General features: G+C 35.8%; 2 protein-coding genes across 4 annotated transcripts; both read right to left on the bottom strand.

Annotated features, from left to right (window-relative positions):
- Positions 1–28,044: 28,044 nt before the first annotated feature.
- cpb1 (carboxypeptidase B1 (tissue)) lies at positions 28,045–36,276 on the bottom strand. Its single transcript, XM_067378307.1, has 11 exons — positions 36,163–36,276; positions 35,989–36,064; positions 34,027–34,151; positions 33,709–33,808; positions 33,494–33,595; positions 32,041–32,145; positions 31,842–31,952; positions 31,282–31,372; positions 28,925–29,127; positions 28,527–28,611; positions 28,045–28,310 (listed from the first exon to the last, which is right to left on the bottom strand). Exons 1-11 carry the CDS (start codon positions 36,255–36,257, stop codon positions 28,123–28,125), a joined length of 1,281 nt encoding a protein of 426 aa, XP_067234408.1. The 5' UTR covers positions 36,258–36,276; the 3' UTR covers positions 28,045–28,122.
- Positions 36,277–38,947: 2,671 nt separating this feature from the next.
- Positions 38,948–59,713, bottom strand: agtr1b (angiotensin II receptor, type 1b). 3 transcript variants are annotated; one of them, XM_067378595.1, is made up of 3 exons: positions 48,161–48,436; positions 45,815–45,902; positions 38,948–40,670 (listed from the first exon to the last, which is right to left on the bottom strand). In XM_067378595.1, exon 3 carries the CDS (start codon positions 40,562–40,564, stop codon positions 39,485–39,487), a length of 1,080 nt encoding a protein of 359 aa, XP_067234696.1. In that variant the 5' UTR covers positions 40,565–40,670; positions 45,815–45,902; positions 48,161–48,436; the 3' UTR covers positions 38,948–39,484. The 3 variants fall into 3 exon arrangements, 2 of the variants coding, with proteins under 2 accessions (XP_067234696.1, XP_067234695.1); XM_067378594.1 differs by lacking the exons at positions 45,815–45,902; positions 48,161–48,436 and adding an exon at positions 59,538–59,713; XR_010893840.1 differs by lacking the exons at positions 38,948–40,670; positions 45,815–45,902; positions 48,161–48,436 and adding exons at positions 48,852–49,379; positions 59,538–59,713.
- Between the last annotated feature and the right edge of the window lie 12,376 nt (positions 59,714–72,089).

The raw sequence follows: 72,089 nt of genomic DNA, 5'->3' as shown, positions 1-72,089 counted from the left end.
ATAGATAGATAGATAGATGCATGGATGGATGGATGGATGGATGAAGCAGAATGGAGCTTTCAGGATTGAACGTTTAACATGGCTAACGTTCCAGCAAGGATTCCAGTAACGTTAATAGAACATTTGTTCATAGATATCTTGTTTTTAATAATGTTCTCAAAACATTTATACATTGTTCATGGAACATTTTTTTTTTCTTTTTTTCTGAATTTCTGAACATTTTAGTTTGCATTTGTCTATTTATTATTATTATTATTATTATTATTATTATTATTATTATTATTATTTTTTAATGTTATTACTTGTTCAGAGAACTTTCAATGGATGACATGGATTTTTGACAGTTTTATTACTTATTGAGAATCACCAAAATAAGTGAAGTTCCTAAACATAAATTAGGGAGGAGCCCATCTAATCTTCCAATCAACAGCCATAGTATACAAGCAGCTGCTTACCTCTCTTCAGTCTCAGCTGTTCCAGCATCCCTCCACCTCAGATACATTGCCCTATGTAATCATGTCCTATATTTATTCACTGGGAGGGTATATCAGAGCTGGAGTTGAAGCTGCTTCATCGAGCCCCTCCTCAGTGGACAGCAAGCAAAATTAGCTAACCTAATACCCTGAAGATCATATGGACAAACAAACTCGTTAATTATCGTAAAGACAAGTAAAGGGTTAGTTCACCCAAAAATGAAAATTCTGCCATTAATTACTCACCCTCATGTCATTCCACACCTGTAAGACCTTCGTTCATCTTCTGAACACAAATTAAGATATATTTATATATCATAGCCAGCAATGACATTTCCTCTCTCAAGATCCATTAATGTGACGATTATAAAGCAAAGAGCATATTTCTGGTGCACTAAAAAAATAAAGTAATGACTTATATAGTGATGGCCGATTTCAAAACACTGCTTCATTAAGCTTTGGAGCGTTATGAATCTTTAGTGTCGAATCATGATTCGGACCGCTTGTCAAACCGCCAAACTGCTGAAATCATGTGACTTTGGTGCTCCAGTTCGCTGATTCGACACCAAAGATTCATAACGCTCCAAAGCTTAATGAAGCAGTGTTTTGAAATCGGCCATCACTATATAAGTCAATATTTTTTTAATTTTTTTTGGTGCACCAAAAATATTTGCGTCGCTTTATAATATTAATATTGAACCACTGTACTCACATGAACTGATTTAAATATGTTTTTAGTACATTAATGGATCTTGAGAGATGAAATGTCATGAAATGTCTTCCTATGAAGGCCTCACGGAGCCATCGGATTTCAACAAAAATATCTTAATTTGTGTTCTGAAGATGAACAAAGGTCTTAAGGGCGTGGAACGGCATGAGGGTGAGTACATTATTTTCATTTTTTGGGTGAACTAACCCTTCAATTGAGATATTTTTGATGAAATCCGAGATGTATATGGCTCGTCCATAGACAGCAATAGAATCAAAACTTTTAAGGTCCAGAAAGGTCCTAAAGACTTTGTTAAAATAGTCCACATGATTACAGTGATTCAACATTAATTTTATGAAGTGACGAGAATACTTTTTGTGTGCAAAAACAAAACAAAATTAAGGACTATTCAACAATTTCTTCTCTTTCTCACGCAGTTGCCACAGTAAGCACAGTGGAGGCTTCTGTGTTTACGTCTGACTGAATGCGTGTGATGCTGATGCAGGAGCCGGGCAATAATGAGTCGGCGTTCTGATGTAGAACCTGGAAGCGCTGGATGTAAGCAACGAATGAGAATGACACAGAATAGAAGATATTATTGAATAAAGTCATTATTTTTGTTTTGTTTTTGCACACAAAAAGTATTCTTGTTGCTTCATAACATTAAGGTTGAACCACTGCAGTCACGTCGACTGTTTTAATGATGTCTTTAGTACCTTTCTGGACCTTGACAGTGGTGGTTAAATTGCTGTCTATGGACGAGTCATATATCTCTCGGATTATACATAAATATATACAAACCCGAGTCCAAAAAAGTTGGGACACTGTACAAATTGTGAATAAAAAAGGAATGCAATAATTTACAAATCTTAGAAACTTATATTTTATTCACAATAGAATATGGATAACATATCAAATGTTGAATGTGAGACATTTTGAAATGTCATGCCAAATATTGGCTCATTTTGGATTTCATGAGAGCTACACATTCCAAAAAAGTTGGGACAGGTATCAATAAGAGGCCGGAAAAGTTAAATGTACATATAAGGAACAGCTGGAGGACCAATTGGCAACTTTTTAGGTCAACATGATTGGGTATAAAAAGAGCCTCTCAGAGTGACAGTGTCTCTCAGAAGTCAAGATGGGCAGAGGATCACCAATTCCCCCAATGCTGCGGCCAAAAATAGTGGAGCAATATCAGAAAGGAGTTTCTCAGAGAAAAATTGCAAAGAGTTTGAAGTTATCATCATCTACAGTGCATAATATCATCCAAAGATTCAGAGAATCTGGAACAATCTGCGTAAGGGTCAAGGCCGGAAAACCATACTGGATGCCCGTGATCTTCGGGCCCTTAGACGGCACTGCATCACATACAGAAATGCTACTGTAATGGAAATCACAACATGGGCTCAGGAATACTTCCAGAAAACATTGTAGGTGAACACAATCCACCGTGCCATTCACCGTTGACAGCTTAAACTCTATAGGTCAAAAAAGAAGCCATATCTAAACATGATCCAGAAGCGCAGACGTTTTCTCTGGGCCAAGGCCCATTTAAAATGGACTGTGGCAAAGTGGAAAAATGTTCTGTGGTCAGACAAAGCAAAATTTGAAGTTCTTTTTGGAAAACTGCGACACCATGTCATCCGGACTAAAGAGGACAAGGACAACCCAAGTTGTTATCAGCGCTCAGTTCAGAAGCCTGCATCTCTGATGGTATGGGGTTGCATGAGTGCGTGTGGCATGGGCAGCTTACACATCTGGAAAGGCACCATCAATGCTGAAAGGTATATCCAAGTTCTAGAACAACATATGCTCTTAACCAGACATTGTCTCTTTCAGGAAAGACCTTGCATTTTCCAACATGACAATGCCAGACCACATACTGCATCAATTATAACATCATGGCTGCGTAGAAGAAGGATCCGGGTACTGAAATGGCCAGCCTGCAGTCCAGATCTTTCACCCATAGAAAACATTTGGTGCATCATAAAGAGGAAGATGCGACAAAGAAGACCTAAGACAGTTGAGCAACTAGAATCCTGTATTAGACAAGAATGGGACAACATTCCTATTCCTAAACTTGAGCAACTTGTCTCCTCAGTCCCCAGATGTGTGCAGACTGTTATAAAAAGAAGAGGGGATGCCACACAGTGGTAAACATGGCCTTGTCCCAATTTTTTTGAGATGTGTTGATGCCATGAAATTTAAAATCAACTTATTTTTCCCTTTAAATTATAGATTTTCTCAGTTTAAACATTTGATATGTCATCTATGTTGTATTCTGAATAAAATATTGAAATTTGTAACTTCCACAGCATTGCATTCTGTTTTTATTCACAATTTGTACAGTGTCCCGACTTTTTTGGAATCAGGTTTGTACATAAATACAGTTATTATGCCCTAAAAATCTTAAGTTTCTATTTATTTTCTAAAGTAACAGCAAACAAAAAATGCTTACTTATAGTTGCAGTATTGAGACCTAAAAAAATTACACACCTCATCATAAATAGATGTGACATTACTGTACTGTATCTATATGTTGCCATCTAATAATCTAAAGTAATATTAAGCTGTAAGCATAGTGTGTGACGGGATAAATGGGCCTATAGACAAAACCGTCTCTGTCACTGCACCATCAGCGTATGGCAGGGTTAACGGGCAGGTTAATGCAATGATGGCTCCCATTCGTCCCTCCATTTCCCCAACAGCTGCGCTTGATAAACCTAAAAAAACGGTAACACATGCAAGCTATTTAGTGGGCGGCACCCAACAAAGGAAGCTTTTAATATAAGGACATCCAGCGGGGCGTGTAATTGTCAGTGAATGCAGGAGCCGGGGCTATGAGTACATGCGTGATTTGGGCATGCATGTGTACTTGTGTGTGTGCAGTTAATACTTTTTTCTGTCTCAATTACGGGAACTCAACAAGCCCCTCCTTTGGTCGCACAATGTGCCGTGATGAGGTTGGATGGTGGACTGGCTTGAAATCAGACACAAAATTAGAATTAGAAAGGGCGGTCTAGTGGACAGACAACCTTGTGATATTTTGGTAGATAGACATACAGGCAGTTTGGTTGATCCTATGCAGACTTCCGTGGCCATCCAACTGTAAACAAAGAAAGACCACATACATACAGCATTTAAACCATATATATATATATATATATATATATATATATATATATATATATATATATACATGAAGGGAATTAATGCTAATATTTTAATGCCAGTTCTCAATAATAGTGCCTGTGCCTTAGTCTTGAAACTGAGCCAATCCATAGCAGGTCAAATATAGGAAAATAAAAGACTTTGCTTTAAGTCTCTTTTGGCCTGTCGAAGAAAACACTGAGCAAAACATAATGATTAAAGAAAAGAATTCAAAATGAAAAATAATAACAGAGGATTAAAATAGAGTGGGTAAAAATATACGTTGAGGAAACACTACGCTCTACAGTACAAGAGACATGTAATTTTAAACGGAGGCTTCCATGCCTCTGTAAGTAATTATAGCTCTCAAATAGACAAAATGAAATGAAATGATAAAATACCACCTATGCCCGTCAAAAGAGTCCTGCTCCATTTAAAAGAGCAATATGTTTGGGCACAAACGCATGCGAGTGGCCATTTTTAGACTTTCTGGGAAAGCATGAAAAAGAATTAACTCTCTCACTGCTGAAATTTGTACAAAACAACAACTTAAAAATACTTCAAGGTATAGAAGCTTGTTTTTCGTCAAGGAAGAAAGAAAAAAAAAAAGAAAAAAAAAAAAGAAAAAAAAAAATTGTGAGATATAAACTCGTAATTGCAATCACAATGTCCAAACTGTGAGATATAAACTTTTTTTTTTTTTTTTTTTTTTTAATTACCTGATAATTTTCTTTGTATTATTATTATTCCATGGCAGAAACAAGCGTCCATATTATGGGATAGTTCACTCAAAAAATTTATTTACAGTAAATATGACATTACACTTTCTTTCTGCTACAGAAGATATTTTGAAACATGTCTTTGTCCACACAATGATAGTCAATCAATGGGGTCCATTTTGGTTCCAAATCAATTAAAACATTCTTCAATATGAATTATCTTGTTTTCCTCAGCAGAATGAAAGTCATACCACTCTTTGGAATGACAAGAATGAGTAAATGATGACAGAATGATCACATTTGTGTGAACTATCCCATTAACAAGCAAGACTTTCACTAAAATTATCATGTTATTCAACCAGCTTCTCTAGCTACGACTTGTGGATTCATCATCTAGACCAACGCTTAATAGGGTAAGTTCATGCCAATGAGATTATTCAATAATATAAGTTTGTCATAGATAGTGATCATGATCTATAGCATGAGATCAAATATGCCCCTAAATGGTCTATAATCTGTTCTCATGTTCTTTGAAAGATATGTCAAATAAGCCCAGCTGCGCTTGAAAATGGTGCCATAACAAGGTTAGAAGAAGATGACAGATGTCCCAAAGTGACACATGATTGAGAGCAGTGCCCGGGCCCCAGTATCAGATCACACCGAGCTTTGATAAGTCTTCTGTGATGAATTGACTGTCAACTTGAAGTCAGGACAGTCGAATTTCCTTTAATCAAGATTCTGATGTTGCTATTGTGAGTACGGTGTAAGTGGCATGATGTAGGCCTGTTTTATAGATGGCGACGAAACTTGGTAATGCTGGATGACAGTTTTGTCCCTATTCACACCACTCAAATGCATCATGTTTGTCACCCATGTCAGATATACAAAATAAGTAGACAATTTCTGCTAGTCCTTTATTTACTGTAAATAGAATTTAAATAGAGAACACTAATAATGAACTTAATGTGCTTTTTTTTGTGGACTCACATACAAATACACACTGCTAAGACAAGCATCACTACTCTTTTTGCTCATGTTTAATATATTATGCCCAAAATGTGCTGAGACTTCCAAAGAAATCTGTCCATTAGGGCCCTCAGCAAATGTTGTACAGTGTGGACAGACCACTATGGCCCCTCACTGCTTACATTAGCTGTGTTTCCACTGTCGGGCCTAAAGCGAGTGTGCTAGTGCATGCCAGGGCCAGTCACGTTTCCACTGTCACTTCTGGGGCTTGATAAGGCCTCACATGGGGCTTCATCTTTCACATGGGGCTCCTTTGGGGTGTCCAGGGGTTTTACCCGCCAAATACCTTGGTCCATAGCGGGCCAACTGGGGCTTGAGGAGTGGTCATGAACTGAACCGCTGCTCATTTCCCATGTTTCATATTAGACTACCTGCTAACATAAACATTTAAGAAGTTTAAATAAAAATCACACTTTCTTTAGTGTGTAATGTTGCTGTTTGAGCATGAAAAAAGTTTCCACAGTTACAAAGCACAAAGTCAGTCCAAAGGGAGTTATTCTCTATATCAGTAAGCACTGTTTCTGAACTCATTGAAACGCCTCCATTGTAGTCTTAACCCTCTGGTCCTCTTCGTTTAGGGGGCACACTTGGCTTATTCATGGTCAAAAGTGACCAAAGCCTTAACATGTAATATAATGTAATGTTGATTATTATTTAGAATTTTGAAGGTATTTTATAATACTATGCAATGTTTATATAATTTATATTAGCTATTTTTCCCCATTGAAATTTGTATATATATATATATATATATATATATATACACCGTGGATCTATACGCACACCCTGTCTGGACTCACTGAATTCAACAAGTGCAAGGCGATGTGAAAGGTGTGAGTGACATGTTTATTTTAGTTCACAATTAGTCTCGCCAAACCTACAGCACTGATCTCTCGCCCATGTTTGCCTGTTGATTGACTTGTACATGCTCCAACTGTTGCATCATTGTGAGCCATAGCAGACAGAAACCTATACAAAGGATCATAAAATGCACCACATAAATCTGAGTCATTTGAGGGTTGGAACTTCTAAATTAGTTTTACGATGCCTAAGGCTTTAATTTTGATTGTAGATAGTGGAATGGCTCATCATTGCCGAACTTTATGATGGTGTTGTATCAGTTGCATAACGCTGGAAAAACACAACCTTCTTTGCAAGACTGTCTGAAAGAAACCATGCTTTATTCTGTGCTTCTTCAGCAAATGTTAATTGCATTTCAGCCCAAATGGACCGATGTTATCGCGTCACTGTCAAACGCACTTACCTCCATTGGGTCTGCTTTGATGAATAGGTGTAAGATCCAAAATTAACAATTTCTATTGTTCCATTGGCTGGTTTAAAGGGGTTTTAGGCACTGTTTGGGAGGCCAGTTGACTATCCAGCTAAACACAAACTAAAATGAGCTACTCACCAGTTGACCAGCAAGTTTATCTAGGGTAAATCGATATATAAAGTCAACACACAATCAACTGGTGACTAATTTGTACAAATTCATTCACATTTTCATATGATCTGCTTACCCCACATAAAAGGTTAGGGGTGGATATTCATGCTTATTTTTTTCCTAACAATCGTATGATTTCATGTGAATCACAAAATCACCTCTTTGTAAAATAGTCACGTTTTCCCATGAGATTGGGTCGATCAAGACGATCAATCCAGTAGCAGGATTCTCTCATTTACAAGTGAAAGATGAAAAAACATTTTGTCAGAGAAAAACCTTTTCAACTTCAAATTTATATATTTAATTATGTTGTTACAAAAGTTTATTTTGGACCATTTTTACACATCATCCCCTTTTCAGTCAAACTGGTAAATCATGACTGACCATCTCAAGGATTCCAAACACATATAGCAGATCATTTTAAGATTTTTATTGCCAGCAGGTGATTAATAATACAAAAAAACAAACCATGCCCCCTTCCCCAACTTTCTTGCTCATCCACCATTCTCTGGGGAGATCTTTTGATTGAATATATTGATTTGCTTGAGGCCAGCTAGTAGCCTGCCACAGGGATTCAGAATAAACCTTCACATCGAATGAACACGGCAGTAAGCAGTAGAGTCCTGCATCCCAAACAGGAAGCCAACTCAACCAACCTGTTGGGACATAAACAAAACCTTGCCTTTTACAAAACAAATTCAGCTCATGTCGGAGGTGCAAGAAACAAGTCAGTCCTCAAATAAATAGCAGCAAACACCTTAACACCCGTGTCTGTTTAAATAAATGTCTTTTGTTCATTATACCCAAAAAAGCCTGAATATTCGGCAGAAAAGATTGATGGATTTCCACCCTATTCACAATGAATGCATTAATGAATTCACAACACACAACAGTCACAGAGTGGTGAAATGCTTCCTCCTGGTGGACATATCTAGATAAAGCTATGTGGTTTTGTCTTGAGACAAGAATGTCCAATCCTGCTCCTTGAGGGCCAGTTTCCTTTAGCTCCAGCACACCTGTCCTGTGAAACATGAGACATGATAAAAGAGCTCAAAGACTTGTAGAGCAAGCTAATATGGCATGGCTGCTGCAGCAAATGTGTTTTTATCTCACGTTTGCTTTTGTTAACACTATCACATGTGTTTAGGTTAGGTTTTAGTGTAGGCGCTAACTTATTTTCAAACCCGATGAAGAATCAACATTTAAGCACCACATATCGGACATTTAATTTCTGAACTGCTGTAAAGAAAAACAACGAATGTAGTAAAACACTGTTCATCTCTTTCGTGTTAAACTGAACTAATTTTTAGCTCCACTCGCTGGACATTTCACTTTGAAAGTGTTGCGAAACATGCAAGAAGCAACTTAAAGGTACAATATGTAAATTTTTTGCAGTAAAATATCAAAAAACACTAGGCTAGTGTTATATATTTTGTCCAGCTGATTACAAACAGTATCTGTAATGTTTTCAACTACTTGTAAATCATGAGAAAATTCCCATTCTAAACCGTGACACGGGGCAGTGCAGTCGCCTGTCAATGACGCAGTTACCTTTGTTACCGCCTTTACTGACGTAGAAACCACATGACAACAGTGCCGTGGACAAATGCGGAAGTAGAGTCTAGCGTCCAGCAAACCACTAGCTTGCTTCAAGCAGTTCCTTATTTACTTCTTGCACGTTTTATGGTGGATTGTGATTATTTATGGAACATAATTACTGTTTACCATCTGCCGCTGGTTCTGTCGACAAGGACAGCTCCCGTAAACTCATGACCGGAAAAGCAGAAGCGGCGCCGGCGACTGTGTCATAATAAAAGTCCCGCTGCTCGTGAGGCGTGTGTTGATCAATCGCTCCAGCTCCTCGTTCAGCTCCCGCAACACTCGGTCCTGCTCTGCTTCATACTACAGTAACGTTAATAATCGCATCCACGAACATGAGTTCTTCCAGACTCCAATCCCTATTCTTTTGCACTGTCCGTTGAGTTAGAGACCACATGTCCCAAGTTTCCGCTCTAAAACTTGGCGTCATCAAACTACGCCTTTGTTTTGAATAGGCTTCTAGCGACCTCTAGCGGGAAAAAATATCACAAATTGTACCTTTAATATCATGTTGCAGCATAGGCAAATTTGTTTAGGATATATTTCTATCTGGCTTGACCTCTAAAAATGATTTTCGGTGATCAGAATCTTAAAGAATTTAACAGTTATGCTTCACGAGTTTGCGTATTTGGTGTGCTGTCGTGGCTCTTTTATCATGACTCCAAGCTCTGAATGTGACCCGATCCCAGAGTACACCCCCTGAATCCCTGGCTGGGATAGGAACTTACTGCGAGTGAGGAGTCAGGGTGGCGGAGGGATGCAGAAAAGACTGTCGAGGAATGAAGGTGAGTCGGCTATATATATATATATATATATATATATATATATAGACCTCCCTTCATGCTGATTGGATAGATAATTTGAACGTGTTCCTCTCAAACTTTGTTAATAAAACATAATTTCTGGTTCTTAATAATTTATTTATTTATTTTAAAGATTTATTTTTACTGTTTTTGACTTTATTATGATAGGACAGTGATTAGATAGAAAGCGAAGTGGGTAAGAGAGGGGAACGGGATCGGGAAAGGACCACGAGTTGGGACTCGAACTCAGGTCGCCCAAAGCTCATTGACGCTATACATTTCGGCGCGCTGTCCATGAGGCCATCGGTGCCGACAGGAATTTCATTGATGATTATTGTAGTGATCTTGAGGAGACACATTAACTGGTGATGGATATGTACTAAAATAACTACTAAACAACAACAATAATTACTAACATTTAAGTTCCATTACAACAAACTGAATGTGGAAGTTTAAGATTAACATTTAAACAAACAATCAGTAAGTGACTATTTACAAGGCACCATTTTCAACTAAAAACTCTTTAAGTTTGGTCATTGGACACAACAACAATGTAAATGTTTTGAGGGCCTAAAAATGCTAACTTTTGAAAACGAGTCTCAAAGTGCAAGTTTTTTGAAAACAATGCCGTTATAGTCTCTTTGTAAACTACAAAAATGCAATGACTTCACGAACACATGAATTACATGTTCAGTCTAAAGAGTATCTCAGGGATAACGTGTTTTTGTAGGCAAAACCTGGAAGCGAGTTAGCATTTTAGGACTTCCTGTTCCATCGCGCTAAAGTCTATGGGTTTTTTGAATGGGTTTTTGCTAAATCGCATGAAATAAGGTCTGTGGTTAACAAAGCCTCTAAACATGAAGATATTTTGATCTATGACATAAAACACACGTTATAACCCGCTTGTGATTTTTTTAAACCTTTATTGTGTCTTAAAAATGGCGGTTGCTAACAAGTTGCTAAAAGGGACTACTTCCTTTGGCGGGGACTTTAGACATCATCATGACAAACAGGACATTTGGACAGCATTTCTCATGAAAAAGTGGATAAGTATTCATACACAGCACAGATCATAATCAGCAAGCATGTTTTTAAATACAGTTGTTTTTTAAATATAGTTTGAGGAAGCTTGGTGACATTGATCCGCGACCATGGTGTGATGTAGTCTGTTTATAGCCTACTGTTAGCTTTTTATATCTGACGACTTTATTTAGGCTTCAAAATGTATAAATGTTTTGTTAACTTCTAAAGATTATCATGATAGACAAAATGTGTAAGTGTCATAACTCTCTGTTAAACAAAGAGCTTATTTTTTGCGATTTTCTACAAGTCTATGGGAAAAATGCATAGGCTTTCGATCGAGGGAACCCGTGCGCCACTAACTTCCGGGTTGGCTTTCAAAAACACATCATCCCTGAGGTACTCTATAGGCATGTAGTGTTTCTTTACAAAGTGACATCGCCAACTACTGGCCTGGCAGCACTTTTTAGTCGTTTTCGCGGATCCGTGTGAAGAGGGATCATTTTGACAATGTCACGCGCAGTCCTACGTCACCAGACTAATCTTAACGGTACTTTAGACCGCAATGGAAACGCAGACAGCAACTCTTAATGTTCTGGGGGAAAAAATGTTCCTGGGAAAAAAGTTCCTAGGACAAATTGTTCCAGGTAATTTCGGTGGAAATGAGGCTTAAGAGTCATTTGTGAGACTGACTCATCACGCTCTATGTTTGTTGTGTGCAGGACAACCCAATGGATCTTAATCAAGTTAGACATCATGTTTAAGTTAATGTTAGTTAGGCGCTAACAGATGCAGAGCAAGAACTTCCACGGCTCTGTCCGCTGTCAAAACAACTTTGTTACTGGTGAGGTGAAGGCTTGGAAAGTGAACTTGAGGCAGTTTCCCATCCCTGTCTGTTTCTTGATGCCAATTGCATATATTTCAATCACTTACAGGCTGTGAGAGTAGGTGCGTGTTTGGGTTAACCAGGCTTGCATTCGCCCCCCTCAGGCATGCAAACAGTTTGGTCCATGCTGACGTGGACGTGATTTACAAGGAGGAGACTGAGGGCTGTCATGTTGTTCTGGAAACCTGACTGAATATCTCACATCTGCTGAAACTTTGTGCCATGGGTGGAATTTTTTTTTTCCTACTGGAGTTTCTGCATGGGTTCCAGCAGGGAATCGCGGGGAACCTGAGATAGCTTGTTGCACGCTATGGCAGACCCTGGTGGCTAAATTCAGATTGATAGCTCACTGGGATTGGCTGAGCCATGAAGCTGGCGAACGGAGGGGGATGGAGCCTTTGGAAGCTCTGCTTAATACAGTTAGCAGATACTCCTGCTTGGCCATGGCTTTGAGTTATATCAACAGCTCTCACCCTCCCTGATGAGAGGACTCTAAATACACACTGACACACACATGCACGCAGACACTTCAAGCGCTCCTGCAACCTCTCGTCGTGCCAAAGACCTGTCACTGCGAATGCATTTAGCATATGGTAAGTTTGACATTAACATAGGGAAGGGAGAAGGATCAAGAAAGGACAAGAAACAAGAAAGGAGTACAACTAGTGAATCGTCGTCTTGTGGAAAACTTTCCTCCTGATGGATGGCTCTGGCGTTTTTCCAGAGAGGAAATAGTCACATTCTTGTTAAAGCGGTGCTGTGACTCTGCCGGATGGAGTTCTGAAATACAGCCCAACAGAGAGCTCCGCTTATAACTGAAACACATTTACGAGCCCCATCCGTCATACTTTCAAACAGAAGCGTCGGCAGATGGAAGTGGGAAAGTGGGGGTGAGGGGGAATTCTCTCTGCCATGATGAAGTCGTTCCTTGTCTCCTCAGCCTTGACTCAAGGGCTCATGCCAATTCTATAATCCATAGATTACTCGTTTTTAAAGGTGCTGTAGGTAATTATTTCATTGCTTTCTCCTAACCCATCTTAAATAAGCAGACACATGTGTAACTAAAGCATTTGCAGACTGAGATCCTGAAAAGTGTAAACACTGTGGTGATTTCCAAAGTTTGTTTGTTTGATCATCCTTACCTGCTTGACTCAGCAACAGCTTAAACAATGGTGTAAGTTTGGGGTGGGGCTATTTGTTCATCTAACCAATGCCAGAAGAAGGGCGTGTTCAAAAACATGAATGCATTCACTCATCCATAAACGTTATTCTTGGGTTAGTGACATCACAAACCCAACATTTACATAAACCCCGCCCCCGAGAACACACAGCAAAGCAACAAAGGGGGCGGGGCCATGTTGGGCTGCTTTAGAGAAGAGGAAAAATTGTTGTAGTAGAGTGTTGTTGTCATGCCGTCATTTTACGCTGGACTGCTTCACAAACGAGGGTCAATTCAACACTGGATTTACATAAAAGATGAACATGACGACACATGCTAGTGGATTAGTTGAATCAACTCCACAGCAACTACATAAATTTATCCACCAACCATTCAGAAACGTCCAGTTTCATTCTAAAAGTTGTAACTTCTTCCTGAGTCTCTCCATCAGTGTCGACTCCGGTTTGAACAATGTAAGGCTGAACACCGTTACTGACAATCCTCATTTTGGCTGCGTGAGATTCTCCAGCATTGTTGTTGTTGAGCTGTTAAAGCTCTGCCCTCTTCTGGAAAGGGGGCGGGAGCAGCAGCTCATTTGCATTTAAAGGGACACACACAAAAACGGCATGTTTTTGCTCACAACCAAATAAGGGCAAATTTGACAAGATATAATAAATGATCTGTGGGGGATTTTGAGCCAGAAATTCTGGGGACACCAGAGACTTGTGTTAGTTCAGATTGTAAAAAGTCATGTGGTGCTACTTCCCAAAAAACGTAATAATATGTTTGAATAAATAATTTACATTTTTGTCATTTTTTGGCTGAGGTGTTGTAAAAAGTTTAGAAATGGGTTGTGTGCAGTCTATCAGCAGTTAACAGAAGGCAGTCGAGTGTTCTGTGTACAATGTGATTTCATTAGGCAGCAACAGCTGTACAGTTAGTGAGGTAAGAATGGATTATCCCTCATACAATGAAATGTTTGTGCCACTTTTGCCTGATCCAAAATGTCAAGGATTCAAACCAAGTTTATTATACATAACACTGAGAAACGTTGTCTAAAAGTTGAATCTTCAAGATGAATAAATAAGTGCATTAGGCAAGGTGATAGCAAGATATAAATAATAGACTGAAATGGATTTTAAATTTGTCAGGCAGCTTTTTTCCAACTGCATTTCCAGATGATGTTTTGTTGCTCCGTGGCGGCCTCAGCAAATGTCTTCCCCTTGCTCTGGGTCCAAAATGTATGAAATCAACTTTCCTGCACGTTCTCATTAGCCAGGAGGAAGCCTGGCCCACTGTTTGGAGCTCTGATGAAGTGGTGCTGGGAAGAGGTGAGCTTTATTCCCCATGTCTCAGGTCCTGACAGCTGGGGAGCTGACGTTGGCTCTGGCCCCCTCCGCTGAACCTCTCTGCCACTGTAACACACTAATGAGGCTCGTAATAGCTGTCATTGCCCATTGAGCTGCTGGAGGAGAGCGGGGAGAGACTGAGGGGGGTTGGTGGAGAAAGAAAGAGAGGGAGAGAGAGAGAGAATCCTGGAACGGGAGCATGTTGCTGTGCAGAAGCTTGTTGTAGGAAAAACAGCTACAGCCAGGCCCACTTGAAATCTGTGACCACTGAACTAAGCAGAAAACTGCAGATTAATGAAATATTTTGGGTAATTAGACATCGCTTAACATTATATAGAATATTAAAGGTGCAATATGTAATATTTTTGCAGTAAAATATCCAAAAACCACTAGGCCAGTGTTATATATTTTGTTCACTTGAGTACTTACAATATCCCAAATGTTTCAAACTATTTGTAATTTGTGAGAAAATTGCAATTTTAACCAAAGCTCCGGGACGTGTGAGGAGTCGCCTGTCAATTGCATCATACCCCGCGTTATCCTCGTTTTATTTTGTAAAAATTCATGGAAGCACCAAAGACGCTTTAATATTTACATGTTTTAATACACAAGGGAATAACTGTTTGGTTAAGTTTATAGATAGAAAAGTAATTATTGTTATATAGCTCAACACGTTTAGTCTTATTGTTTAAATCTAATTTTGATTTATTGTGAGTCTCATGCTTTACCATGCCTCAGAGAAAAACACTATTTTGTGAAGTAGCTAACATAGCATAATCAGATCCAGCTTTATTTTTAGTAACAGTAACACAGCATTTTCTCCATCATACAATATGTTTTAAAATGAAAAGTATGCCATTTATCAACACAAGCCATCCAGCATTTAATATGATATTGTAAAATGGATCTATCTTACTGCAGTGTGTAACAGTGTCTCACAGCAGCTGCCGAGCGAACGCACAGAGTAACGTTATAACATCATTTTCAACACTCTCAAATGTATCTAATATGATAAACAGAGCTGCGTTACCTCATACTCATGACCGGAAAAGCGGAAGCGGCGCCAGCGACTGTGTCATAATAAAAGTCCCACTGCTCGCGGAGTGTGTTATGCAATCGCTCCAGCTCCTCGTTCAGCTCCACAACACTCACTCCTGCTCTGCTTCATACTACAGCAACGTTACCTGTCCTATCCTGATTATTTTCCACCGGCTGTGATGTGGAGACCACATGTCCCAAGATTCAGCACTCAAACTTGCCGTCATCAAGCTACGCCTTTGCTTTGAATTGGCCTCTAGCGACCTCTAACGGACAGAAAATTTTACATATCGCAACTTTAATAATAAGACTGGATGAGCCATGTTAGAAGTTATTTAAATTATGTTGATTTAAAATAGAAATACATTGTCATGGTTACGTGTGGTAAATCCAACACAGATGGCGTGTGACAATATTATGATGCAAAGAGACTTTAATCTCTACACATCAATCATTAACGATACTGATCAATGAACTGAGGGAACTAAGGGTACACAGAGAATGGTCATTAACAGAAACAAGAAACAGGGGAGAACTAATTAGTAACCATATACATTTTTGCGTTTTTGTATGCGTTTTGGTATTCATTTACACGACAATGCTGTTTTAGGGGCCTGAACACGCGCAACATTTTTGAAATCGATACCGTTATTGTCTCTGTGTAAAGTACAAAAATGTGAATTTGTGAAAACGGGGATGTCATGCACATAAGTATTATGGGTTCAGTCTCTAGGCGCGTAGTGTTTCTATACAAAGCGACATCGCCAACTACTGGCCTGGCAGCAGAATACAGCATTTTTAGTAGTTTTCACGGATCCATGAGACCGTTTTGACAACGTTGACAGTTTTTAGCACATCATTGTTGTGTAAACGTACCCTAAGCGGTATATATACAAAGAGAATGGTCATTAACGGGAGCAACGACCAGGTGTGAACTAATTAGTAACCATAGAACCAGCAATGACCTAGAACACAGGAAAACAGAAACAGCATGTGATAAAGACATAAAAGTGACATATGATGAACAAGACACAAAAACTTGCTCTTTCATTTCCCACCAAAGAAGAGTTTTACATCTATTTTTTATTTTAATAAAGATACACATTTTAGAGTTTTTAAATGTCAACAAGCACCTATCCCGTACAAAGATTGCACTGTTTGTTTGTAAATATTCACATGTATACACATGTATGTGATGGAATCAGAGTTTAAAAATCAAATATTTTTGTTTGTATTCTGAAAAAGCAAGCACTGCAAAGGGTTGTAAAGAGTGTTCTCCAGAGAGAAGTATTTAGACCGAAAGATAGACTTATTGTATTTTAATTAAAGATTACTTGATCAATAAATGAATAAATAAAAAAATGAAATGCAGGATAAATCAGTAGATCAATATCATGGATTTAGAAAACAGATTTAAAAGTGCATTGTGTTGCTGTGCCACTAGTGGCACCAAACGGAATTATGTTTTTTTTTTTCATTATAGCTTGTCATAGCAACATTGCCTTATGCAATGCCAATGCCATTTAATTAAATGGGATTATATATATTTTTCTGCATATTGGAAGATTGTGGAAGTGTATGGGAACCTGTTTGGGAAAACAAAAACATGTAGCCTATATGTCCATCTGTATTTTTACACATAAAGACACATACAGTACAGTGAATATTTTGCTTTTCCTCAGCGTTTCTGTCTTTTAATATCATGTACACATTCTAAATGATTAGAGAGTGTATCTAGGTTCTCTGGGAATTAAAAGGGTAAACTGGGCGGAATGAATCCCGCTGAGTGGATCCAAGGTTTATAAACAGTTTGACCTCACAAACCACTGAGGGCTGCATTCACAGGCCAACAAAAGCAGCCAAAATCTTATGTAAAGATTATTTAGCCCTGGTTTATTCACTAATCAGGAGTGTATTAGAAACCACCAGCCCTGAAAAAACAAGAGAGAAAGTCCATTTAACCACTTCAATAAGAGCCCAGTCTACTGCTCACAAAGTCTATATATTCTGCTCTCAAAGGCACTGAAATGTAAAAATCTGTAAGACTGATACAGTGTGTTAGGAAAGTAATAGACTGGTGCAGGTATGACATACATTTATAGGCCATAACGCAGAAACAAGTTAGCATTTTAGCACTTCCGGTTCCATCTTCTCGAAGTCAATATGTTTTTTTGAATGGGATTTTGGTTAAATGGCTGAACACAACCTCAAGACACTTTCACGTTTTATTCTACGACATAAAATACATCAGTTTCAACCCATTCATGATTTTTTTTTAAGATGTTACGCAAGACATTACACGAAACCAGTACGATTTGAGTCCCCCTCACCTTTTTTCAGTGCATTTTATCTATTGGGTCACCAAAATATATATTTTAAAAGCTTTTTGAATTAATTGAAATATCTCCTTTAAAGGAACACTCCACTTTTTTTGAATATAGGCTCATTTTCCAACTCCCCTAGAGTTAAACAGTTGAGTTTTACCGTTTTCGAATCCATTCAGCCGATCTCCGGTTCTGGCGGTACCACTTTTAGCATAGCTTAGCATAGTTCATTGAATCTGATTAGACCGTTAGCATCGCGCTTAAAAATGACCAAAGAGTTTTGATATTTTTCCTATTTAAAACTTGACTCTTCTGTAGTTACATCGTGTACTAAGACCGACAGAAAATGAAAAGTTGCGATTTTCTAGGCTGATATGGCTAGGAACTATACTCTCATTCCGGCGTAATAATCAAGGAACTTTGCTTTTTATTTTTTATTTTCCGTCGGTCTTCGTAAACGATTTAACTACAGAAGAGTCAAGTTTTAAATAGGAAAAATATCAAAACTCTTTGGTCATTTTTAAGCGCGATGCTAACGGTCTAATCAGATTCAATGAACTATGCTAAGCTATGCTAAAAGTGGTACCGCCACTGCAGGTAATGTTTTTTTTTTTTTTTTTCTTAAGTAAATTCATGACTATTCATTAAAATCACATCATTTAGTTCCAGTACAGTACAATTGAGGGGACGGTAAACCCTAATCCGGGTTGGGTTTCCACCGCTAACAGTACCGTTACTTGATAGGCGCGGTGTATGCAGGAAGGGACCGGTTGACATCATTCTTGCGCGAAGAAGAAAGCGACACAGTAAACAACAATGAATGACATACAGCAGATCTTGTTCTTGCTTCTCAGCATGTATAATGGCACATTGCTGCACGCCGACATTGTGTTGCAACGGTAAATTTAAAAATACCGACTCTTGTGTTGTCATTCCCCTTGTAGCACATGCAAGTGAAGATTCTCTGTCAACCAATCAACGCTCTGCAGTGAGTCTAGCTCCACCCTTTAGCTACCGGTGTCATGAGAAATCGAGTCCCCCCAGGAATTGGGTCTCCTTTAGGACCCAGGTGGTGATGCCTGATCAAAAGTTGTTATTGTGATATCTTGACTAATTATAACATATTTCACTATTATATGATGTTTATTATATTAAGTGCACAAACAACATTCCTGAAACATAAAATGGATGCCTATGTATTGCATAATAAAACAAACTAGAAACATGCTTGATGCTTGATTTCACAAACTATAGCTTCAGTTATATGAACCAGGTAAATTAAAAGACACAATGCATTTTAAATCAAATAAATCATAACATGATTTTGAACCATAATTCAAACACAAAAAAGACTATAATTCATGTCCGTAACCCAAATGTTGCAGAATGAGTTTCAAACCGATCTGGTGAGATCAAGGTAAACAATTCATAAAGGATACCTTTCATCTCTCGAATGTGTTGGATCCTGAACCAATACAAATTTTCAATGCATTTGCATGTATTTCTAATGCTAGTTCCTTAGATATCTTTTAATATGTAAATACACAATGTGGTGCATGAACATCTTTTTATTCCATGTGAACTTAGCATCTGCAGAACAGTTTTGCTCTGTCTTGCGTCAGCTGCTACTACAGTAGCCTACTCTGTGTGGGCACTGCTCCTCCAGAAGGCATAAATATCTAATAGATAGGTGGCCCAGAGAAGAATTTCAGGTATCCATGTGTTGTTCTGTGCCAGAGGTCAGGTGCAAGTCAGAGCAGAATTAATGACCGTAGAAACGAGTCATAAAATGCTATGCATCTATTAAAAATGTTATAACAAGCTTACATATGTGGTGCAATTGACATGGATAATAATAAGCAAAGTACTGAGACATGGCTGACTGAAAATCAATGGAAACGGTCATTTATTTCTTGGCTTCTTGTGCCACCTGCTGGTCAGGTGTTAGTATTGCATACATTTACATTCCACAACAGAAGTTTCAAACTCTTAACAGCTCCTAACATAATGAACCACAAGCCAATCACAGTCTCCAGGATTCAGAATTGAAGATCACAGGCAGGTGTGTTAAAGCAGGGACTGGAAAAAAAAAAAAAAAAATGTATTGAAAATTGTATTGCTCATTGTTAGTTCAGGTTAGACAATGCATCAACTAATGTTAACAAATGAGACCTTACTATTAAGTGTTACCATTATGTTTTCACTACTTTTTCTCCAGCTTAATTGCAACTTTTATGTTAGTTTCACTTTATGGTTACAGTTGCTGTCTTCATCTGAAATTAAATATGCAGGGCACGTTTTTGAGACATCTTGTGGTGGTTACTTAGTACAACTTGTAATACATTTTGGGGCTAAAAAAATGTTTTCTGAGCTCAGGTTGCTCCTGTTGTACATATATTTGTTACTTAAAGGGAAAGGGTTATTTATTTATTTATTTTGTTTTGTTTTTAAGTTGCCGGCAACCGCACGATATCAAAAGAAAGAGTAAGTAAGTATTTTTCTAGATGTTATCCATGTTTTATGTCTCAATGGCATGCAAGAAAACAACCAAATAAAGGATTTCAAGAACAAAAAAAAGGTATTCACTTCCTTCCTGCCACATGAGGATGTCAACTTCCTGCCCCTACTTCCTGGAAGCATGGCGACGACAAACCCTCCCAAAGAAACATCATTTTCGTGTTACTAATAAGTATTATTTTGTTGATAGATATATATATATATATATATATATATATATATATATATATATATATATATATATATATATATATATATATATCATCCAAACAAAACAAATCTTACAAGAGATCTATAGTTTTTGTACACTTTGTCAAAAGTGCAAGTGGCAAGTATAGTTGCTGGAGGGCAAATGACATATATCATGGGGAAATGGGGCAAACTGTGTTAACAGCTTATTAAGTCAAGGTTATTGGTCTTGTTTAGTGCTTTTTTCTTTCATAATATCCTACTGTACAGCTTAATTTGATATTGATGGACGCACTTCCTTTGCATGTGAGAAATGCGGTGTTGCCTTGCATGTTGAGTGCTTCAAGAAATTTAATGCAAACCATTAAAACTCTACCCAAGAGAGATAGAAAAGGGGAGCAAGGACGACACATATGACATATCATAACATAACTTCAATTATTGTTTAAAAATTACTGTATTGCCTAATTAAAATTAACCCAAAATATGTTGGAAATGAACATTTATTAATGTTCAATGAATAATTATTAAACAATAAGCATTTATTAAATTGCTTATTAATACATTTATATTAATAAAATATTAAACTATTAAATTTATATTAATAAAACATTAAAGCTTATTAATAAACATTCACCTTTTGTCTATTATTGTTGTCTCTAATTGCATCTGGTTTTTAATTTCCCAACTATTTTGGGTTCATTTTAAGATAGCCATATAGCAATTTTTAAATAATAGTTGGTTTAAATAAAACTACCCAGCAGGTTGGGCAAACATTTAACCCAACCGCTGGGTTTGTCCATTTTCAACCAAACTTGGGTTGTTTTTAACCCAGCATTTTTTATATGCACTGTTATTTATAAATGTATTTATTTGTTATATGTGACCCTGGACCACAAAACCAATCATAACGTTCTTTTTTTTTTTTTTTTTTTTTAATTGAGATTTATACATCTGAATGCTGAATAAATAATCTTTCCATTTATGTAGTTGTTAGGATAGGACAATATTTGGCTGAGATACAATTATTTGAAAATCTGGAATCTAAAGGTGCAAAAAAAAAAAAAAAAAAAATCTAAATATTGAGAAAATCGTCTTTAAAGTTGTCCAAATTAAGTCCTTAGCAATGCATATCCACTCACAAAAATACATTTTTGATATATCTATGGTAGGAAATTTACAAACTATCTTCATGGAACATGATCTTCCTAATGATTTTGGGAATAAAATAAAAATCGATAATTTTGACCCATACAATGTATTGTTGGCTATTACTACAAATATACCCGTGTGACTTAAAACTGGTCTTGTGGTCCAGGGTCACATATAGAATTTTTTTCATTCTATTTATTTTTATTTATTTATTTTCATTTAACTTTTTGATTTACAATTCCCTATCGGGGCAACTTAAAGGGATAGTTCACCCAAAAATGAATATTTGATGTTTATCTGCTTACCCCCAGCGCATCCAAGATGCAGGTGACTTTGTTTCTTCAGTAAAACACAAATGATGATTTTTAACTCCAACCGTGCCGTCTGGCAGTCGTATAATGTGGGTCAATGGGAATTTCTTTTATAAGAGTACATAAAACTTGCATAGACAAATCCAAATTAAACTCTGCGGCTCGTGACGACACATTGATGTCTTAAGACACGAAACGATCGGTTTGTGTGAGAAACCGGACAGTATTTATATAATTTTTTACCTCTAAAACACCTATGTCAAACCGTGTTCAGCACTCGCTTAGTGAGGTCTGATCGCGTAATGACAACGGAAGTGATGTCTAGCACTCATTGAAGTATAAGCGTGAGACATTATTGCCGTTGTCAGAGCGCGATCAGACCTCACTAAGCGAGTGCTGAACACAGTTGGACATAGTGGTGTTTTAGAGGTAAAAAAAATTATATAAATAGTGTTCCCACTGTTCTCGCACAAACTGATCATTTCGTGTCTTAGGACATCAATGTGTCGTCACGAGCCTCAGGGTTTAATTTGGATTTGTCTATGGAAGTTTTTTTGATTCTTATTGTTCGAGTTCCCATTCACTCCCATTATTTGACTGACAGATGGCAGCGGTTGGAGTTAAAAATCATCATTTGTGTTCTACTGAAGAAGTCACCTACATCTTGGATGTGCTGGGGGCAGATAAACATCACATTTTCATTTTTGGGTGAACTATCCCTTTAACTGTGTTCCGCCACTTTAAAAACAAATGGATTTGTTGTGTTTTCATATTCAAGAGGTTATAAGCTAGATGCAGCTTTTTTGGGTTTGAATGAAATGTTCTTCAACTTTTATACATGATAAATGTGTTTATGAATAGAGATTGATCTGTTGAAAGCAGTTATTTTGAGTTAGATGCCAAATGTTCTCCTCCTATTCAAATTTGACAATGAAAGGAAATTAACACAACTATATGCATGAAACCATTTAGAAAAAAAAAAAAAAAAAATGGGCACAAATAGGTTAAACAAAACAACAACAACAAAACATTTTAGATTCTGTACTCTTTCAAAAGATGCATAATAGCGCCTGCTACCATATAACAATGAAAACGCAGAAAGCCGGAAAATTCTGGCAATGGCAGAAAAAGAGGTAAAGGGGTCATAAATGAGAAATTTTTTTTTTTTTACTTTTCACATACGCGAGAGCATTGTATTATAAAAATAGCCTGTAGGCCTATGTTTCAGAACTCAAATCTTCCTTGTTAGTCAGCATTTATTGAAATTAAGCTCCCAAAATGACTGGTTTCTGAATTTGTCACAGTATGATGTAATAGTGCAACAAAAGAGCAACGCCTACTTCTACATCATTGCCTCTTTAGCCTCGCCCACCGATTTGCGCATGCGATGTAGTAATAAATACAAAAGAGCCGCAAACACAGGATTAGTCGAGCAAAACAATGATAGAGATGCTCTGAGGATTATAATACATTTTGCAGTGGCAATTTGTAGAAAAACACAGTCATTGCATTGCTTTCCTTGTGATCCTAAACCTGGACAAACTTTATTTTTAACAAAGTTCCAGATCACGTCAGTAAGACACTGTTAATTTATTCACTTAATTTTACTTCAGATTCATTTTTAAACAAGGCAGTTTGACACAGGTGAAAATAAAAATGATTGTTAGGGATGTAATGATTGATGAGTCTGAGGAGTAATCACGGTTTCACGATTATCATGATTATTATGCATTCATTAATTTCACAACACTGCTAATGTGACTTGTGCAGTTTAATTCTCACACTTTAATTGTATTTATAACTACTAACTTAATAAATTTAGCTGTGTTACTATGAGGAATGATTATCTCATAATGTAGATCTGTATGCAGGTACAAGGTACTTTATCTGAATGAAATACATAAGCTAAAACTCTCTAGTTTCTGCTCACTTGCCAGCGATTACCCCTCCGCGTGCCATAGGTTAAAATACGTTCAGCATAAGCATTCTGGATACAGGCTTTGTTACTTTATTGTCATAAATACAGTTCTTCACATACCACATACCCAGCCCTTGACCAGACCCGCGGATATAACCTTGATCCTCGCATCACTACAGCACGCCTATATCAAAATGTGTTTCAAAGAGAGAGTCAAAAACAGTATAGAAAATAGCCTTATTTCTAAATTAGGATGTTTTTGATGTAAAAATATCGCACACATTATAAGTGGACCTCAAAGAACAAAAGGCATGACCCCTTTAACTCAGCACTGGTCTGGATGGACATTCCTGGAAATGGTCAGATAGGAACACTAGATGGCGACAGAGTCATATAATGTATCTTACAAGACCTGTGCATTTAATTATGTTTGCCCAATGACAAAAGGTAAAAGAATTTTAGCATGAAATCTGAAAATGGATCCTTAAAACTGATATATTTAAAGAAGACCTAAGCCATCAAGCACCCACTGGAGAAAGAACACAGGAAACAGTTGGTCAACATTCGCTGCCCGGTAATGTGAACTGGCCAGCTGCCTCAGTTCTTGCCTCCTTAAATTCATTTCCATTTTTTCTGACCTTATTAAATTATATGCTATGCAGAGCATACAATTTTAAAACAGCTTCACAGAAAATGAATGTTTCAAAGATACAATGCAGTTTGGCCTAATGAACCTTCATTAAATAACAACATTTCCTTTAATCTCTTTTGACCGCCATGGTGACCGTGATTGTGATTGTGAGAAAACTGGTTGGTGATGTGCAAGTGATGGTGATGTATGGAGCAAAACATTAACGAGTACCAAACTCATCCATCAACAAAACAATGTCATATTAGAGAGAGAAGCACCCATTAAAGTCATCATGTTCCTATCGAGATTTTACATTTGAAAGACTCTTCACTCTTTGGTGCAAGTCCACAAGTTCAGTCATTCTGTGATTTAAGTTCCTAAGGAGAGACAGCTGATGAAATCTCTGTTCAAGGGTACTGTGTAGGCTACATACTGTCATGCGGTTTGCATTGCTTCATGCACTCAGTTAAAGGGATAGTTCACCCAAAATGTTTATCTGCTTACCCCCAGTGCATCCAAGATGTAGGTGACTTTTTTTCTTCAGTCGAACGAAAATGATGATTTTTAACTGCAACCGCTGCCGTCTGTCAGTCAAATAATAGCAGTAGATGGGAACTTCAACTATAACAGTAAATAAAACTTGCTTAGACAAATCAAAATTAAACCCTGCGGCTCGTGACGACACATTAATGTCCTAAGACATGAAACGATCGGTTTGTGCGAGAAACCGAACATTATTTATATAATTTTTACCTCTAATACACCACTATGTCCAACTTCGTTCAGCTTCCTGTTAGTGAGGTCAAAAAACGCGTTCTGGTGACGGAAGTGATGTCTCGCCCATATACTTCAATGAGCGCGAGACATCACTTCCGTTGTCAGAGCGCGATCAGACCTCACTAGCCGGAAGCTGAACGAAGTTGAACATAGTAGTGTATTAGAGGTAAAAAATTATATAAATACTGTTCGGTTTCTCGCACAAACCGATCGTTTCGTGTTTTAGGACATCAATGTGCCGCCACGATCCGCAGGGTTTAATTTGGATTTGTCTATGGAAGTTTTTCGGACTCTTATTGTTCAAGTTCCCAATCACTGCTATTATTTGACTGACAGACGGCAGCGGTTGCAGTTAAAAATCATAATTTGCGTTCCACTGAAGAAAAAAAGTCATCTACATCTTGGATGCCCTGGGGGTAAGCAGATAAACATCACATTTTCATTTTTGGGTGAACTATCCCTTTAAATTTAAAGGTTTTAAACTTAAAGAAGACGTTATGTTATGGTCCCTTGCGAGGCAGCCTAAAACTATCCATCCATTTTCTAAACCACTTTTCCTATTGGGCCTAAACCAGTTTCAATAAAAATGTGCTTTCATAGTAACCTGAAACTGCTTTCAGACAGTCTTCCAGCTTGTTTAGCACGGCTGCGTCCGAAATCACATACAATCTTAAGTAGGTACTTATTTTGAATAAGTAATTACTTCACGACATTCTATATAGTATGAATGTAATTTGAATGTACTACATTCGCCATGTTGCCCTTATCACATGACCAGTTGCATCACGTCACCATCATTTACAAATCCTTCCATGGCCTCATGGGATAGTAAAGTGTCCATCATATGCACACTTCAGGATCTAGCCAGAAGAAGTAGATCATCCAGGTACTTTTTTGCCTGCTCTCATGAATTCAGACATACTACTTTTGTCACGTGCTGTTTTTCATATAGTAGGGAAGTATGCAATTTCAGATGCAGTCGGAGTCCATGTGTCAAATAGCAGTGACGGAAATGACCTTCTCCATTAGGGGGCGATATTCTCCTTAATATGATTGTTGTGAAAGGGAGACATCAAGTGGTGAGACTTCTAAAAACTGTCCTGAATCGGACTGTTCTCCCCTCAGTATTCACTAAGGTACCAAAGGGCTATTTTCTTTTTATGCTATGTAATAGATTATCTATCTGCCATATATAATATGTGGCACTACAGAAAAGTGGGGCATTGAATTGTGGAGCAGAATTACAGTTTACTAGTGTATAAACAGCCTCGAAAATACTCGGACTCTCAAGCCACACTAAAAATGTTTAAATGTATTTTCATTATATAACAATGTCAAACCAAGTGCAATTTATTTTGGATAAATATAGCACAACCCACTTATCTAAATATAGTATCTTATAGATCAGTGGCACAAACACACTTTTCAAGCAAACCATTTAGAAAAAAATAAGTTTGTTAGGTTTCAAATTATAACACAACAGATGTATCAAAATTAAGACAAAATGTTTGTCTGTCTATCTTTCTAGTCGTTAGTGGATCATGTTCATGCTGTAGGGGAGAGTGGGGTAAGATGAGCCAGTGGGTAAGTTGACCCACCCCCTGTATCTTGGCAACCACACCATTTTATTGTCATGTGACCATATATTTTAGAACCACCCATCTTTATTGGTGATTTAATAACGTATAAAACCATGCAAGTCATAGCTAAATATATTTTTCTGAATTGTTAAGCTAGCTAGCTAGCTTTTCCTAAAATGGCAGCTATGGGGCGAAGTGAGCCAAATGCTGTGGGGTAAATTGAGCCAGCGTTTTAACTTACCCCACCATAAGGCACTGAATTTAAGTTGAATCTGAAGTATAAACTGGTGTTATTTCAATGTGTTATTATGCAACTGGTTTAATTTATCTTTATTTTCGAGTTTATTTGATAGGAACAGTGTACAAGTACACCAAATCTTTCTCTGATATGAACCAGAGGATGTTTAATCACATGTATCTTTCCACCTGTAGTCTAACATGTTCAACATTGCAGAAAATACCATGTCAAGAACCTTTTGACTAAAATGTTTATTAGTTTCAGTGACATTTATTCATTCTTATTTAGTTTTTTATTTAATTTTACTCTCTGTTTAGGGGAAGGTTTCAATGTTCAACATATTGTTTCAGAAATGCAATCAATTAATCATACTGAAATTCCAACTTCATTTGGTTGGTTTTATGTTGTTTTAAGTTAGCTTAAAAAAAAAAAAGAAATATGACTATTTGTAAAAGGAAATGTGATTATTAAGTTAGTATTTAAAAGAGGTAAATTATATTTAAAATTTCACATGGGTTTGATTCAGATTCAGTTAGATGATCAGTTTACACCCACCTACTGACTTGGATCAACTTACCCCTAACCTTGGGTAAATTGAGCCAGATAAACACTTTTTTTTTTTTTTTTTTTTTTTTTTATAAGCCATATTTTTAGAACCCTTTGATAATTTAAAATGATAGGAAACACCCTGGCTCATCTTACCCCACTCTCCCCATGATCTGAATTGTGGTTCCTCAGGACCTCAAAGAACTTGAGCAGAACTGACCTCATACATCCACTAAAATACCACCTGCCAAAATGGCTCAGAAAAGTGAAGTTATTTCTGAGAAAAGGTCTAACCCTATTTGTTTGCAGATGCCACTTTTGAATTTATTTGTATTTTTTTTCCACATAATGCCATCACATTCAGACAAGTGTGTAAAAGTGTCCAAATACTCTTTGGGACCACTGTATATTTTGTATAAATAGTTACTAATTGCTTCTATCTAATGGACGTCTCATACATCAGATATCATTCAACAAACAGACTTTGGTGTTTTATTGCTTTACTGATCATGGTATTTTATAAGAAACAAACCCTGATGTATTCATTCAGACAGTTCCATCTCAGTACAGGTTGTTGAGCACATAGCTAGCGATGTATTTGACAGCCAGCATGGTCTCCTCACAAGTGGGCTTGATCTGGGACTCGGGCAGCAGGAAACCATAACGACCTTCGTCGCGCAGCTCGAAGGTGTACGAGTACTTCACTCCCAGGTCATAAGCCCAGTCATCAGAGCCACCAGCAGCAGGGTCTGCAATGAGAAGGGTCAGGTTTTAGGACGCACAAATCAGCAAAAACCTGCTCACAACCTGCAAAATGGCTCTGAAACCAACTGTGATTGGTGAGGTTCCATTCAAGTTAAAAGATGCCTAGACCAATGTGCATTTGTGTTAGATAGATGCTGAAGCAGGCAGCTCTCTTCATAGCTTTAGAATCAGAGCTTTTATCTTGGACTCTTTTTACTCACAGATGGTCGTAGCACCAGGACCGCTAGTGTATCTGGTTCCGTACAGGCTGCGTAAAGCCGCAATAGCTCCCTGAGACACACTCAGCTGCCAAAAAAAGACAATGTACAAGTCAATACACAGAGTTGTGCCAGATTTACCACTCTAAGGAGATTGTCCTCACAGCAGAACATAAGGGGTGGGGTTGGATCTAGATCTATCTATCAATCTCCATCCCCTGGATCTGGATCCAACTCCTCCCACTTTACATATCCCTTAACCTAACCGACTCCGCCCCCTGGATCTCGAGTGTTCTGCAGTGAGAGACTACTGACTCTAAGAAGCTCAAATATATGAAAATGCAATGGACATTTCTGTAGTGTGCTACAATGCATGTGTGTATGTGTTTATGAACAGGTACCAGCTCTGAGTGGTCAGCAGCCAGGCCGTATTTGTAGGAATATGGGAAGAGGAGCAGCTGGGAATATGAGTGGACAGTCAGGTAGGCCTTGATGATAGACTTGTTGGTGCGGATGAAGTTGGCCAAATTCTTGGACTCAATTTCAGATTCTGGGCTGCTTCCACAGTAGGTGTCACTGCAAGGGTTGCTGGAAGCTCCAGTGGCTGGAAAGTGAACAAACATTAAATTATTGGAAAAATAATGTACACCCAAGGCGGTTTCTAATTATTCCACTTATACTATGGTTCCCATTCAGTCGGTCACGTTCGACGTACGTCTCCGTTCCCTCCTTCAGGGAACGAGGGTTACCTATGTAACCGAGACGTTACCACGCATCAAGACATTGTTCAGATGTTTTATTTCAATATTTCAATTTGTCAGGTTTTGTCCTGAAAATGCACTAATTTCTTACATATCTCATCCCAAACCTCTGTTGCTTATTTCAAAATGTCATTTAGAGCTAGTAACAGTGGCATAAGTGATTTCTGAGAAATGCAGTTCGGACAGAGCACCACAACACACTTGTAGCCAATCAGCAGTAGGGGGCGTGTCCACTCATGATGGGGGAGGAGACAGAGCGAACAAGCAGGAGATTTGAAGAAAGACTGTAAAAAGAGAAACGGCTGAGAGACATTACAAAAGAAGAATATCACTGGAAAATAGAAGGGTTATGAGCAAGAAGATGTTTACAGAATATTAGAAAAGCTCTCCAGCACTGAAGAGACCTGAGCGGGAGGCCTGAAAACAGATGCTGAGGTTGTTTTAACTCTGCTCCATACTTGAGTAAAATTGGTTTTGTTCTGTTTCACATAACCAAGATATGCTGTTGTTGTAATGTTAGCTATAGTAACAGGAGAGAAATTGTTTGTCTGGAGCTAGTGTGCTGCTGGCGACTGACAACAAACTTGCGTACTGTACGTTCATTTTTTGTTCTTTCTTTTTGTTTGCTCACTGTCTTCGCTTTATTTTACACAAAGCATTATTTTGCTTCGCTTCAGCTATGATAAAGAGACATCCACTCTTGCATTGCGTGTTCATACATTTTGGGATGGAGCAATGAAGGAAGGAGTGTGTTTGTTTGGGTTGATTTCAAATATTAACACTAGCTGCATTTACAAATTACCTAATAATCTGTTTGCAATAGGGAAAAAAAAGTTGCATGTAACCACGTCAATCTGAGTGAAATGGCCAAATCCAATTGAAACTTCATTTAAGGGGTGGTTTAAACCTTTTGTAATCTGTTCGATAGGACATATAAACACTTGATTGATTGTAAACTGTATATGTAGGAATAATGTAGAGAGTGGAAGAAAGATAATGATTTATATAGATAATGAAACCTAATTTCATTTAAAGTTTGTCATGGAAATGTTTGTTATATTTATTTGCTTGTTGGTTAGTGTATCTGTGTTGGTTTGGGTTCATTTGCTTTTGTAGGCTGTAAGGAGCTTTGAAATTAGGGCTGCACAACGATTAATCGCGATTAATCGTTTGCAAAATAAAAGTCTGTGTTTACATAATATATGTGTGTGTTCTGTGTATAATAATTATATATATATATATATATATATATATATATATATATATATATATATATATATATATATATATATATATAAATACATGCACATACATGTATAAAATAAAAATAAAAATATACATGTATAAATAAATATACATATTTATATATATTTTAGATTACATATAAATATAAATATTTTATATATAAATATCATTTTTTTCTTAAATATATACATGTATGTGCATGTATTTATATATACATAATTAATATACACAGAACACACACATATATTACGTAAACACAGACTTTTATTTTGCAAACGATTAATCGCGATTAATCGTTGTGCAGCCCTATTTGAAATAACTGAAATTATTTGGCGAAGTGATATGGATCTGTAATGCGGTCAAGACCTGCCTGGAACTACTTTAGCTGTGTGTTTACTGGAAAATAACCCAAACATATTTAATAAATTACAAGGTAATATGCCCTGATATGTTACTCTAATTATAGAACACTGTCCAAGACTCCTAAATTTCATATTATCAGATTTCAAACAAACTTGCGGAAAAATCTATCTCAGTGTGGTTTGGCTGGTTTGTTGCAGGTCTAGCTGGCATGGCGTTGTTTTTCACCAACGAACCTTTAGCTGGTGATTAACCAGTGCTGAAAATGGTAGACCAAGGAAGCTTTGCTCGTTAAGCTCGCTAAGCAATGTTGTGCGACTAGACATTTGACTTGATTTCTGATATATAGTATTAGTTTATCACAATAGATTTAATAGGAAGCGTGTACTCACTGCACCATCCAGCATCAAAGTTTCTGTTGGGGTCAGCACCAATACAGCTGGAGCCACTATTCCTGGATCTAGTCTTTCTCCACATCCTGTCCTGTGTGATCAAAACAAGAATTTTCAGATCATTGTTTTTCACTCTACTATATAAATTAAAGTCAAAATCGATCGTTTGGGCACACCCACTGGTTCTTTATTGTTACTTTCCCTCCACATTTTAGAATGAATAGAGAGAAACAATACGGAACAATACAAATATGATATGAAGTAATACAAATTGAAGCATGGGTAATATAGGCTATATCTGTCTACAAGCTTTTAAAGGAGCGTTCAGTAGTTTTTATGCCAGTTTAAAAGGTTTATGATGAGTCATCTGAGTCACTTACATGAAAAATATCGGTACTATAAGTAGGCAATGCAGGAAGAATAACAATGCTAACGCTGGCTAAAGAAAAACTTAAAGTGCTTTTAAGGATAAGCATTTAGATCAAACATTTTTTTAAGAACATATTTCAATATACTGTACAATATGAATAATATATTTTGGCAACACAAATGTCATGAACCTTGGTCCAGGTGTATTCATAGCCATCAATGTTGAAGACAGGCAGAACAAAGAAATCCATTCTATCCAGAAGGTTGGTCATCTCAGGATCACTTCCATAGGTGGAAACAGCCTGATTATGAGTAAAATTTAATTTAGATTGATAGATCTCTTGAAAGAAAGACATTAATAAAAAAAGAAAGAAATTGTTTATCCTGTACCTCATTTACGAACCACTGACAGAAAGCATGAGTGATCCATTCTCTGGCATGAAAGCCACAGTCCATGAAGACAGCTGGCTTAGCAGAACCTGTCTTCTTTCCAATCTGTCAGAGGAAAATTTCAAGTGTTTTATTGTTAAAACAACCATATTTAGTATTGAGCTGAACAATGTTATTGTGTTGGTAACCAATGCAGATAATCTCAAAATTGTCATATATCAGCCAATTAATATATCTGGCCAATACATTGGTCAGTCCATCACTTAAGAAAATTTCCTATACACTGTGATAGATGCTGAGTTGATCATACCCTTGTGTAAAAGAAGTGTGCTTAATTGTACTCAATGTGTACTTTAAATCTAAAATGTGTGAGGTAACAATTTATTTTACAGTGCCATTGTTACATGTACAGTAGTTACTATAGTAATAACTATAGATATATACAGTACAGTCCAAAAATGTGGAACCACTAAGATTTTTTTATGTTTTTAAAAGAAGTTTCGTCTGCTCACCAAGGCTACATTTATTTAATAAAAAATACTGTAAAAAAAACTGTAATATTGTGAAATATTATTACAATTTAAAATAACTGTTTTCTATTTTAATATATTTGACAAAGTAATTTATTCCTGTGATGCAAAGCTGAATTTTCAGCATCTTTACTCCAGTCTTCAGTGTCACATGATCCTTCAGAAATCATTCTAATATGCTGATCTGCTGCTCAAGAAACATTTAATGTGTACAATTGTACAAAATATTTGTGTACAATATTTTTTTTCAGGATTATTTGATGAATAGAAAGTTCAAAAGAACAGTGTTTATCTGAAATCTAATCTTTTGCAGCATTATAAATGTCTTTACTGACACTTTTGATTGATTTAATGCATCCTTGCTGAATAAAAGTATTCATTTCTTTAATTTCTTTTCAAAAAAATAAAAATAAAAATTCTTACTGACCCCAAACTTTTGAACGGTAGTGTATAATGCTACAGAAGCTTTGTATTTCAGATAAATGCTGTTCTTTTGAACTTTCTATTCATCAAGGAATCCTGAAAAAAAAAAGTACACAACTGTTTTCAACATTGAAAATAATCATAAATGTTTCTTGAGCAGCAGATCAGCATATTAGAATGATTTCTGAAGGATCATGTGACACTGAAGACTGGAGTAACGATGCTGAAAATTCAGCTTTGATCACAGGAATAAATTACTTTGTCAAATATATTTAAACAGTACACAGTTATTTTAAATTGTAATAATATTTCACAATATTACTGTTTTTTACTGTATTACTTGCCGTAATATACATTTTCATTACATTCAATTCACACTTGTGTGTACTATTTTTAAAGTGTATTATTTCTGTAATAAGTACTCTTTTTAAAAGTATGCTGTGCACTACTTTTTCACAAGGGTATACAGAGTTCTGTAAGCTGATTTACCAGGACTTTACCTTCAGAAGGTGCATGGGGCGTCCCTCATACGTGTTCCCGATCACCTGCCTGCTGATCAGGTTAGCATTGGCAGAGCTGATGGAGACTACCCAGTCATTAATCTGAAGGTGAGAAAAAAACATCATTACACGACTGGAATGGAAAATAAATAAATAAATAAATTAATTAATGGATAAAAGTTTAAGAGGAATTAAGAGTGCACTGGCAGTCATACCGTTGCCCAGCTGTTGTACTTTGTGTAGTCATGGGCTTTTGTCACCCTCATGTTGTCCATCTGGGCCTCCACAGCCTCCTGAAGATCTTCAAACATGACCCTGCAAAGACAATGAGTTATTTTAAAGCTTTACACCAGCTAATAAATTCTAAGAATATCAATAATTACCTAACATGGCTTTCTATGAAGTACAGTACTTTAGAGTTCCATGTCATTGTATGTCGTTACACATTCTGAACCATAATATAAGTGCCAGGCATGAGCCTGTGTTGTTCATTTCACAGTCTAACGCAACATACGTGTTTGTGAAAGACTTACTTAGCTTCCATGCCACTCTGCTGTAAAATGGTGAAGACCATGTCAAGCCCGGCTGCAGGAACATGAATGTCAACATTCATGCCGGTGCTCACGAGGTCAGAACTGTCAGGTCTCCAGAAATCCACCTGCAGGGGGTGCAGCATGTACATTTACTGACATTGTGGATGTGCAACCATGTGTCCTGATGAAATCCAGCTAGGCTACTAGGGCCCTATTTTAACGATCTAAGCACATTGCCTGAAGCGCATGGCAGAGGTGTACGCATGTCCGAATCCACTTTTGCTAGTTTAACGACAGAAAAAATGGTTGGTGTGCCAGGTGCATGGTCCAAAAGAGTTGTCCCTACTTTCTTAATGAGTCATGGGTGTGATTTGGGTGTAACGTGCAATAAACCAATCAGACTCTCCCTTTAAAAGCCAGCTTCACTTGCACCATGGCATCACTATTTATACAAGCAGAACGACTGTAGACGCATATTACTTAAAAAAAAAAAAAAAACAAAAACAAAAACAAAGAGCGGACCAGGTTAGACCAGGTTTCAGTTGGTCAATGGCGCAGTCGTTTTCAAAACAGCGACACGCCAACAGTGCACCTGAACACACCACGTTTTTAGACCAGCAGGCCCATGGGTGAACAGATGGGTGCGAGCACATTTGCTGTTTAAACAACGTGGCGCTGGATGTGAAAATGATAACTGTGTCAAGCTGAAACTAATAAAAAACACTTGGAGCACATGGAGTCACATGGCATCGTGTGTATGATAGGCACCCAGAGACATTGTTTAAAACAAATATCTTTTTTTTTTTTTTTTTTTTTACACAAGTAAATTGCTGCCATATTGTGAAGATGGTTAGCTCCTGTCTGTAATAACAAAATGGCCATATAGAGGACTTTAGAATTGATATTAGAATTTTATACAGTCTGTTGATCTCAAAATCCCAGAAGGTCTAAAACTGCAAGGTGAATAAAGTATTGTTGTGTCTTAAAATTAAATTAAATTAAATTAAATTAAATTAAATTAAATTAAATTAAATTAAATTAAATTAAATTAAATTAAATTAAATTAAATTAAATTAAATTAAATTAAATTAAATTAAATTAAATTAAATTAAATTAAATTAAATTAAATTATTTCGATGGTCCACTTTAGACATTCAGTTACACTTTATTTTAAGGTGACATAGTTTCATTGTACTTACTCAAATAAGTAAGTAATATTAATTAACTACATGTACTTAATATAGGGAGTTACAGTTAGGGTTTGGTTTAAGGGTTAGTTACTTGTAATTATGCATAATGTACTGTTATTACTAGAGTAAGTACATGTAATAACATGTAACTATCTCACCTTAAAATAAAGTGTCACCAGACATTCTACTAACTACAAGTAACTTTGCAACTACATATCAACTAACAGTCATTAGAGTATTAGTAGACTTTTTTTAAGTTTTGGGTAGTAGAATACGTTGATGTAAGTTACTTGTAGTAGAATGTCTAAAGTACACTATCGAAATAAAGTGTTGCCAAAATCCCTGTAATTTTCTCTTTTTTGCTCTCTGTCTCTCTCTCTGTATGTGTTTCTATCTAATGTTTGACAAGTGGAGTTATTTCTAGTTGTTTAATGATCTTCATGGGAATATTGATGCCATTACTTAAATTAATTTCATTGAGAGATATACTGTATTAGAAGACACTGTAACATTAGATAGAATTTTGTCTTAATTTAGATTAGCTACAAGAACCTTAGAAGGTTCTTTTAATTAATTATATATTCAACAATAAATCAACAGATAAAGTAACAAAAATTTGCCTTTTAAGCATTAGAATTCATGCTTGCTGATAGTGCCACCTGGTGGCCAAGGTTGGTCCTACATGGTCATTGTTTATTACCAGAATTTTTTATGGACAAAAAGGTACAATTTTTACACATACACAAATATTTAAAAAGAGTTTAAATTTTACCTTGACTTTTTGGCCCAGTTCCCTGATTATTGTCACATGTTCATCATTTAAAGGCTTCAGACGGAGGACTTTATCTCTAGAAAAGTGTGAAGAAAGATATTCTTTACCATCTTAGATATTAGCTCCAGTGTAATTTTTTTGGTTCAACAGAGAAAAATATGTCTAAGAATTTACCCCACAAATTTGGTAGGCTCACAGAGAGCAACAGCCACCAATCCCAAGAGCAAAAAGACCTTCATTTTGCCTGTATGGTTATGCTCCACACACATAGATCTCTTTTTATAATCCCAGGCCTTCAAGGGCCGCCCAATCCTGACCTCCAGAATGCCTTCATATGCATCATTTATTATTCACTTGTTGCACATGGTGTTAAAGATATTTTTAGCTATGATTCGAGGTGACAACAGCTTAAAATATGCACCTCTTTCAATCATTAACCTGTTAAAAGGCCGACGCCTAAATGTTCACTAAGAAAAGAAAACCTTAACAGGAGACCATCATTTAAAAAAATAATAATTTTATTTAACTGCACGAGTCCCAAATACAGACTATACTACAGTATATGTACTGCTGTTAAATGTTCATTGTAAATAATGAGTACAAAATATTTCCATAGAATGTACATATTAAAAGAGAGAGAGAGAGCGAGAGAGAGGAAAAATAAAGAAATGTACAAAACATTATTTTTTACATTTTTTTTTTATGTAATGTTACAACATCAGAAAATATATTATAAAGAAAAAAAAAAAAAAACATTCCACACAACACTCTATAAAATGCTGGGTTGTTTCAACCCAAGTTTGGGTCAAATATGGACAAACCCAACCGTTGGGTTAAAAAATGCATAAATGCATAAAATTTAACCCAATGGTTGGGTTTGTCCATTTTTGACCCAAACTTGGGTTGAAACAACCCAGCATTTTTTAGAGTGAATCTAAAACTAATTATTTTGTGTGTGTTCAGTGTACAGTTTTCACATTCACCTTACAACTTTTATCAACTTATATAAAAAAATAAATAAAAAAAATGCTTGTGGCGGTTGTTTGCCTCCACGTCATGCATTACAGTTGTTTAATGCACAGCTAGCCGTGGATTATTCCTTACAATGTACTTATTGTGCTCATATTACAAAGCACTTTTGCTGCTATTGAGGTGGAATACAGGTAAAGTTAGGGGCAGGTCTGGTGGTATAGTTAGGTTTGAGGGTGGGCTAAGGGGTAAGAAAAGTGAAAACAGTGTAATTATAACTGTAAATACAGAAATTAATTACAGCTGTACATACTTTGAAATATGAGTACAATGTAAAAACATGTACACACACAACAAGTGCATTGTATCAAATGAATAATTCTGATGTTAGTAAATAGTTAATGACACTTTATATAATGTGGGACCTCAAATATAATATTTAACATCCCACATTATAGTTGTACTGCACAGTCCTAAATATGCTATACATATAGCTGTATTCACATGGTTTTAAAGATATAGACCTTGTTTAAAGCAAACAAATAAGCAGAGTGACCAAGATATATATATATATATATATATATATATATATATATATATATATATATATATATATATATAGTATCATCTGTACATAATTTTTGCAATATGCAATACCTTTTATGTTACTTATTTATTAGTTAGTTAGTTAGTTAGTTAGTTAGTTTAATTTGATTTTTTGGTATTTTATTGTGACAAGAAATGATCTTTTTTGCATGAACACAAATAAAACGATTGGGAAACATGGTTTACAATATTGTCAAGTTTCCAGATCACTTAAAGGGTTACTTCACCCAAAGGTTAAAAAAAAAAAAAAAAAAATGTCATCAATTACTCACAGTCATGTTGTTCCTGTTCATCTTAAGAACACACATGAATAAATAGTGAACAAAAGCTTAAATTAAATCTGTAACACTTTAGAATACCGTTCCATCAATAATGAATAACTACACAAGAACAAATGAGTAATGAAATATTAACACTCTAGTAACTACTATTAACTAACAAGAATCTCTGATTAACGAATTAGTAAGTAATAGTGCTCATCTGAATGTGGTAGTTCACTATTAGCTAATCAGTAACTATTGTTTTTCATACCTCTCATTAATCAAAGTTTCTTGTTAGTTTATAAAATGTTAATGGGGTGTTACTCATTTGCCTATGAGTGTAGATGCCTAGACTGCATCTACACAATGCAAGTGCTGAATTCTCACTGTCATAGTAGTCTTTTTCAATGGTCAGTTTTCTCTTTCAGTTCAACTGCAATCATGACGGAGCAATTTGAAGAGAATTTTGCTGAGTAAGTAAATTAATGTCATAACCAGGGCCTAAAACAAACTTTTTTTGCTACACCTTCCAATGGTGTTTTTTTGCAAAAAAAAAACAAAAAAAAAAAAAAAACAGGCAGTTATGACACAGAAATTTTAGATATAAATGTAAAATGTAATGTATTGTAAAGACAAGTAAAAAGTCAATAATAAAATAAAAACAAAAACAAATTTACAGGAATAGCACAAATAAATACAGTAGAACAATGATACAAATGAAATAAACTGATTTTCAGCAGGGCCTAACAGCAGTTTTCTGGTACAGAAATTGAATAAAGTAGACTAATCCAATGTAAAATAACACTGCATAGTCTTCACTGTATAAACTGCACCTAGATTAACCTTTTTTTTTTTTTTTTTTTTTTCCCACAATTTTCATTTCTTTTTAACTATCACTTTAATTATTCTCTAAAAAAAAAATGCTGGGTTAAAAAAAATAAATCAATAAATTGACAAAATTGACAAACTCAGTAATTGCAGTAATTGGGTTGTTTTAATATTATGTATATATATATATATATATATATATATATATATATATATATATATATATATATATATATATATATATATATATATATATATATATAATAAAATCTGTTTTATTTAACTCAACTATTGTTTAAAAATTACTTTATTGCTTGCTTAAAATGAACCAAATGTATGCTGGAAATTGGAATTTTTGAGTAGGACTTTGGAATTGGAAATTGGAATATGTTTAATAAATTAACATGTAAGTTTAATGAATAATAATTAAACAATAAACATTTATTAAATTAATAAAATGTTCACCTTTTGATTATTATAGTAATCATGTGTCTGATTTTTAATTTCCAACCTATTTTTGTGTTCATTTTAAGCCAGACATAGTCATTTTTAAACAATAGTTGAGTGTGTCCATTTTCAACCCATGTTTTAACCCAGTAAATATACTATTTCCATAATAAGTATTCTTTTTAAATGTTTGCTAATGTATGCAACTTTTTTTCCCCCCACAAGGGGCTATCTGCAGGATAACACATCTTTGTCAATGGCACAGACATTTGAGGATTGTTACTAACTTCTTAATTTAACAATACTGGCCAAGTATGTTGTACCTTGTAGTACCTTAAAATCCCAAAACACAGATAAATACAGAATTTCAGCTATGACTTTTCCACCTAAGATGTCTTAACGGCAGATGCTGAATCGATCTTGGAGCTCGTTAGGTTGAGCAGTCCAGAGGTACAATGGGAATGGACATTCATCTTTGAGCTGATGCTAAAGTGACGGCGAGTTTGTCCAGATTCACAGCCTAGCAACCTCAGTAGATTCTTGCGAAAATTTTGTCCAACAAAGCCGTAGAGAATGGGGTTTACACAACTGTTTAAATAGGAGATGCAGATGGTAAATGGCATGGCTGTGTCAATAACATCCAGTGTTTGGCAGTTTTCCACCACGCCAAGCATGGCCAGCAGCTCCATGAAGTGGAAAGCTTGGTGAGGAGCCCAGCAAACAAAGAAAGCTAACACAGTAGCGGCTATCATCCGGAGTGTTTCGTCCTCCCGAGAGCGAACGCTTTTCCTCAACAGACCCCTGGAACCCAGAAGTGCCTGACCGATAAGGCAATAGCAGGTGATGATGACAAGGAAAGGCACAAGAAAACCTAGAACGCTTTTTAGCACACTAAGGGTCACTAGAAAGTGTATCTGCTCACTGTGGTGCAACACAGCGCACAATGTCGAGTTCCCAATGTCGTACACGTCCCTGCTTAGAGCAGTGGGTGCACTGAGGAGCAAAGCAAACACCCATATGAGTACACACGTCAGGTTAGCGTAGAGAAGCGTGCGCTGCCGTCTGGAGCGCACCGGGTGCACGATAGCAAGATATCGGTCGATGCTGAGAGCGGTGAGGAAGAATATACTAGTGTAGAGGTTGAAGATGACCATTCCGGCGCTTGCCTTGCACAGAAAGGTGCCGAACGGCCAGTGGTAACCCGTGGCTGTGAAAGCGGCCCACAACGGCAGCGTAATAAGGAAGGTGAGGTCTGATATAGCTAGATTGAGCACAAACACGTTTGCTACTGTTTTGAGCTTCATGTAGCGGTAGATGACAGCCACCACCATGCTATTACCAATGATCCCAATAACAAAATTGCATCCGTAGACAACAGGAATGAAGGTGAAGATGAAGCCGTGTCTTCCAGACATACTGCAGTTCACGTGGAGGCCCTCACTCATTCCTGAGGTTTTGTTCTCCATTTTGGGTCCACAGTTGTTGCTTATTTGAAAACAAATGGGTTCTGCTACCAACAGGGTAGGTCTTGAGTAGCCAACACCAGCTTTGGGGTAAAGGCCTCAATGGCACCTATAAAAGAGAGCAATGAAAAATGTCAGCCACAGCCCAGAGGAAGAGGCATCATTACTACAGCCACAGGCCGTAAACGCCGCATGGCCATGAAAGAGCTCCTGCTACGCCCCCTCATTAAGCTCTGCGCATTAAAACTGTCTTCACTGATCAAGCTATTTCTGTTAAATAAGATGCTATCAAAAACAGATGCCTGATGACTAAACATTCAAAAAGGCCCTTTGAAATAACACTGATCTGACCTCCTGGAACCCCTTTAAATGCTCTCTTAATTAATGAGTGGAGACAGTGAAATTGTACTGTGTTTATCAAAAAGTTCTCATGGTCATGGAAACACGAAAACAATCTCTCTCTCTCTCTCTCTCTCTCTCTCTCTCTCTCTCTATCTTCATGAAGTGTTAAATATATCTTCTTGTTCTTAAGATGAGACAAGATGGCGCCAAGCATGGCAGCCATGTTGTGAGCTCCAAGAAAACTCTGCACTTTTTCTTATGTTTTACTTGTTTTTTTTTGTTGTTTTATGTGTTGGATGTTGTTAGTATAACTGTCTATGACAGGCACACGCTTTTCAACAATGTATCTGCTACCACTGGATACCATCCAATGCACATCCATGACATTTGCGTATCCAGCTTATGTATAATCTGCTACACCTTTGTATATTATTGTGTGTATATATGTGTACATACACTCTAAAAAATGCTGGGTTGTTTCAACCCAAATTTGGGTCAAATATGGACAAACCCAATCTTTGGGTTAAAAAGAATTTGTTTAAAAATTTAACCCAGTGGTTGGGTTTGTCCATTTTTGACCCAAACTTGGGTTGAAACAACCCAGCATTTTTTAGAGTGTAATGTAGAATGTGTATGATGTGTATTGATAACTGTAAGTATACACTCTGTGTGTACTGAGTATATGTATGTATATTGCACAATATCATCTGCATAAGTAAGTATGTAATGGTACCAATTGGTGATGTGACAATTTTGAGTGATTTGTGATTTATGAAACTTTTCTTTCTATGGTTCAATCTCAAAGATATGGGGATGTCAATAATGCAGTAACGTGTAGTTACGAATTTGCACTCTAAAAAAATGCTGGGTTAAAAACAACCCAAGTTAGGTTGAAAATGGACAAACCCAGCAATTGGGTCATTTTAACCCAGCGGTAGGGTTAAATGTTTGCCCAACCTGCTGGGTAGTTTTATTTAACTCAACTATTGTTTAAAAATGACTGTATTGCTTAATTAAAATTAACCCAAAGTATGTTGGAAATGAACATTTATTAATGTTCAATGAATAATTATTAAACAATAAACATTTATTAAATTGCTTATTAATAGATTTATATTAATAAACTATTAAATTGATATTAATAAAATATTAAAGCTTATTAATAAACATTCACCTTTTGTCTATTATTGTTGCCTCTAATTGCATCTGGTTTCTAATTTCCCAACTATTTTGGGTTCATTTTAAGCTAGCCATATAGCAATTTTTAAATAATAGTTGGTTTAAATAAAACTACCCAGCAGGTTGGGCAAAAATTTAACCCAACCGCTGGGTTAAAACAACCCAATCGCTGGGTTTGTCCATTTTCAACCCAACTTGGGTTGTTTTTAACCCAGCATTTTTTAGAGTGTGCATATCTGAACTCTTGATAGCTTCAGAAGCTGTTAAATCGAACAAAATCCCATCTTCCAAATATCCCTAAAACTGACTCAAATATAGAGAGCAAGTTAATGTGTCTAAATTTAACAATTTTCAGTGATTACTCAGAGAGTTATGTTTTATGCAATTATTTTGATGGAGGGAAACAAGATAACGTATTTGTTCTTCAGACATTCAAACATTCCTCTTTAAATTCAAGAATCAGCTTTTCGATCTCTGAAAATGGATGAAATTCAATAATTTGAACATGGAGCTGTTTTGAGATTCCCATATCTATGGGACCGAACTATATAGGGCATTCACAATGAAAAAGGGAAGTTTATTAATAATGAGAATCTAGAAGGATATTAAGATATCTTGAATGCTTTTAAAGTTATAGGCATGCACACTTTGGCAAATTAATATTTATGGCACTCAGACATGTATGCTTTATGCAAATGAGTTGATAGAAAAACACAAGATACATTTCTAGAGTTTCAACATTATTTTTTATTCAATATCTTCAATACTTTAAAAAAATAATAATAAAAAATATATCAGCTGTATGCAAAGTGACCCACATTTGCCTTTGACCATTTTACCAATTTACTCATGGAGCCACATTAAGATCTCCATATCTCTGGAATTGAACCATCAAGGGCCTTTAAAATAAAGATACCAAAAGGAAAGTTTGTTAAGAACCAGAATATAAAAGGATATTAAGATATCTGTAATACTTGTTGAGTTACAGGCATGCAAACTTAAGGCAAAAAAACACAAGAAGTGCTTTTTGCCCATTTTTGAACTCCCACTGCTGGCATATAATGAAACAAAGATTGCTAAAGTCAACAGATTTTACTAATAGACCTACCAATCTCAAAAATCAAATAATGATGCTGAAACCTTCCTAAAGTCATTTTTTCACCCCTCTAATTTGGCTCCAAATCTCAGGTGAAAATGTCATTTTGACCCCCCTCTACAAAATAGTGGATTACTCAGTAACTGTGACATTCAATATTTTGTCTTTCATCAGTAATAATGTTTGTCTTTCTACAGAAAAAAAAAAAAAAAATATCAACAAAATCAAAGATTTGAGCCAGGGAAGTTTTCAAAATTTGTTTGATTTGACACTGAATGTCCCAATAAATTAATGAATCGAGAATGAAACGTTTTAAGCTGATTTTCGGCGTTGTAATCTGATGGGGTTGACAGAGTAACCACATTTTGCACATCACAAATGTATTTATATTCTGTTGTATTATGATGGTTGTTTTTTAGGGTTTAGGGATGTGTAATAATGCCACATATAATGTGTTAAATTCATACAAAAAAAGTTACTGTTCTAGTGTTAGCTTCTACAGTATCTGTGCTCATGGCAGTACACATGCTTTTCTAACGACAACATTAACTGATGAAGGAGATAGAAAGAGAGAGGGAAGTGCATTAGAGCATTGCAGAGTTGTTATGTTCCATACACACTGTGCTGAAAGGATCTCAGCATGAGAATTTCTAATCAGCGCACACCTAAATAAACAGGTCACCAGGGGTCTAGGCTGTGGAAAGTGCCTGTGAGAAAATCAAACCTGTTTGCAGTTTAAAAAAATGAGCATGCTGCTACAAGAATAAAATGAGGAAAAATTATCCATTTAGAACATTGTTTATAAATGTCCAAAACTTTAACAATAAAATCCTTTCTACATACTTAATTATCAAAGGTCATATAGGCCTCAGTTTGCCACAAGGGGGCGCACTAAAGTGTTTTTGTGCATGGTTTCAGCTGCAATCTTATGCAAAAATCAGAATTTGGGAATTTGTGCCATTTCAGTTATTTCAAACACCACAGGATTCATTTCAATTTGAATCACAATGAAGAGGGAATTTACTCTATTGCATTACTCTACTTTGAGAAAGCATAATTGAATGCATTCACATAACTAATTTTGCTTATTTATCTCCTGTTATGTAGATTTATTTTTAATCACTAAGATTTCTATATTCAAAGAGGCAAAACAGATCACTTTGTAAGCTTACTTCCTCTGAATCTGAGTCATTTTCAAGACGTTTGTAAACTAGAGCATTCTGGGAATGTATATAGTCCAAAAACTAAAGGTTAATTCATTACATTTCATTTTAATACATGTTAATTTCGATGTCTGGAATCTACAACATCCCGTATGTCAATATCTCATATGTTGTGTGTATAATAACATGTTCATGGGTAATTCATAATTATTAAACATAAAAACGAAGCTTAAAACTAAAGCTTACGGCAGGTATACAAACTTCCTTCAATTTAATTTCAAATTACAATTCTGTTTCCTGTTTCTCACCTCAGTTCAAATTCAGGAACTAAACTGGAATTTAGATCTTTATCGGTTCTGAAGGATGCACAACACTGTCATAAAAAAAAAAAAATAAATAAAAAAATAAAATACAATCACAATCACATCACTCTGCAGGTGTCCATACAATTCCTAATTTACATTCCTCGCATTTTAGAGCCGTTTCATTTATTTGTCAAGTGAATGTGGGTTTCTTTGGTTTCACAGACGAGACACTTTAAAAAGCATGAATTCTTGTGTAAAAGCACCCGCCATATCAGTTGCAGATGTGGAGTTCATTGCTGAAGAAGGAGCACAATGTCGCGGTGCCAAGGGTAACAGGATAATGAAATATCACCCCTGCATTTCTCCTCCTCAGGCCTGCTGCAATAAAGCAGTTCCGCACATGTCACCATTTGATTTAGTCCTGTTTTCTTTTTTAAATGAGTGTAACAGTAGGCGGCTGTAAAGTTGACTGTTCAGGGAACACAGAAACTAAATGTGCAAGATTAGACCACTTTTAGTCGTGCATTGTGTTTTCATGCTGTTTCTATGGATTCAATGCAATAATAGCAACAAATACGTCTGTAAACACAAGACCACAACTGATTTTGTGAACACACAGCACAAGATTAACTACTCTTAAACTAGATAATTACTCTCAATTGCTCCTCCCTGACAGCAATTACATTAAATGGAGAGCAAATGGAAACTTTAAATGGAGACCGTTAAAGGCAGAAATTGCCTTTACATTAGTTTGCCAAATGCCATTAAATAGCAAAAAAAAATAAGAATGGTGTATTTCAACCATTTACTGGACTTGATTGTGAAACGCTAGATGGTGTACATGAGACATGTGTACATTTTTTTGTTTGTTTGTTTGTTTTTGTTTTTTTTTTTTCACCAGAATTGATCATAGTAGAGTAATATTTAGCAAGCCGCATGTTCTTTTTGCTGACACTCTTGGGTGCTTTAAAGGCACAAATGTTTTGGTCGCTTATTCAAAACAAAGGCGTAGCTTGATGACACCTTGATTTCGCGGAATCACGGGAGGTGTTGTCTTCATGTCTACAGCTGAAGAATCTGGACGGGGCTCAGGCAGAAATCGTTTATGCATAAGATTATCAAAGGGATAGTTCACCCAAAAATGAAAATTTGATGTTTATCTGCTTACCCCCAGGGCATCCAAGATGTAGGTGTTTTGTTTCTTCAGTAAAACACAAATGATGATTTTTAACCCCAACTGTTGCACTCTGTCAGTCCTATAATGCATGTCAATGGGAACAAAATCTATGAGAGTAAAAAAAAAACATGCACAGACAAATCCAAATTAAACCCTGCGGCTTGTGACGACACCCTGATGTCCTTAGACACAAAACGATCTGTTTGTGTGAGAAACCGAACAGTATTTATATCCTTTTTTGGTAACACTTTACTTGACTGACATGACACCTTCATAATCATGACATGACACGTGTCATGAATATGAAGGAGGTTTTATGAATGTTTATGACAACTGTCATTAAGTGTCATTCGCTCAATTATGTCATTTTTAATGCAAAGATGACATTGTTTGAGATGTCCGAGTTATGACAACTTGACATAAACCAACACATCATAACCTGTCAGTGTCTTTGACATGACAACTTAACATTAGCAAAACATCATAACCTGTCATAAACAAAAAAACAAAAAACAAAAAAAAAAAAAAAAAAAACTACTTAGCTTTATGGGTTAACATTACATTACATTATTTTGGTAACACTTCAGTATAGGGAACACATATATAAACGATTAACTATGACTTTTCCCTCAATAAACTCTTAATTTATTGCTTATTATATTTAATTGTTGGGTTTAGGTATTGGGTAGGATTAAGAATGTAGAATAAGATCATGCAGAATAAGGCATTAATATGTGCTTTATAAGTACTAATAAACAGCCAATATTTTAGCCATATGAATGCTAATAGTAATAAGCAACAAGTTAAAAGACCCTAAAATAAAGTGTTACCATTATTTTATAACAGTGTCATCTTCTTTACGAAATTTGAAATAGTCTATTATCTGACCTTCTGTTGGAGGAAACTTAAAAAAAAAAAAAAAAAAAAAAAAAAACATGAAATGAAAATGACTTGAGCTCAAGATACATATTTATGACACTATTATAATGGCCTCATGACAGCCAATGTCAAAACCAACCACATGACAGTTTAATGCAATGTTAACCCATGAAGCTAAATGATGTCAAGTTGTCATGACAAAGACACTGACAGGTTATGATGTATTGGTTTATGTCAAGTTGTCATAACTCGGACATCTCAAACAATGTCATCTTTGCATTAAAAATGACATAATTGAGCGAATGACACTTAATGACAGTTGTCATAAACATTCATAAAACCTCCTTCATATTCATGACACGTGTCATGTCATGATTATGAAGGTGTCATGTCAGTCTTATGCACACCCCTTCAATTAAAGTGTTACCCTTTTTTTTTTGTTTACCTCTAATACACCACTATGTCCAACTGCCTTGAGCACGTGCACGTGCATCCGGTGCGTGAGGTGTGTACGCGCTCTGTGGCTTTGTGTAATATTCGGTTCCTGGGAAAAACTGTTCCAGTGGGTGGGGTATACATGAATATTAATGATAGTGGCCGTGGCCTTGAGACAACACGCAGACGAATGGAACTGAAAATATTTGTGCTCAAATCGAACTGATTTAATGGATTATTTCGAAACAGCAATGAAGATTCAATGTTTAGCATTAACTGCAACAGTTGACATTTTTAAAACAATGAATATATTGTGTAATATGATAAATCATCTGTGCTGTTTTGCCTGATTGATTACAGACACAGCAAACAATCAGCGAATAACCCCTGCTTGTCTAGGCTAGTACAGATTATTACTTTATATTTTATTTATTTTTTTATTTTTTTTATTTCATTTGTGAGGTTTTTGATTTAACTTGAATATTTTGGTTAGTAGCCTGTACTACCTTTTTGCCATTCAGTGACAGCAGAGTGTTAACAAAAATGCCTGAAATAAACATCTGTGTCCTAATAAAATGTATATATATATATATATATATATATATATATATATATATATATATATATATATATATATATATATATATATATATATATATATATATATATATATATATATATATATATATATATATGGTGTGATTATTTGTGTAATTCTTAATTTATTTTAGCCAGTGTTTCCCAGTCTCCACAGCGACGTCAGTAAGGCTCAAACTTCCTTTATCAACACCAAACTACACATTTTTCCTGTTTTCTCATATTATACTGGATATTATGTAAAATTGTAATCAAAGTAACGCAATTGCACATTTACTTGTCACAATTTTTTTTTTTTTTTTTTTTTTTAAAGCTTTAACAAAGCAGCATCAAAATCTTTCCACACCTGTTTGGGAATCACTAGTATCCAAGTACTAATCAATTATAATAGATTAAAGGTATACAATTTTGTCATCATTTACTCACCCGTTTGAAACCAGTATGTTTTCTTTTGTGAAGAAAAAATTCTGAAAAACATTGGGAACCAGTAAAACTCATTTTGGTGCCTATTGACTTCCATTGTATGGAAAAAACACTGATACGTTTTCAAAATATGTCCAATGAAAAAATTAGTCATACAACTTTGAAATAAGATGAGGGCATCAGAATTTTTATTTTTAATGAACTATCCCTTTAACATGGACCCTCAAAAGAGCACATCCTGATTTTCATTAACAAAAACAGGTTGTATTTAGTTAAGAGTAAATTACCATTTAGAGAAATAATACATATTATATTACTATACACATATATATATATATATATATATATATATATATATATATATATATATATATATATATATATATATATATATATATATATATATATATATATATATATATATATATATATATATATATATACACACATATATATATATATATATATATATATATATATATATATATATATATATATATATATATATACACATATATGTGTGTATATATATATATATATATATATATATATATATATATATATATATATATATATATATATATATATATATATATATATATATATATATATATATATATATATATATATATATATATATATATATATATATATAAGCATACATTGTGTATGTTCTTTGACCATATGTTGCACTGAAAAACGACCAACTTTCAGGTCATGTGTTTTATAATGGTAAGTGAAATCATCCAAAATGTAATAATCCATAATGTTGTGTTGATTGTGTTTAAGATTTGAAAATATTATTCAAAAGTATTTCTTCTCATTATACAATTCTACCATTTCTGATCTCTTTAACATTAGGGCAGGGATTCCCAAACGTTTTTGTTAGCCAAACTCTGTTGAACTAAAATATTTACTTGAAGTCCCGCTGAGATTAATAAAGTTAGGATTTCAATAATTCAACAACACTTTCATGTTCATTGTTCTCTGATGTTGGTTAATGTGACGTGCATGTAAACAAATTAAATAGGCCTGTGTCATTGTTTTTAGTGTTTTATTTGGATTGTTTTTATATGCTTTTCATCAACTCTAACAATGCAAAATTAAGTGAATGTCTGGTGTCTGAGATGATTAAAACAGGGCCTTGGCACTCAATGAGAACAGCCTCCATGTCTGTCCAGATCACACACTGCCAGAGCTACCAGTGACTTCAGCACTCAATCTGAAACAGACAGTAACTTTACATGATGATGATGTGCATCACAAAAGCAAAATGAAGCTTCTGAAACACAGAGTAATATTCTTGAGGTAACTGCTGGCCTATATAAGAAAGACTGGGCCATCAGAACAATGCATTAAAGACCCTTTTTCCTCGTCTGGTATCGTTTAAAGCCCTTTGAAGCTGAACTGAAACTGTAACTTTGACCTTTGTTTGGAGGTCATTGAAGTCCACTATAAGGAGAAAAATCCTGGAATGTTTTCATCAAAAACCTTCATTTCTACTCGACTGAAGAAAGAAAGACATGAACATCTTGGATGACATGGGGGTGAGTAAATTATTAGGAAAAAGTTTATTTAAAAGTGGAGTAATCCTTTAAACCATCAGCTGTGCCTATGGTTTTTCCACATCCAACTGAGGTATGTGAACAAGATCTTTGTATGCGTCCTTTTTATTTGTAAAGCTGCCCTCACGAAAAGTAACAAAATAAAATAAAGTTTTGATGTAATAAAACCATGTTTTTTTTTAGTGATTTAAATTTGTATAACAGCTATTGCACTACAGGCACCATGTAAAAACTACGGCAGAGCGCGTACACACCTCACGCACCGGATGCAGTGCGCGCGCTCAAGGCAGTTGGACATAGTGGTGTATTAGAGGTTAAAAATTATATAAATACTGTTCGGTTTCTCGCACAAACCGATCGTTTCATGTCTTAGGACATCAATGTGTCCTCATGAGCCTGCAGGGTTTAATTTGGATTTGTCTGTGCATGTTTTTTTTTTTTTTTTACTCTCATAGATGGAATACCCATTGACATGCATTATACGACTGACAGACAGCAACCGTTGCAGTTAAAAATCATCATTTGTGTACTGAAGAAACAAAGTCACCTACATCTTGGATGCCCCTGGGGGTAAGGAGATAAATATCAAATTTTCATTTTTGGGTGAACTATCCCTTTAACAGGAGCAGAAACAAAGCAGCTGAAGTGATTGCTAATGAGAGACGAGCGCGACACACGTCTCGAGAGTAGTGGAACTTTTATTATTCCAAGCCAATGTTGATTCTTATTTTATTACGAGCTCTGTCGAGTTCTCTTTTTGCCAACAGACTCTCCTCTGTTCGCATTTAGCTGGTCCATGTCAACCTTTTTCACTTGTTGTGACGACTAACCTATGCTAATCCCACACCAGACTCATGTCAAAGTAGCCGGAGCCACTTTTCTCTATTTACGGATATGCACGGGTGAGTGATGTATGTACGCCATTTCCCACCGAAACCATCCAGTCAGGTCAAAAATATAAACACTTATAATAGGATTATCATTAGCTATCTATTTTTATGCGCATTTTGGATATTGCATGAAAAAAACGCTAAGATGCGCATAAATTTCTAAAAATGCACATAAAATCATATGTGCTCAAACGAGAACTTGCGTATAAACTGTGATGGAAACACTTTTACTGAATAAATTCCTTGATGCACATCAAAAAAGACAATGGGGCGGCATAACTGGACTAACCAGTGGACTGATCTCATTTCACAACATCTAATGCTGTTTTGGTCATTCTGTAATGCTTGAGCAGTGTCTGTCGTTAAAGTGGTTCAGTAAAGTTCCCTCCCAGAAGCGCCTCACATGATTGCGCTCACAAACACCAGGTAACTGAATGCAAGATGACATGACAGTGTTTATTGTGTTTCGTCTGAGGCACATGTCATTTATTATATACGAAAACTATTCTATTGCAGCAACTTCCATTTTTCTTAGTGATTTTTAGCACCAGTTTATCAGGAAGTGATGATTTTGTTCTCTTTGACTCACTGGATGGAAACATTTTATATATATATATATATATTATATATATATATATATATATATATATATATATATATATATATATATATATATATATATATATATATATATAGCCTTTTAAACAAAAAATATACATTTATTAAAACTTCATTGTAACATCAAGCTCACAAAAAAAACAAAAAAAAAAAAATGTTTTTTTTTTATTTATTCTGAGAATCTAATGAAAATCGTTGTGGTGAGGTATAATGTCTATTTAATTTTAAGGTTGATTTGAGGTGAAATGTCACCTGGATATATTTTCATGAGATTTAACTATTGTTTGCTTGCCCTAACAACACAACTATCTACCAGGAACTCTGTTTAATCAGAAGTGTAGTGTGAGCGCCACCATCTGGAAGAGTGTTAGACTGGCCACTAAAATCATCACTGATCTAGTTAAAGATTCACTCAGTCTGCTCTTCTCTCACTTCGGAGAGGTACCACATGGAAATTTACCTCATCAGCACAAGTGTGGCCACTAAAAAAACAATTATCTCTCCTCTCCCGCTGGGACAGCAGAGACGGGGTTTATATATTTCTGTTGACTGGGCTTTTAAAGCAAACTGCTGTTTGGATTAACAGCAGATGGAATGACATGGACATCTGTCGGACATTTTGTTTAGCAGAGCACAAACGTTAGCCCAACACAGCAATAGCTTCTGTTATTGTGTTTAAGTTCTCATCAGATAGATGCAAGCTGCCACCATGGGAGTTCTGGACAACAAATATTAGTCAGCCTTAAGGCTGCAGCTCAATAAAACATTGGATTTGTCTCAAGAGATGTTAATGTTTTTTAACAATGTGATATTACACAATCACTCTGTTCCAAAAGAGCTGCCTGCAGAGGGAGCATTTTAAGGCGTCACAGGTGTGTTCTGAGACTGTTCTAAAAGTATAATTATGCTGCCAAATTTGAAGGTAGAAATGTATAATTTGTAGAGGAGGCAATCCCAAAATGCACTGTGAACCCTTGTGAAAAAGAATTGCACTAAGTTGAATAATAAAAGTATATATATATATATATACCCTGTAGATTAATGAAAAAAAGGCCACTTATGTGTACTTAAAGAGAGTAGTGTGCACTTTTATGATTGTTTCTTAAAAAGTGCACTTTGTAAAGTCAAGTTAAAAGTTTTAAGTAGGCTACGTGTTTTAATACATTTTATCATGCTTTAAAGAAGTATTTGATGTGTTACTAGCAAACTAAAGCACATGTAAAGTACTTGGATTTTAATTTTAACGGTAGTGTTATTTACATTTAGAGTTAAGATATTTTAAATGTACTAAACTGCAACTTCATTGTTATAAATGTGTAATTACAAATATATTTAAATCATGTTTTATTTTGTTTGTTCCATAAATGCTTGTCAGTACATTCTGCACTTCAACCATATTTCAACGATAATTTAAGCAATTGTGAAATTACATATAAAGATGTACTTAAGTCCTATTTAAAAGCACACTGAAATGAAACAAATTGCTTTTAATATAAATTTAAATTATAATACATTTTCATTTAAATGCAATTAACATGCAGTTAATTTTCCGAAAACATTGCATTCAGTTTGCACAGAATATATATATACAGGGTATCTGCGGGGCATTAAAAAGCATTAAAAGTAACATGGATTTTACGAAAATTAAAGGATTATTTCACTTTTAAATACAATTTTCCTGATAATTTACTCACCCCATATCATCCAAGATGTCCATGTCCTTCTTTCTTCAGTCGAAAAGAAATTAACGTTTTTGATAAAAACATTCCAGGATTTTTCTCCTTATAGTGGACTTCAATGTACGGAGCCCCTAAAGGGACCTTTGCAAAAATAAAAAAATGATGGAGTTTCGCGTAGGTCAAAATTACAGTTTCAGTGCAGCTTCAAAGAGCTTTAAATGATACCAGACGAGGAATAATGGTCTTATCTAGTTATCTAATAATGGTCTTTTCCTTCAACCGTTTGGTGCCCATTGAAGTCCATTATAAGGAGAATAATCCTGGAATGTTTTCATCAGAAACCTTAATTTATTTTCAACTGACGAAAGAAAGACATGAACATCTTGGATGACATGGAGGTGAGTTAACAGGAAAATATTATTTAAAAGTGGACTAATCCTTTAAGACCTTAAATGTCATTAAATAGCATGACATTTTATTCCTACAGGCATTATTTTTTTTTTTAGATAGTTTTGAAGAAAAATAATACTACCAGTTTATATTGAATATAGCCTTCATAATTTATAACATTGATTTGCTGTCGTAACATATGTACATGGGTGTGATACACACACGGAACCAGTTTGGTAATTGCCTCTAGCCGGTGCAAAATTGTCGTAACGCCGTTGCCGATAGCAGCGATCTGTGACCTCCAGAAGGCTGCATCAGTGTTGCCAACTTAGCGACTTTTCAGACCCCTTTTACGACTTTTTTCCCCAAGAAAGCACGTTGTGACAAATATACTTGTTAACCTGATCTAGCTTCCGAGACCCACCGGAACTGCCGCACAAGCGCAAGATCTTGCTTCCCTCTCACTGCCGCAGGCGCATCTCTCTCTGCGTCTGCTCTGCTCCGTGAGTGGCTGAGAGGAGCAGCGCATTCAGTTGAGGCTGTGCACTCTGTCAGAGAACACATAAAATAGATACTATTGCTTCTAACCTGAGTGATCATTTTACGTGTACTTATAACATAAACCACAGCAACTGTCTTTTTCTTATGTGTACTGTGATTTTGTCAGACAACGTCTCGATTATAAATCAGGATTTAGCGCTGGTTTAACATGTTAGGGCTCGACACTAACGCTTTTCAATTAGTCAGGGATAAGTGGATTTTTTGAAGGGGCAAGTGAAAGAGAATTTTACCTGCCCGGCTGAACAAGGACCTGATTAAAACATCAATACAAAAAAACAAAAAAACAAAACAAAAAAAAAACACGACAATCATTATATTACATTTAGTGTTAGTTGCGATCGATAGTGGAACATAATAGGCTGTGTAATGTACTGAGGATAACAAGGTTGCACTGTTGAGGCTTGCACACCATCTCGAGGAAAAATGGAACATGAGTGAAGCACACACAAAAAGAAACTGAGTTAAAGTTACTGCAGTAAAAAATTCAAAATGTGGAGTTTTTATAACTTGATAAAGTTAAGCAATATCACACGACCAAGATTGCTGTTTTCCTAAATAGGCTACCATCACAATTAAAAATTGACATTGATTTCAAACAACAGTTCAGTTAACAAATATTTAATATTAAGTCACTTACATTTTAGAAGGAACACTGACTTTTTTTGTTCTATTTTAGCAGCGAAAATAGTTTCAAACAAAGATCACAGCAGAACCATAGCATAGCAACACTCACCCTGCATCCAACGTGAATCCTATCCGCCCTAAATAGTATTGAATATTAATAATGTTACATACTATTTAGGATGGATAGATGCTAATTGAGATGCAGGCTCAGCCTTGTTTTCGTTACTGAATGATTCAGCAATTTGAAGCATTTTGAGTTAAATATTCAATCACACATTCATAAACAACTGCTTCATTCTTGAATGAATCAGCCATTGGAATGAATCGTTTAAATTAATGACTCATTTATTAAGATGGTTTCTTGACGCCACCTACTGGTGGTTTAGTTTAATTTTTAAAAGTATAATTTCCCCCCAACTTTTCTTACAACCCCATAACATTATTTAATGCAGTTGTATTTTTTTAATTTTATTTATTTATTTTTATTTTTTTGTAAACTTGTAAATGATTTAATTTGACTGGTAACAGCCCTTAGTGTCTTATTCCAATTAAATTTATTGATCCAATTTAAGAATTTAAAATGACAGATGAATCATAAATCTATCACAAATATGCAGATTTAAATATGTCAACGCTGCAATATTCTGTAAGGATATTGTTTCAGAAATTTTAAATTTCTATTTACACTAGTTTCTTTTTTCCAGACAAGCAACTGTTTTACTCGTACAAGTGAATGACAAGGCTTAATGTCGAGCCCTGTATGAAGTCTTAATGGGCCGCATTTCAGTCACCATTTCATATTGTCTGACAACAAAAAATTAGAAAACTAGAAAAATATATAATGAAACAATTTTATTAAGAATTTGGCTGTATTAAAATATATTATGTGAGCAAAAAGGGAAGCAGCAGAGAAGCAAATAAAGTGCCGCATGACGTCATCTATCAACATTTAGCGACACACACACACACACACACACACACACACATATATATATATATATATTCCAAAAAAAAGTTGAGACACTGTACAAATTATGAATAAAAACAGAATGCAATGATGTGGAAGTTTCAAATTTCAATATTTTATTCAGAATACAACATAGATGACATATCAAATGTTTAAACTGAGAAAATCTATCATTTTAAGGGAAAAATTTGTTGATTTTAAATTTCATGCCATCAACACATCTCAAAAAAGTTGGGACAAGGCCATGTTTACCACTGTGTGGCATCCCCTCTTCTTTTTATAACAGTCTGCAAACGTCTGGGGACTGAGGAGACAAGTTGCTCAAGTTTAGGAATAGGAATGTTGTCCCATTCTTGTCTAATACAGGATTCTAGTTGCTCAACTGTCTTAGGTCTTCTTTGTCGCATCTTCCTCTTTATGATGCACCAAATGTTTTCTATGGGTGAAAGATCTGGACTGCAGGCTGGCCATTTCAGTACCCGGATCCTTCTTCTACGCAGCCATGATGTTGTAATTGATGCAGTATGTGGTCTGGCATTGTCATGTTGGAAAATGCAAGGTCTTCCCTGAAAGAGACGACGTCTGGATGGGAGCATATGTTGTTCTAGAACTTGGATATACCTTTCAGCATTGATGGTGCCTTTCCAGATGTGTAAGCTGCCCATGCCACACGCACTCATGCAACCCCATACCATCAGAGATGCAGGCTTCTGAACTGAGCGCTGATAACAACTTGGGTTGTCCTTGTCCTCTTTAGTCCGGATGACATGGTGTCCCAGTTTTCCAAAAAGAACTTCAAATTTTGATTCGTCTGACCACAGAACAGTTTTCCACTTTGCCACAGTCCATTTTAAATGAGCTTTGGCCCAGAGAAAACGCCTGCGCTTCTGGATCATGTTTAGATATGGCTTCTTTTTTGACCTATAGAGTTTTAGCCGGCAACGGCGAATGGCATGGTGGATTGTGTTCACCGACAACAATGTTTTCTGGAAGTATTCCTGAGCCCATGTTGTGATTTCCATTACAGTAGCATTCCTGTATGTGATGCAGTGCCGTCTAAGGGCCTGAAGATCACGGGCATCCAGTATGTTTTTCCGGCCTTGACCCTTACGCACAGAGATTGTTCCAGATTCTCTGAATCTTTGGATGATATTATGCACTGTAGATGATGATAACTTCAAACTCTTTGCAATTTTTCTCTGAGAAACTCCTTTCTGATATTGCTCCACTATTTTTGGCCGCAGCATTGGGGGAATTGGTGATCCTCTGCCCATCTTGACTTCTGAGAGACACTGCCACTCTGAGAGGCTCTTTTTATACCCAATCATGTTGCCAATTGACCTAATAAGTTGCCAATTGGTCCTCCAGCTGTTCCTTATATGTACATTTAACTTTTCCGTCCTCTTATTGCTACCTGTCCCAACTTTTTTGGAATGTGTAGCTCTCATGAAATCCAAAATGAGCCAATATTTGGCATGACATTTCAAAATGTCTCACTTTCAACATTTGATATGTTATCCATATTCTATTGTGAATAAAATATAAGTTTATGAGATTTGTAAATTATTGCATTCCTTTTTTATTCACAATTTGTACAGTGTCCCAACTTTTTTGGAATCGGGTTATATATATATATATATATATATATATATATATATATATATATATATATATATATATATATATATATATATATATATATATATATATATATATATATATATATCGAGATTTCCCAGTATTGAGAGTACTAATTGCAGAAATTATATATATATATATATATATATATATATATATATATATATATATATATATATATATATATATATATATATATATATATATATATATATATATATAATTTCTGCAATTAGTACTCTCAATACTGGGAAATCTCGATACTGAAAACTATAGTTTTAAAATAAATGTGTAATAAGTATAGAGTAATTTATCATTATCTGTTATCAAAGTCTGCATCCAAAACTGCATACTTCCCTATCAAATAGTAGGAGAAAAACACGTATGTCTGAATTCACAGTACTAATTAAAGTACCTGGATCACCTACTACTTCTGGTGAGATTCTGAAGTGTGCATACGATGGTCACTTTACTATCCCAGAAGTTTAACTTGAATGGGGACATTAACTTATTAACCTATTAACTTGAATGGGGAAAGAATAAAATCTTTCAAATAGTCGCGTCACTTCACTGCCATTCACAAATCCTCTCCCGTGGCCTCATGGGATAGTAAAATATCCATTGTATGCACACTTCACTATCTTGGCAGACATAGTAGGTCATTTTCATCTTTTGTTTATTGAATACTGTGAATTCATAGATACTACACTTTTCACGTACTGTTTTTCGCCTGTGATATAGTAGGGAAGTGGGCATATTTGAATACAACCGTTGGACTTTTAACCTAAGACTGGGACTTCCAGAGCAGACAGAAAGCAATGTGAGAGAGAGAGAGAGAGAGAGAGAGAGAGAGAGGGGCGGGATTGTAAAGGAGCCAGAACTTGAACTTGGGTCTCTAGCTCTCATTAAAAAGTGAATGAGTTCAGGTCCCTTTGTTGCTGTTGAATGACGCTCTGGTACTATTTTATGGCTTATTAATTAGCTTAGCAACATGCTAACATGCAACTCTATTGACAGAAACTGTGTAGAGTATAAAAAAATAAAAATAAAAAAAAAACTACACAGTCACCTGTCACTTTATACTAAGTATGCTCTTATTATTCACAGTGTACACTATATTTGTCCCTGATCTATTTTTGCATTTATGTAGTTTATTGTTACAGTAAAGCAATATAATGTCAGTCTAGATCCTGTCTGTAAGTTACATTGCAGACAGTAATTTCCTTCCAACAACAATGACTACTTGACTATGGTATGTCCTCATTTTGTAATGGCGTCTTCTTAAATGAGCCATGCTATACTTTATAGAGTATGTGAAGCATAATAAGAGCAACATACCATACTAAACAAAGTGCTAAGTCTCTCATAGCTTTTAGTAAAATAACTTCAAATAACTTCACATAACTCACTGGTGTTAAACAGACAAAAATAACTCCAATTACAATACAATTTCTTGATACCAATATTTAATTAGCAGATTTTTACATTTCCTAAAGAAAATATGAGTGGTGTTTGCTCATGCAAAACTGCTAGCATCTACTGGATGGTTGCCATTCCAGAAGTGTTTAGTGCATTTGCATTTCTATGGGGTTAGTAGGATGTTCTGGGTGGTTTCTAAGGTGTTGCTAGTCTGTTTGTAAGGAGTTTTAAGTGGTTGCTCGGCGGTTGCTAACTGGCCCAAGTCAAAAGTTCATTTTATCATCCACCAGGTGAAAAACAAGATCACAGATCATCTCAAAATCACAAATCTACAACAAGCTGCAAAGTTTAAGGTATCATTCATATCTGTTGCAGAAAGAAATAGGCACTTCCATTTTTTATTTTTTTTATTAATACATTTTAAAGTTTAAGATTTAGGAGTGAGGGCAAACTCTAGGAGCAGTAAATAGACAAACCCAGAGGCTGGGTTAAATGTTTGCACAATGTGCTGGGCAGTTTTATTAAACTCAACTATTGTTTATTACTATATGTCTGGCTTAAAATGAACCCAAAATAGGTTGTAAATTAAAAATGAGACACATAATTACTAGAGGCAACAATAATAATCAAAATATAAACATTTATTAATAAGCAATTTCATTTTTTTTTTTTTTTTAATTATTATTTATTATTATCCATTGACTTATTAATACATAATAATAAATGTTAATTTCCAAAATACTTTAGGTTCATTTTAAGCAAGCAATACAATAATTTTAAACAATAGCTGAGTTAAATAAAACTACCCAGCAGGTTGGGCAAACATTTAACCCACCAGAGTGTAGTGATTCTTAGTTTAGCATTATATATATTTAGAAATAAGTACAAAATACAGCATCTAATGGATTCAGATCTGAGCTGCATGTTTGTGAATTCCAAATTCAATAATCAGGTTTAGCTTTCAGTGCATTTTGCTTGTTCATAATGACATTTAAATATAATTTATATATAAATCAGAAAGGGTCCTACCTGATGCAGTAGATAAGAAATCACAGTTTCAGAGTGTGAGCCAAACTGCGTGAACTGCAGACGAATGCCCTATTACTGAACTACACGAACAAGACTAGTCAAAGCGCCTGACACTTACACACACATCAGCATGTACAAACACAATCCACCCCCCGCTGATGAAAACATGCCTCATGTCTGTATTTCCACAGAATGTGCTTGTTAAGACCACCACCCCCAGCATACACCCACACAACATTAATGCTCCTCCTATCTGAGTGGCACATCTCAAGCTCAGTGGTCAGTTATTTCACGCCGTCTTCCCATGCCATGAATTGTGCAAAGGCAAATCGTGACAACTCTAATTGGCCTCCCCCAGAGATATATTAATAGCACTGTCACCAACGTCACACATTTGAGATGAAGAGGAAATTGGTTGTCTCCTGTTCCTCTTCCATCCTTAAAGATCAAATGTGATTTTTTCCATTGTGGACTTTGCTGTCAGTCAAATAAAAATATGTACAAACACTGAACTGTGTGGCCGTTACGTCACTGGTTGAGCCCACTTGACGTACTCGGTGTACAAACTGGAAGGGTTGCTGCTCAGAGGTCTGACATCTGAGACAGAGAAGGAAAACAAAGTAGGGAAGCAGAGGTCTGGATGTGTAGGTTGGAGCCGGCTGCACGTAGACATGAGAAAGAACATGGAGAACTTGTTTTTGAGAAAGCTTTATGGACTGACCTGTGAGGTCAGGTCACCTGATCCGTTTCTGCACTCGGTGGATGTTCTTTCATGATAGTTCAAATTCAGTTTACCTCTATGTTTGCATGAACAGTGGGGGTAAGAAGCTCTGTGTGCTCTGATTTCAGATCAGTGAACCCAAAACCAACCAACTTTTTTTTTAAGATTCTTTTGGGCACACTGCACTCAGAAAAAAAAAAAAAAAAAAAAAAAAAAAAAAAAATTAAACAATTTATTTTTTATTTATTTATTTATTGCTTTTTATTTATTTTCCAAAACATTGCAAATTAGTTGGGCTGACACTATTAAATTAAGCTGTTCCCAACCATAGTAAATAAGTTGAATAATCCTTAATAAATTTAGTTTACCCAACGTAAGTTCATTAAATTGGAATAACAGAATTGCATAATGCTGAAATAAAGCAACTTAATCATGTGGAAATCCTTTTCGTAATGTTTTTTATGTTCGTTCAAATAGTTTTTTTTTTTTTTTTGGGGTGTGGAGTTCCTTGTGTGACTCTTCTGAAGTATTGCATTCATAGTTTGCATTATTGCATTTGTGGATTCCTCCCAATAATATTCTTATTTTATAATTTTATCATCACAGCAGTTTGTTCTTCATACCTCAGAGTAGAAGGACAAAACATAAAGTTTAAATAATCATTCTCCACTAGGGGAGTAAGAGCTCCCCCCAAAAAGTAATTGCTCATTATCTCTCTCTCTCTCATATTGTTCCAAAACAAGTAAGACTCTTGTTTATCTTTGAAACATGAATGAAGAGATGTTTAATTTTTTCATCAATTGAGGGTAATTAACATTTACATTGTAAAAGTAATCCATAAGAATTGAGCAGTCAAGAACTTAAGACTATATTTGATGATTTTGATGATATGCTCACCTAATTTCATTTAAATGTAATTTCGTATGGAGTATTTTTCACCTTAATAACCGTTAAACCCCCACCAATGACACAATGTCCATAGAAGTTTCTACGTTTCTTTAGAATCACGTGATCATGTGCACAGCCAATTTCTTGAAGTTCTTGGCAAAGAAGACCACTTTCAGCCATTTCATGGGATTTGACATAGAAATACATAATTTTTACACCTTTTTAACAGTTATAGCCCCACCTATCAGCCATTCTCCATAGAAGTATGCATGCTTCTTTAGAATCATATGCCGCATGTGTTCACTTAATGATGTGTAGTTCTGAGTTTTTATTTAGAAGTGATAGGCTTTTGGGTAGAATTGGCCATGCCTGTTTTATAAAAGACCCTGCTTATAGCTATCCAAAGGCCAAAGTTCAACATTTTTTTTTGATAACTATTGACCTAGAGAGTCCCGAGAACTGTGTTGCAGTGGTTTTATCGAAGTTGAACCAAAAACCTAGGACTAGTTTGCCAAAGTTTTTTTTATTTTATTTATTTATTTTTTTTTTATAATATCCAATATTTAAGGAATGATTTGATGGACAGAGACAGTCCTAGAGTTGCTCAGAATGAGGAGTTCTACTATGTGGTATGAATGTTGTGGGCAAAAAAATGATACACGATACTTTATGCACATAAAAAATGTGAAGGCGCCTCCCAGTAGACAATTTCTTTCAGATTTCTCACAGGCCTCTAGGGTCAAACAGGCCCAGCGAGATTTGTTCTGATTGGCCTCCGTTAATCTTGATAGCTGCTCAAATTTCATTGGCTGATGGCGGACATATTTTTTGAGATACGCCAATGTCCTCATAGACAATCATGGCACCTCAGACAAAGACATTGCATGCCAATTTTCAAGTCAGTTGGGCTAATGGTGAAGTAGTTGTAGCCATTTTTTTTTTGTTGTTTTTTTCTGTCATAGCGCCACCAAGTGTCCAATTGCCACATACTTTTTCATATGACCACAGAATGAGCTCTTATGTAGGTGTGCTAAGTTTGGTGAAAATATCTCATTCCGTTCACGAGTTATAGCCATTTTAGTAAAAGTGGCTAAGTCCCTTTTGAATGTTTTGGTGGCCCTTAGGGATCGTGAATTGAATTTTGAATATGACTAGGGAACAACGAGTTGTCTCAGAGAGTGATTCGTTCATTTTGTGTTGACTGCACATGTGCAACATCCCATAAGTTCTGTACAGGAAACAAAAAAAGATTAGTTCACCTCTCGAGTATTTGAGTCTGATTTGTGCGCTATCTTGCCGTGACGTGATGGCTGTAGTGGATACAGAAGTTAGTTAATAACCTTCCTAACAAACAAGTTTGTTTTGTTTTGTTTTTTTTTTTACTCTTACAGTTACATATTGCATTTCTGTCATGATGTTTTTTTTCCAGAACTCGTGATGAACGAACGATTCATAGGGGAGGTGAACTAATCATGTCTAATTCTGGTACAAACTCATAGCTTCAGCTAAAAAAGAACAAACGACTCAGATCGGGAGGTCTTTATGAAGTCCCTCCTTCAGAAAAACGCAGTGTGCTCTGATTGTTCAGCTGTACCAGTGTGTTGTGATTGGTAAACTGCTTTCTGCATGTTTCAGAAATGTCACGCCCCATACCATAACCACGAGTTTCAGCTTCTGGAAAAAATATTTTTTCTTGGACATGGCGACAACAAGAACTACTAACAGGCCTAGTCCCTTTATTTTGCATATGCCTTGGAAATTATTTAAATAAGGAATATTGTGACATGTTCATTCCTGAAAGAAAAGTCAAGACTACAATCAAGGCATTTTAGGGAGTTCTGAAACTGTGCTTACTGATAGAGAATAACTCCCTTTGGAGTGACTTTATGCTTTGTCATTTCATACCTTTTTCATGTTTAAACAGCAACATTACACACTGAAGAAAGTTGAACATAAATAAAGTATAATAGGTCCTCTTTTAAATCTGTCCGTCATATAAAATCATCATGTATCTTTAGAAGATTTGAATTAAACCACTTGATTTTTATGGATTACTTTTACGTTGTCTAAAAAGTGACTAGATATGACTTTGTGAGGTTTGAAAATGCTGATGTTCTACGTAGAGTATTTTTCCTCGATGAATGTGAAGTAAGATTCTCTTCATATTGTGCTCGATCATTAATGTCTGGTGGGTTTCCAAATTACGCAAGATATGATATCTTCTGACACAAAAACACTTCCCACAATAGACTTCTAGGTACATCAACAGTGAAAATGACAAGTCTTGAGAAAAGGCAGCTGCATATTACAAACAGTTGCATTAAACCCAGCCAAGACAAATCCTGCTAGGATGGGAAGGTTGGTTTTATCACCTTTCCAGACATTTTTCACATCACCTCATTAGTGTAGCTAAATGCAAACGTATCACTCTTAGCTTGTCTGTGTGGTGTGGATTTACTTGATAACATATACGGACGAAAGGAAACAAGCAATGATGTCAATTCCTCAAACAATAAGGACAAGTTTGTTTAACACTGAGATTTGATAAGACACTTGCTTCATCAACGCAGGTAAATAGTATGACTACTCTATTTGTTTCACATTTGCTTGTTTGAATACTTTGCACTAATTTTGCTATTTCTACTTCAAAATGACAAGGCACATCTCAGTAATGGACTTCAGTAGGTGTACCAATATAGTATTTAAAAGAAATAAAGGCTCCTATAACAAACATAAAATTGTGACACATGGCATGACATAATTTAGACATTTTCTACAGCATTGTGAGCAGACAGGTATGCGCACATATTCCATTTAAAGGGATAGTTCACCCAAAAATACTCACCCTCATATCGTTCCAAACCAAGAAGACTTTTGTTCATCTTTGCAACACAATTGAAGATCTTTTTGATGAAATCTGAGAGCTATCTGTCCTTCCATAGACAGCCTACATAATTTGAAGCTTCAAAAAGTTCATAAAGAGATTGTAAAACTAATCTATATGAATTGAGCCGTTTAGTCCAAATTTTCAAAGACTTGATGGCTTTTTATGATGAATGATGCACGAGAACAAACTGCGTAACCAATGAGGTTGATTCTTGTGTGTTATGCAGCATGTCTGAGCTTCTGGGTGAGTAATAATGACATCATTTTCATTTTTAGGTGAACTAACTCTTTAACGTTTCCTCTCAAGTTTTAATGCACATTGTATTTGTCAAGTTAAACCCTGTTACTAAAGTTGCTGTAAGAGCAATGATTTATGACATATGTTTTCCTTTATTCATGAGAAACATTAAGTTTATTAGTATGTGGTCCAAAACTAGATAACCAGTAATAATAGCATACTTTAGGTTTAATTTGCAAACCTGGTACTCATTTTACTGTAGCTAAAGAGTTGTGTGATTTCTTGAATGAGAGTATGTTTTGGAAAATAAAACGGCACATGTATAGTTTGAATAAAACAAAAAAATAAAAGTAAAAAAAATCTAATGTTTAAGCATTTTATTCCATTGCAACTAGGTATATTTCCATCCACTTAACATTTTAATGTGATTTTTGGGATATTGCATAAATAAATGCTTGATGGAAATGCCAAGATGCGAATAAGTTCTAAAAATATCCAAAAAAACAAAACAAAAAAAAACAAAACATATGTGCTCAATTGAGGAGGATCACATAAACTACAATGGATACAGATTTACCAAATAAATCCTCTATGCACAACAAAAAAAGTGATTTTGAGAACAGATTATGTTATCAAAAACGGCTTGAGGACTAACCAGTGGATCAATTTCATTGCACAGCATCTCAAATTTTGTCATCAAAATAGTGGAATATATTTCCTTTCCAGAACTATCTCACATGGTTACGTTCCCAAACCTCAGGCATCCGCCTCCGAAAGCAAGATGTTTATGGCGTTTCGTGTTTAAGTCATTTATGATGTAGCAAAAAAAGAGCCACAGTAACTTCCCCAATTACAGCAACTTGCATTTTTATTACAGACATTTTGTGCCAATTTCTACTATTTTGTGACTATTTTGTTCTTATTCGCAAATGTTTTATGCAATATTCCAATTTTGCACTTAAGTTAAATTTGGAAGCTGTGGATGGAAACATCTTCTCAACAGTTTTCTAAGTCTCAATTTATGGAAAGTGCCATATGCATTCGAAAGATTGAATTGATACAGGAGTAACTTGTACAGGCTAGTGTGACAACACATCATCGTATAATTTTAAATATACTAAATAATATGTCATTTTAACAGGATTGAATATGGGAGCATGATTTCATTGTGAAACCTTTCTGTTTAGTGGTACTAACTCTTTTGGGAATCTTCCATAGTGCCTTTGGCGTCTGTTATGTTAATGACTAAGGACACATCTTTTTCTTTGTTTGTTTCCAGCTACCAAGGTTTAGAAAATATTTACAGCCACTTTCACAAGGGGCACATAAGAGGTTGTTAGCTTAGCTGTTGCTGCCTGACATTTTATCTGTAATGGACAGTAACCGGAATGCTTTATTGGGTCGTGTGACTATGATAGTGATGCGTTCGCTTCGGATGGTTCATATCAGGCCAAGTGTTATGACCCATAAAGCAACATGAAAGGCAATTAGAGACCAAATCCCAGGTCCACAGATCTTCAAAGAAAGGGATTGTGTATTTGTGTGGCCTCCATAATAGTCTGTGTGGGTTGAAGAACAGTGACATTTGAAAGATATTACATCCGATAACCCCTGCTTTTGCCATTCAGTGCACACTTCTAGGTCACTATTTCACAACAGTCTGTGGAATAGGCGGAAATCAGTCTGTTAGTTTATGGAAATTGTTGACCTTAGATTAAAACAAATGTTTCTAACACACTATAGATTGATAGAGACGGTCTGCCGAATGTCAAAAAAACACAAATTATTATCCCAAACAGGAAATGGAGATGGGTGGGAAAGACAATTAACCACTGCTTTCTCTTTTAAAATGAATCATATTCATTTGGCATGATGGATGTTGAGGTTTTATAATTCATGCATATATTTATAGATAATCCATGTGGTTCACTGAACTGAAAAATGATTGATATGACAAATTAGGATGTAATTCCACTGTGTTTCATGATGTGCCATGACAAACATGACTAAATATGTGTAATTTGTTGTGGCAAGGCTAAATCTGAGAAAATAAGGATTTTGTTAATCTACTGTAGATGCCCATGCCCTAGACCTGATGCAATACCTTTCCAATGAAGTGCAATTTGTCTGTCTACACTGAAATTAAAAATGAATTCTAGTAGCATGGGTTAGTATAGGCAAGTTGGGTCATTATTTATTATGTGGAGCCTTTTTGCCATTGTGATATTTTGCAAAACAGGGTTAAATGAACAAATTAACAAACATATATATTTATATAAAGCAAGTACACTGCCATTTTTACTCCTGAGAATTGGGCTGTCAGTGTTGTTAAAATCTTAGTATGTGTTTCCTAACCTGCCTTCTGTGAAGTCTGTCCAGTGTTGAGTCAAGAGCTTGAAGAGAGCAGGACAGAGGAGTCATTGAATTTGTTCTCTCAGCCGTGACCCAGCTCACATGTCCACCAGCAGACAATCTCTTCAGCCTGATGACCAGCCCTTCTTTTTCTCTCGATAGGCCTCTGGGCCAAGTTTACTTCACAGCTGAATCAACAGAACCCAACCATATGTGGATCAGAAGGAACATGCATCTCCATGTTTTATCACTATGGGCAGAGAGTGATATGCCTGACTAGAAAGAAAAATAACTTTAAGAGCTAAAATAGTTTTTCAAAGAATGACTGAACAAACAGTTACTTTACACACATTGAAATATAAATACGTTTAGCAGGAGAACAACAACCCCATCCATCCATCCATCCATCCATCCATTTGGCCTATGGACAGTTGTTTGAAAATGTGGGGGCCAGAGGAAGATGAGCAACCTCTGCTGAGTCTTCATTTATCACAATTTTTCCTCCCTTTTTAGATTTCACTGGATTCCGAAGTTGCAAATGTGACCAATAGAAGATTGATATGTCGTGTTGCGTCCTCTTAGCTGAACTAAAAGAAGACAAACTTTAAATCTGCAGGATTGCACTGTTGCATAAAAGTGGAGTAGATTGAATATTTTTACATTTTTATTATGTATGCTCGAATATGTTTTTAGAAAAGATGCCGCAGAGTGTGCAGTTAAATTGATCAAAACCTCACAGGTTTCAGAATTGTCAATATAACTCAGATTCACAAATTAATAATAACAAATTATGCAACAACTATGAGTGTTTCCAACCTTTCCTGGACATACAGTACACTCACGTTTAGTAGAATGAAGTAGAATAGTTATTCACGTTAAAAAAATGCTTGATTGCTGTATTGTTGAAAAATGTAAACTATAATAGTGCACAGTGATATATTAAACGTTGGATATTGTACATCCTGCATATGTACAGTGTACAGTGCAGCTATTATCCAGTGATGCACACTTATCAACATATGAATGAGAATGGTGGAGCTGAGGAGTCTAGCACTGAGGGATCAGATGATTCATGACATCTACAGTATGTTCAGTAACTGGAAAGAAACATGAAATAAACATGAACGTGAGGTACGTCTTCACTCTATGAGGACATTAGGAATTTTGCCAAAAGGAAAAAATGTCAAGTGTAGCTTTCAAGACTTCAGGAGAACAACTATTTCTGTCCCATGTCCTGTTGACAACACTTTCTTTGTCATTCTAGTACATTCTTTCAATGTTGTTAGGTTAAGGGTTAGTGTGCCTGTATGATGACCTAAGAAAGTTGCAGAGATGCACAGGAATCCAAACATTGCATTTGTGGACAACGGAAATTCTTTTAACCGAATTGTTGGATACTGTTGGGTGCCTACTTTCTCAAGAATGGAAAGGATGTTATCCCATATCCTGTTTGTAGGAGGGTCTATGAAGCCCTGCTGAAAGGAGACAATGGGAACGATTAGTCAGGAAATCTCACAGAACCGCACAGTGCAACATGTCAATCAAACAGTGAGGGTCATTAAATGAACCTGATCATGCTCTTTCACCAGGCTTGATAATACTGAGACGTTTACTTTAACTTGCATATCACAATATTGTGAATTACAGTTTATATTGCAGTTTTGCTCAAGGTTAATTCTTTGAACTGAGGTTTATCCATAAACCACCAAATATCTTGCATCCAGACTCCTCCCATTCAAGGTTGGCATGGCGAGAGCATGCTTGGTGGCACATTTAATAAAATCCCAAGCAGACCATTCAAGTAAATATTATCACCCCCCTCCCTTTCCAGACACAGCAGATCGTCTCAGCTCACTTTTCCCTAATTAACCACATACACACCCTAAGGAAGTGTCAGCCCAGGACAACAGTGACAGGACACCAGGGGAGGACTGCTGCTATCCTGATCAACACCCTCCCTCAGACATTACACACAGTCAGTGAAGCCCAGCAGAGAACTTCAGTGAGCTGAAACAGGGTCAAAGGTCAAACCCTGGAGAAATTGTTCTGCATCTACTCTTTGCAGACTTTCAAGCAACCCTATAACTGCCAGACAAGAAATCAACCCTAAATCTCATTGCAAGCTGTTTGAGATGTGGCCAAGGAGTTATTACACATGTTCAAGTCTGGGTTATGCCATTTTCTGATTTCTTAGCATTGTTGCCACAATGATTGACAGAATTGTACAACCATTCTGATTTGTTGAACAACTGTGGTTCAGATAATTGCATTTAATTTAAATTTAAACTATAATACATTGTAATTTATTGCAATTTACTTTGCATAATTTACTTTTATGTTTCTGAGCACATTACATTCATTTTGTTCACATTTAAGTATATTATTTATGTAATAAGATCTGTAAAAATATATTAAAGTGTAATTTTTCACAATGACTTACAGTAATTAAAGGGGTCTTTGATTATGATTTCACTTTTTTAACTTTAGTTAGTGTGTAATGTTGCTGTTTGAGCATAAACAACATCTGCAAAGTTACGACACTCAAAGTTCAATGCAAAGGGAGATATTTTCTTTTACAGAAATCGCTTAAGGACTACAACAAACAGCTGGTAGAGACTACAACGAGCTTCGGCCTGGGTTAATGACATCACAAACCTAAAGTTCAGTAGCCCCGCCCACTGATTAGAGCATGACAAGTAGTAGTAGGTAAATAACATGTGACGCTAACACTGAATCGAACAAATACGTGATAATCATGCATTTGAAGAGTGCAAAATGTTGTGCAGTGCCAGGTTGTGGAAAAACACAGAAGCTGCATTGGATTTGCAGAGAGCCTGTAATTATAAAGTTTTTACTGTGTCACTGTTGCCTTCTTATAGATTGTTTGATATGTACGAATATGTATATGTGTGCATGTCCAACCAAAAAGTGACCAGTGATTTCTGATATGTAATGATTCATGTACAGCCAGATGTTTTTGTCTCGTCTCAGAATCGTTTTATTGTAAATTAAACCAGTGACTAAACAGCAACTTCACATTGTTTCTCTTAGTAGGTTGAAAATAATCTGTTATTTAAACTGTGATTAAATTATATATATAGATAGCGATCAAAGAACGCTCCCTTTACAATTGCTGGAGCTGTCAATCAAACAGTTGTCACGGAATGCACAGACACAAGATGGTAAGATCCAAGCGCAACTTTAATGGTAATCCAAAAACTCCACAGAAACAGTCCACAAAAAACAGAAAACCAGAGACACAAAGTGCATGTAACAATACAATGAACCACAAACAAAGGCAGAAACAACAGAGTATAAATAGACAGAACTAATGAGCAAACACAAAACAGCTGAGTGCAATGAAATGAGGATGAGTCCAGGAGGTGAATTATGGGAAATGAAGTTCTGACAGGTGACAAAAGTCCATGTTGGAGTGCCCTCTAGTGGTCAACTCGGGCACTCCAATTCGTGATCATGACAACAGTGTTCTGGACTCTCGCCAAAACTGTTAGAATTAACAAATCTCTTATTTACATTAGTATGTTTGCACTTTTAGTTATGATGAAAGCATTGCTATTGTGCAGAAATCGAGTTACAGTGACAAGATCACTGCATTCACATGCTCAACATGTCTGTGATCAGCTACACGCTCATCACTGCAACCTTTCATGCCACTATCTAAATGTAATGCTATAATCAACACTTTTCACGATTAGTAAACCTTGAGAACTGAAATAGAAAAATGTGCTACATTTTTTTGACAGAATTCTACATGTTGTACTTCGCCATTTCATATGCAGCCAATCACAGCAGTGGGTGTTTACACTGAAGTCTCACAGCAGACACGCCCCTTAAAACAGCGTTCAAATCAGAAGGTAGGAAAGTAGGAAAAATGCCTTTTATTTATAAATTATGGCAGTTATTGATGTAAAAATCAAACTAACATTAAAATGCACCCCAGGAAACATTATTAAATAATAAAATAATGCAGTTCATGACCTCTTTAAACATGTTTTATGCACTTTATATAGCAAGTTCCAAGAAAAGATTCAGGGATGGTTTGAGGGCAGCATCTCTGGTCTTTTTTCCCCCTCTAAATGTCAATTATGTAATTTCAGCTTTCACATATAAGTGAAACTCATGTCACCTAATTGTCTAACAGGAGTCTGAGCTCACTAACAAGATCCAAATCCTCTATAAACCACTTGACTGGCCATGAAGCCTTTCTGAATTATCACTAATGCTACCATTTCTGACTATATGTGCATCTCTTTTCAATGTTGGGCACATCTTATAAAACTGTTCCTTTTTCTTCAGGCAGACACAGTCCTACAGCTGTACATAACACAATTTGTTTAAGCATTGGAAATATTGTGGTGAATAGGCTACAGATAAATGTCCAGTCTTTATATTAAATCAGAGACACTGCTTGGATAGCCGCAGGCCCAGCACGCCTGGCTATCTGTGAAGAAGAAAGCCATTTGGAAATCGAATTACTTTGCTGAGCACTTTACCAACGCCAGATCTCTCTTCTCAGCCAGCCTAGACAATATTCAAACAACATATTCATTCATCAAACACCTGAAGGCTGGACCCATGTTTGTTTTGTACTGACGCTGACAATGAGAATAACAGTGGTAAACCTAACTTAAAAGAACGCCAAAGAAAAACTTTTGATGTATTTCTCTCCTCAGAGAATGTTCTTTTGGTTCCATTTCCTCTGTTTTCATCAAAATAGAAAAATTGGAGCGCTGATGGAAATTACAGTTGCGATTCTTTCGGCTTGAGCTGGACTCGAGGCATAGACAGTGATTGACTTAGCGTGCCTCGATCAGAAGCTTCTGATATGACCAGCGTCTCAGTAGAGTGTGTGCTCCATCCTTCATTCAGGCTGATATATGTGCGTTTTCAGAAGAAGGCACACATTCTCCTGATACCTGTCTGAGATCGAGACTGCAACTTTGTTTTGGCTCCAGACATCCATTCCATTTATCATATTAGATTTTTTTACAAAAATGTCCTTAATGAACTTTTAGACTGAAGAACTCAAGCTGATTTAGACAACAGTGTTTTAGTGAGTTTTTACAAGATGTAATATAAGTCTAAGGTGTCCCCTGAATGTGTCTGTGACATTTCAGCTCAAATTACCCCATAGATTTTTTTAAATATTTTTTTTATCATTAACTATGCACCAATTCAGGCTGCGGCCCCTTTAAATATTGCACTCCCTGCCCCCAAGCTCTCGACTATATTACAGCGCATTTACAAAGTTCACACAGCTCATATAACCCTCAAATGGATCTTTACAAGATGTTCGTCATGCATACTGCATGCATGCGGCGGATCATGTGAGTATAGTATTTATTTGGATGTTTACATTTGATTCTGAATGAGTTTGATGGTGCTCTGTGGCTAACGGGCTAACATTACACACTGTTGGAGAGATTTATAAAGAATGACGTTGTGT

This window comes from Chanodichthys erythropterus, chromosome 23 (assembly GCF_024489055.1).
Source record: "Chanodichthys erythropterus isolate Z2021 chromosome 23, ASM2448905v1, whole genome shotgun sequence".
NCBI lineage: Eukaryota > Metazoa > Chordata > Actinopteri > Cypriniformes > Xenocyprididae > Chanodichthys > Chanodichthys erythropterus.
Note: the sequence above shows the minus strand (reverse complement) of the source record. Positions and strands in the feature narration are given on the sequence as shown.

Coding starts and splice junctions, on each gene's coding strand:
- cpb1 (XM_067378307.1), bottom strand. CDS start 36,257: ATGTGTGTGGAGCATAACCATACAGGCAAAATGAAGGTCTTTTTGCTC. Junction 32,146..33,493: donor GCCCCATGCACCTTCTGAAG/GTAAAGTCCTGG, acceptor TTCCTCTGACAG/ATTGGAAAGAAGACAGGTTC. Junction 31,373..31,841: donor ATGAATACACCTGGACCAAG/GTTCATGACATT, acceptor TTGATCACACAG/GACAGGATGTGGAGAAAGAC.
- agtr1b (XM_067378594.1), bottom strand. CDS start 40,564: ATGGAGAACAAAACCTCAGGAATGAGTGAGGGCCTCCACGTGAACTGC.